Source organism: Hypomesus nipponensis, chromosome 3, assembly GCF_054491055.1.
Source record: "Hypomesus nipponensis isolate SF chromosome 3, ASM5449105v1, whole genome shotgun sequence".
Taxonomy (NCBI): Eukaryota; Metazoa; Chordata; class Actinopteri; order Osmeriformes; family Osmeridae; genus Hypomesus; species Hypomesus nipponensis.
The window spans coordinates 16,854,987-16,925,668 of NC_140363.1; the positions used below are offsets into that span (position 1 = coordinate 16,854,987).

The window sequence follows — 70,682 nt, forward strand, 5'->3', positions numbered from 1 at the left end:
CAGACCTGCATCTAAAAGGCTCGTCTTTCTGCATTGTGTGCGAATGTGTGTGAGTATGTGTGTACGTGTGTGTGTGTGTCTACGTATGCTTGTGTGTTTGCTATCTGGGTGTGTTTGTGTGCGCATTTCTGCGTGAACACGGGTACAAGAGCGGACACGCGTGTGCATGCACATGCAAAGCGATTCAGCCTGACCTCCAGTCCCGGCTTAAAAGGCTTTCTTCTCATGACAGCAGACAGCCTCAGAGCCTGTGTGGGTATTCATTTGAAGTGATTACCTTTACCTTCACAGGGCCCCAGCAGTGGGACACCCTGTGCTCCAGAGTCCCAGGCTAGCAATCACACTCCAGGGCCTAATGACACCGTGTGTGCGGGGGGCTCTGCTGTTTGGTCCCAGCAGCGTCTCGCGGATGCAGATGCTCCGCGCCCTGACCCTTAATGAGATGTTTACATGGAGGAGGAGCTGGTGGTGGTGGAGACAGAGCCGGAGTGTTGTTGTGGTAGATGACAGGGGAAAAGCCTTGTTTTCAAGGAAACGTTAAGAAGCTTTTAGGGCTGAAATCTAAGCCCTCCGCGGTGACTCTCTGGGACGAACTCAGATCTGGAGTGGATGACGTGGTCACAACCAAAGCCTGTATGTGATTCCCTTCCCATATGCTTGTTCCACACTTTTACACATAATAGAAGGAAAGTCCCCCATTCTAACTTAATGGCTCCACAGTCTAGACCAGTATATTGTGTGTGGAACAATCACAATGGTTTGTTGGGGGACTGAATTCATTTGCAAGCGCCTAATTTTAGTGCATTGTCGAACAGGGCTAAAATGGGCGCAGAGTACACATAGGGTCAGTCGGTGGTGACTTTATTGGGTGTAACATCCAAAAACAACGATTGCGTTTCTGGCCGTTGTCAGTGTTTGTCCGAGTTGCCGTCAGTTTAGCGAGCAGATTCCTGTGGACTGGATGGGTGGAGCTGTTATCAGGTGATCCGGCATGCCACCAAGCTATAAAAGCTAGGAGACATAATTGTCTATTTCACACACCTTGGTGCAAGTGCACCTGCTCCTGTTCACACACACACACACCATAGTACTTCTTTGTGGAAACCAAACACCTGCTCTGTGCTGTGTGTGTTCAGGTGTGGGTATGGTGTGTGTGTGTGCGGAGGAATTGTGATAACCTCCCATTATCAGACGTGCTCCGGGAGGTGAGGTCAGACTATGTTGCCATGGTTTTAAAAAACATTCCATAAGGAGGCTTCTAACTGGGCCTGCTCCACACTCACTCACAGCCTACAGAGCGACCGCGTGGTTCACAGCCCAGCCAGAGAGAAGGAAGCCGGGTGAGACAGCAGGCCCCGGCAAGGTGGAGGGCTAAGGTGGACTGGGTTCAGCTCGGTCAGTGAGTTGTCAGGTGATCAAAGGCTGAGCCCTTTCTAGGGTGTCAGCCCTCTTTAGGGGAGGTGAGAGAAAGAGGAGTGGGGGCAGACAGAGAGAGAGAGGGGAGGGGGGCAGAGAGAGAGAGGGGGGGGGGCATAGAGAGAGAGGAGGGTGGCAGAGAGAGAGAGAGAGAGAGAGAGAGAGAGAGAGAGAGAGAGAGAGAGAGAGAGAGAGAGAGAGAGAGAGAGAGAGAGAGAGAGAGAGAGAGAGAGAGAGAGAGAGAGAGAGAGAGGGGAGGGGGGGGCATAGAGAGAGAGAGGAGTGGGGGCAGAGAGAGAGAGAGAGAGAGAGGAGGCAGAGAGAGAGAGCAGGGGGGGCAGAGAAAGAGAGAAAGAGGATTGGGGGCAGACAGAGAGAGACAGAGAGAGAGAGAGAGAGAGAGAGAGAGAGAGAGAGAGAGAGAGAGAGAGAGAGAGAGAGAGAGAGAGAGAGAGAGAGAGGTGATAATGATTTCTAGTGCATTGTAGTATCGCATAAAACCCCCATAGGCAAGCCACAACAAGACTGTCTAAAGTTTACTCTTTGTCAAGATAAGACAACTCTGTTTGCATTCTTCAGGATAGAACTTGTAAACGTTTCTATGTGTCGTAGCTGTTTCCGTCTGTCTGCACAGGCATGGTACATTATGAGGAAGGGTTTTGCCATTTCATATTGTATGAAGAGTTAACCTTTTTGTTTGCACATTCTCAAAAATCTCTTTCATACAGCTCCAGTTAATATTGTCTGAAATAGGATGTATAGAAACGCACAGAGAGAGTGTGTTTGTGTGTAAGAGAGAGATGGTGTGTGTAAGGGACAGAGATAGTGTGTGCATGTGTGTCAGAGAGAGATAGTGTGTATGTGTGTGTGAGAGAGAGAGAGAGAGAGAGAGAGAGAGAGAGAGAGAGAGACAGATGGAGAGAGAGAGAGAGGAAGGCAGATGGAGAGAGAGAGAGAGAGAGAGAGAGAGAGAGAGAGAGAGAGAGAGAGAGAGAGAGAGAGAGAGAGAGAGAGAGAGGAAGACAGATGAAGAGAGAGAGAGTGTACAGACTGTAAAAATGTCTTGACAATGCAGGGAAGTGGGAGGACAGAGACTGAAGGAAGGAATTTCTAATGCAGAAGGAGAGGGAGTATGTTCTGTCTGCTCCTGTGCAGGTATCCACATGCCATGCGTGAGGTGTAGAGGCAGATATCTGATGAAGGGGTTTTCAACAGCACCTACAGAGATTTAGGACAGTATATTGCTCCAAGACAATCCCAGCAAGAGTCAAACATCGAAACTACACATGCACCTTTTCACTTTTGTTTTTCTCAGAAGCCCAGCCGTGTTAGCGTCGCCCAAAGTGGAAGATCTTTAACACTCTGGGTATCTGTGTAGACTGGCAAACACGTTGTTTTGTCTTTGTTCCGCATTAGAGCAGGCCTGAAATGCATGCTGGGACTTTTATCTCCTGCTGAATTTCCAAATCCCTCATTCCGGAACAGTGGTGCCTGAACTTTATAACAAAGTTGAGTATGTTTCCCTTCACCGTTCTTGTTGAACGACAGAACGTGAGGATTCAGTAGTGGTATATATGTCATGATGCAGTCAGACTGTAGCTAGATCACTAGACTAGTTAGGCAGGCCTCAGCATCAACAAAAAAAAATCAACGGTCACATTCACCACAGAACCTCCCAAAAAGTGAAGAAATGTTGTCACACTAATTGACCTCATTACTTCCCGGCTTTATCTGGACCACCAGTGACTCTCATGTCTCCTCTCTTATCGAGGCAGATAAGGACCGTCATAAAGACCTGAGGGCTGTGGGGCGCGAGGCAAGGCAGCTGTCTGCACCTGCTTCCCGGGCTCGCGGAGGAAACATCTGCTGCACTGTGTCAGAGGCCACCTGTTGGACTGCGTCCTCGTGACTCTTGATATCCGCGGCCTCCTGCCCCTACAGCTCCGCTCCACCACCGGTCGGCTCCTCGCAGGGAGCGAGGCTGGGGAGAGGGCAACCGAGCCCGATTCCTCCCTGTTAACAGCCTACCGTAGTCGGTTAATAGTGCAGGCCCATCGGGTAGACTACAACTGCTCCAACATTTGTGGTACGGTTGATTTCAGACAGCCGTGTCGTGTCAAAAAGGTCGTTGTTGTTCTCTGTAAACAAGACCATATTATACGTAGAAATTCGTTTTCCGAGCTAAAAAGAGCTGTGGCTCTTCATACTGTGGTTTTCATCTACTAGATCCCAGGTCAAGAAAACAAGTCAAGTCAACAAGCGGTAGAGGGCGCTGACAGACATTTGTTTCGCCGGTGACAGGTCAAAGACGAGGGCTCTCCTACTCAACCAGGTGTCCCTATACACTTCTGGTCACCGCACTGGCCATGGACGATAAATTAATTTACAAGTCGGCAAAGTTATGGAAGCATTTTCGATTGTTTTTTAACAATCTACCGTTTTTAATATGTTTTTATTGCAAGATATTCAAGAATTAGCCTTATGGAGTTGGAATTATGGGGGGGGGGGGAATATTCAGAAAGAAATCGGCAAACAAATTTATGGTTTTAATTGAATGAGAACTTCTGATCCTAAAATCATCATGTGTAGGCTAATATCTGTGGTAGGCTAGATTACTCCGCCCCCTTGTCTATGGTTGGCTCGTGGCATCCTAAACCATCGTTCGAGCCAGGAGTTTGTGAATGGTTTGTTTAGCTGCCAATCAAAGAACCATCCCCAGGCTTGTCTTCAGTGCTGAAACGGATAGCTTTCCTTGCTGTTGAGTGATTCGAACGGTGGGGGAAAGTCGTGTGTCTGGACCAGCGGTGCGCTCGCTGCCTTGGCTGTCCACTAATACGCATCTTATGTTTCTTTCTCATTCGGAAACAGAGTACGGGAATTGATCACGCTTTCGTATCGTGCATGCCAGAAGACCAGGATACACTCGCCGGTCAACGGCTGTTTTTAAAAGATAAAGACATTTTTTCCTAATGGTAGCCTACACTAATCAAACGAAGTCATGTGGAATTGTATGGGGAATTTGCATTGCTTCTCAATAGTATTTCTGCTGCTGACGTTTTGGACAGAGGTGAGCTAACTGTTGTTAAATATTGGAAGGTATTTCAAATTTACAGGCAGTTGAACGTTAGACAACGAGAGCCCATTCATTTTGGAAAATTCAATTGTAAAGAATTCCACTCTTAATGCAGTTACGCGGTAGTCAGTTAAATCATGTGATCTTGGAATTTCTACTTAAGGGCTCTCCTCAAATTGATGAATTCGTTTTGCATTCTACTTGCACCAGTCACACTTAACTGCAATTTCCACAATGCATCAATGCTTGGTTGTGTTCATAGGCTACCTGAGTTCTATCTTGAACCCGATTCAAGTAATCGAGTGCCCATAAAAATGTCAGTCATAAGTCAAGTCAAAATTGAATTATAGTCATGACCAATATATACTCAAATTAAACCCTACAACTTCTCTTCACATAGAAATACCTTGTAAAGATGAGAATATTTCAATTCCGATATGTAAATATGAGATAAAACCACAAATAATTTAACTACATATTGGGAACAGAAGTCCAGGTGTGCAGTATGTATACTGTACTGCAAGACTGTAAGAACTTTTCTCTATTCAATGTTATTTTTAGGTGTCCCAGGCCTCGGGTTATTTCGAGCTCCAGTTGATTGCCGTACAGAACGCAAACGGTGAACTGTCGGACGGGGATTGCTGCGACGGCGAAAGAAACGCTCAAGATCTCAGCTGTAACCGGGATGAATGTGATACCTACTTTAAAGTGTGTTTAAAGGAATACCAAACTGAGGTCACGACCACGGGCTCGTGCACCTACGGAACTGGATCTACTAACGTTATCGGTGGGAATACCTTTCAACTCAAGAGCGCCAAGAACAACCAAAACCGTATCAGTGATGCTGGAAAGATTGTCATTCCATTCGGGTTTGCTTGGCCGGTAAGTGGATAACGTCATATCTGAGCTAGAGCCCGTTATCTTACTTGTGTAGTCAATTGTTTTTAAAATCAGAAAATGGTGCTGAGAGAGACCGAATGTGCCATCTTTGGCAACATTGTCCACTTGGCGACATTGGCGTAACACGCATATCTTTGCTATAGAACATTTACATAAGAGTCAATAGAGTGCATGCATTTTCTCCCATTCCTCATTGTAATTTCTTGAACATCAAGTCTATGCCAGTTTGTTATGACCAAGTGCACATTCCGTAAAGCCACAGGCGCGCAACACGAACAGGGACGCGCGAGAAGCGTGCTTTTGGCTACAGGCCTATTTTTACGCGCAGTTACCTGTGCCGTTTTAGACCGGACGAACTAAAACATCCGTTCTTACATTGTTTCCCCCTTATCGGTACAAAGCATACAGGTGGTGTGAAGTAGGAGTATGGGTTGGGGGTGGAACGGGAGGAGGATATTTGAAAAAATATATTGATTGGTCCATACACCTGGGCTCGTTGATCGATGCCTTGAATTGGAACACAGTAAAAAAAAAACACGGAATCGTCAGTTTCAGTGCTGATATGAAAATCTAATCTAAATAATAATGAGATGATCAAATTTAGAATATAGTCCATAAAATATAAACATTTCGTGACTAGCTGTACCCGTGAGATTGTTCTCAGCATGTACGAACGGTGTGGCTGGTTGTCTAGGTGACCTCTCCATTCATCAGCCCTCTTGGTCTGCTGTCAGCAAAAGGAAAGATGGACGTAGTAAGCGGGGGCCCCGGCAGATACAATTACCACTAAGTTGTGTGTGACATAGGGAGTGGATATCAGTGTCACCACTACTCAAACAAGTGAAGATCCCTGCTCAATCTGGACATGGGGATGCCTTTACCAATCAGCTCTCAGGTTCAGCCTCTGTCTCTTATTGGGTGATTGTCTCAGTGTATGGCGGGCATTATTTTCCACCGTTTACTCGGGACAAAAGAAGGGGTTGGTGCTTCGAGCAGGGCTTTTTGCAGTTTTAGAAGATGTTGCCAGGGAATGTTTCACCTTCAAATAATGTCTGTCAAATCAAATCCAAATCTTGTTTGCGTAGCTTTTTTCACGAGCAATGTCACAGTGGGCTTCACATTCGCCCATAGAATTGCGCCTAAACCAACATAAACCCTCAAGAAAGACTAGGGAAAACTCCCAGTTCTGTGAAGGGATAGGCTGCTGGCTGTTTGGTGCAGCGACACACACACGTACTGCCTGGTGTCCCTTCTGTGTCGTGAGGAGTCTGGAACCCATAAGGTGAGGGTGTGATGAGGGAGCTGGCTCAGGGTGACTCTAGTAGGACAACAGCAGCAACTCGACTACGTAATAAAACACGCAAAAGACAATAAAACAGCTTTACTGCATATCTGCATGGAAGGTCTGACCCAGGGTTTCCCGCAGCACTTTGCAGTCTTTACAGCACACGCCTGCCGCCTGAACTACATTGTAAAAAAATATATTGAAAAAATACGTCAATATCCGCCGTGTTACTCTATCCAGCTGTCTCCCTTTCATTCCAACGGCAGTCTCCCTTCTCTGCAGAACTTCGTTTTTTGACCTTAACTAACCAACCCCCCCCCCCCCCCCCCCCCACCCCTGCCTGACCCGAGGGCTGAAGTGTCTTTAAAATATCCTCCTGGGTTCAACACAGCAGACTTCTGCCTTCTCTACATGCATTTTGCATGATTATCAATATTTTTTGTACAAAAATAATTATTGATTCAGTTAAGCCAGGTCTTCCTCTGGAGTCCCAGACAATAGTGATGAATATTGTACCATCAGATACATTGACTGGTGAGCTGAATAGAGAATGTATTATGTGAAACCATTCCCTGTAGCTGATGATGGCATCATTGCTTGGTCAAAATATCTGGGCCACTGGCTCCTGACATGAATTAAAGAGAAAAAATACATTGTTCTGCCACTCAATGATCAATTTCCTCTTCATGCTTAACCCCCGAGGGCTGTGTGAGTTTTCAGTGACATCTATTTTCATGAAAGGAAGAAGAGTCTCGGGGGGTGAAGAGAAGCGTCTCTCCTTCTTGTGAGGAGTCTGTCACAAGGGAGAGGTGTTTTTAGGTCCTGGCCTTCACAGAGTCACTTATAATGCAGTGTTTGACTCCAGGAGAAAAACACGAGTTTTTCATTCCCCCCCTCCCCTCTTCCCTCCCCCCTCCCCTCTTCCCCCCTCCCCCCTTCCCTCCCCCCTCCCCTCTTCCCTTCCCCCCTCCCCTCTTCCCTCCCCCCTCCCCCTTCCCTCCCCCCTCCCCTCTTCCCTCCCCCCTCCCCTCTTCCCTCCCCTCTTCCCTCCCCCCTCCCCTCCGCTTCTTTTTGGAGTATTTTTAGAGTCGGCCTGTCCTCCCATCACCCCACTGTGTGTAAATCAAGAACGAGGGGCTTACTCTCCTGATTCATGGTGTTTTTTAAAAAATATTTTCCACACGTTCCTCGCTTTTCCTCGCTTCCATCATGGGTGATGCCGAGGTGAAACATCTGTTTGGACACGTGGTTGAATCTCAAAAACCCATCAGACGCTTTAACCATGAATAACTCGGACGTGTGAAATGCTGTCTGCCGTAAGAACGCGTTGCTGCCGGAAGTTTCCAGAGCTGCGGAGATGCGATGCTTGTTAGTTAAGGATGAAAACAATGTCTGTTTGTCTTCATGTTAGACTTGTCTCGTTAGTTCCTGCCTAATTGATAAACAGCCACTGCTCGCCTCGCTGGGCTCACGTGCTGAGTGCAGTCTTAGAAAGCGAATGATAGTCCTTTGCCTAGGGATGCATGCTTCCTAGTTAGCCTGGTTAGCCTAGCCCAGTTAACAAATCATGTTTGTTTTTGACTGGTAAGCAGCATACAGAATTGTTGTGACCCTAAGAGGTTTGGTTTTATTGGGGCCACGGCTCCTCCTGTGCCCTTGCCCTGCTCCCTGGGTCAGTGTAATAAGCTTAAAAGCCCGAAGTCCGTCTTCCTGGATGAAGAAAGCCCGGCTCTGTTACGTGTGTGGTAGTGAGGTGAGACAAGGTGAGGGATTGTGTTGTTTAAAGCCCTGCACTCCTTCATCTGTGGTGGGGAGAGACCTGATCGTCTTTCCCCTGTGACGCCCGACTCGAGGGACTTACTCTGGTTCCACTTAAGATGACCTGATTTAGTCCGTAGCCCGTGTGAATCTACTGATTGCCATCTCAATCTTTAATGTCTCTCAGCTATTCTTATGGGGCAGGTTGGACTTGTTTACATGTGTAGGATCTTGTTTGTTGTCTGGGCGTGTGCCTATGGAATGGGTTTGCATGGGTATTATTTGTCTTGGTGTGTGTGTGTGTGTGTCTGTGTATGTGTATGTGCGTATGGTAACCAGTAAGGTATAATGAAATGCATGCATGGCAGGTGCAGCCGTGTTTAAAGCATGTTATTACACAGCCAATTTCATTCCCCACTTGACTCGTGTACCTGGCCCACTAGCAGAGCTCAGCTGGAGAACTGGCAAGAGGGGGAGGTGTGGGGCCACAGCCAAGCCCCCTGCCCGGAGCCCTCTGCTGGGAACAAGGTGTGGAGGGATGGGGGGTGGGTGTGGAGGTGGGGCATTGTCGTCAGCTCTAATTAAATCCTAGATGATGATGTGTGCTGTTAACCAAGACGTCCATCCAGCCCAGTCCTTAGGTGCTGCTGTTCCACAAACGCGCATTCTCTATTCTGTTCATTTCAAGTATCGTTTCTTCCACCGTAGTAAGAGAATGGCTGAGATCTTTGTGTGGGTTGCAGCAGCGAGTCCCAGGCTGGCTGTTGTGACAGCAGCCGCCCTCACCTCCTGGGTGATGGGGTGAAGGTTCATCCACATCAGAGTTTCTCAACGAGGTCAACATCTGGAACACTCTCCCAGTTGGTCGTGTGTGTGTTACCCAACTTTAGCTCTATGGAACCTTTGCAAGCTCCGGATTAGTACGAGTGTTTGTTTTGTGTGTGTGTGTGTGTGTGTGTGTGTGTGTAAGCACGCACGTGTGTCCAAAAGGCTTTGGACTGGGAGTCAAGAATTAACTATGTACAGTATAGTATATATAGTTCTTAGTATTTATAGTAGTGTCTGTCGCTGTCGGTGAGGAGCATAGTTGGGTAGGACATTCCAGACTTGTATGTCAGTGCTTGTGGAGAAAGAGTTGGTGAGGTATACACTGTACAGTACATCTGTTTCCCCAACGCTCAAGAGGAAAGGCTGAGAAAACTAGACTTTTTTAACCCCTTAGTAACTGCACCTTTCAGATCCAGCAAATAACCCTATACCTCAGCTAAGTGTTGAGTTGATTGAAACAAACAGAGAGAGAGAGAGAGAAAGAGAGAGAGAGGGAGGGAAAGATGGATAGAGATAGAGAGAGAGTCAGAGAGGGAGAGAGAAAGGGGACAGAGAGAGAGAGAGAGAGAGAGAGAGAGAGAGAGAGAGAGAGAGAGAGAGAGAGAGAGAGAGAGAGAGAGAGAGAGAGAGAAGTTGTGCCGGGCTAAAAGTCAGGAGTGGATGTGAAAGTGTTTACTTAAGGCTCCTGTTGTGTTGTGCCCTGAAGTGGGTCTGTTGCGTATCTGGTGTTCGGCACCTTGCTGTGGTGTTGGGTTCCCTGTCTAAAGTGATGGCCTTCTGGCAGAGTTAGGACTGCATTGATGACCACAGGATGATCCTGGGAAACTTAAGCCAGGTGTTTACCTGAGGCCACCATGGTGCTGAAACAGGTTAGGGCACAGTGAGGGAGTGTCATGCATCAATACAAGGTGTTCAGCGACTTCATCCTTTTGGCACTTGGAGAGACTCACGGGTTGTTTAAACTTGCTGTCTGTCTCCTGAACATTTGTGTCAGAAGGATCACAGATGATTTATGGCCAAGTTGCATTAATCTCATGACAAAAATGCATTACCTCACAGAAAAAAGAATATACATCTTATACATCTTATAGGATGCTAGCCAGAGAAACATGATTTCAACAGCTAGGCTTGGAAAACCGCTTTGATTGGATTAGAAGTTTGAACAAAAGCCAGTGTGAGAAAGAGTGTGATGAGAGCCCTTTTGAAAGAAGGCTTGTTCTGTTAATAAAGTGCTAAACGAAGCAGGCTGTGTTCCTTTACCCTGCAGGGACCAGCATGGTTTATTCATATCAACATCTTAACAGGTGTGAGATGGCAGGTGTCGCTGCTTTCTTCTCTCTCAATCGCAAGTCGGCAGAAGTTGTTAATTGGGTCTCAGGCTCATGGAAACCCTTGTTAAACGTTACTTTCTATTCAAGCGAGCGACGCGGAAAAAAAGATAATGATAATGAGTCTTATCCTACTTTTTCCCCCTCTTGACAATTCCCAGTTAAAGCTCCTTCTCTGTGCAGTCCCCTTGGAAGTGTCACATGGGCAGTGAGTGCAGTAATTTATTCATTGAACAGATGAATGCAGCGAGGACGGTGTTCTCCTTTGGCCAGCTAATGAAAACCCAAATCCCTGGGAGTCCTGTTAATTGGCTTGGAGGTGTCATGTGTCCTCTGTCAGAACTTCCCCAGGTGTGTTGGGTCGCATCCCCCTCGCCCCAACACTGCCTCAACTCCTCCTACAGGGACCTCACACGCACCCCACCAAACACCCCCACCAGGGAGTCACTAATCCCGCCACACAAGACTGATTTGAGGAACACGAATCAGCGTCACGGCAAATGGCGATCAGTTATCGTCAAAAGTGTGCTTTCAGGGGTTTCCAGACTTGTGATTTACAGTCACAGCTGACCGAGGAAGTTACTCTTTCACACATTCATCCAGCCCAGCCTGTATTCAGCTCCAGAGCTGCAGGAGAGGCTGGGTCCTCAGGACCTCTGGACCAGGGGTGGGAACAGACAGGAAAGCCTAGCCAGCAGTCACCAAGGACCAACCTATTGGTCTAATGGCAAGGACTTTCTCTCTGTGTTGATTTTTGTTTCTGTAGAACCCAGAGCCTGTCTCCTAGGTGTCTCCACGGCCCCTCACTGGAACAGATGACATTGTGATGGAAGCGTTGCGTTTTGGGGAAGGGCACATTCCTGTTATTAAATACATTCTTGGTAATATTCTTGGGGGTGGTGATTATCTCTATATGAAATGTGACTCTTTTCTCCACAAGGATCAGATTTGATTTAAATCTGGTTAAAGACACGCCGTTTGGAGTTTTTAAACTCGCGTTGTGGGACCCTGATCCAGGGTGGAGATTTTACCGCCAACTGTGAGGTGTGTCTCCCTGTGCTTTCCAGAAGGTTCTATGAAACCATCTGAGTTCTTGCTTATTTGAGTCTTCTTTCATCTGCTCATGTGACTGATGGTCACATGACTGGAGTTGACTGATGATGTCATGGTAGGTAGGCTTTGGACAGTCTTTCATCCCTTCCTTAACTGATCTAGTCTTCATTCCTGGCTTCCTCCTTCAGACTCGGGTCATGGGAATTATCATCTGTCGGCCCGACCCTGGTTAGCTAACTCAGATCAAGCACCATCTTGTCTGGTTTACTCACACGTCACCTAAAATAACCCTTCGCCATCTGGGCTTCTTGCTAACAGAGGGAGTTGTTTATGAGTGTTTATCCTCTGACATGCAAATCAGCGAGTCGTTTCACCAGGGCGTAAAGTGCTGTGTTTGGGGGTGAGCAGGTAGATGTTTCTCACTCTCAAGTTGTACTTGTTAACTAGCTTCAGGCCCATTCTCGGCTAATCAGTGACAGCACTGTGGGAACCAGACTTCTGTTCCCACCGTCATCCTTCCAGATTTGTTCGTAAGTGTTTGTGTGTGTGTGTGCTGTGTTTGACGTGCAGCACTGCGGTGCCTCTCTGTGTGCATGCAGTGTGTGTGTGTGTGTGTGGACTATGTATTAGTATGAACTCTGATAACCTTTTAATGACCTATGGTCTGCCTCTCTTCCAGAGGGCGTACACTCTGATAGTGGAGGCGTGGGACTGGGATAATGGCACACACAGCAACAGTGGTAAGTACTGTTCTATATACCCTATACCACCCTGCTCTATATACCCCCTACTCTATATACCACCCTGCTTTATATACCACCCTGCTCTATATACCCCCTGCTCTATATACCACCCTGCTTTATATACCACCCTGCTCTATATACCTCCTGCTCTATATACCACCCTGCTCTATATACCACCCTGCTTTATATACCCCCCTGCTCTATATACCCCCCTGCTCTATATACCACCCTGTTCTATATACCACCCTGTTCTATATACCACGCTGTTCTATATACCACCCTGTTCTATATACCACCCTGTTGTAGATACCACTCTGTTCTATGTACCACCCTGTTGTAGATACCACTCTGTTCTATATACCTTTATACCCTGTTCTATATACCACCCTGCTCTATATACCACCTTGTTCTATATACCTATATACCCTGCTCTATATACCACCCTGTTCTCTATACCTATATACCCTGTTCTATATACCACCCTGTTCTCTATACCTATATACCCTGTTCTATATACCACCCTGTTCTCTATACCTATATACCCTGTTCTATATACCACCCTGTTCTCTATACCTATATACCCTGTTCTATATACCACCCTGTTCTCTATACCTATATACCCTGTTCTATATTCCACCCTGTTCTATATACCTTTAAACCCTGCTCTATATACCACTCTGTTCTCTATACCTATATACCCTGCTCTATATACCACCAGTAGCACCAGCATAACAGATGACAGTCTAAAGGAAGTGTCCTCGTACGTCAGAGATCAAAGGAAATAACTAATACTCCTAGACTTCTCCTCTTGTCCCTCTTATCACACAAACAGCATTCCTTCCATACGGTAGGTAAGTCACTAATTGTTCCTGAAGGGAAACCAGAAGAATGCAGGAGTGTGGTGATGCCTGTAGCTAGGACCTGAGGAGTCCTGTACACAGATGTGTCCTGTTTTTACTTCCTCCTCTCATCTCACTCCTGCCAGCAGTAATACAGGTTAATTGAGGAATGTAATCCATGTGATAGAGACTCTGGATTGTTTCAGGGAGTTTGATTCAGGGCAGCTTTTAAACCCAGAGGCAGGATCACTGGGTTGAGCTAACCTATCGAGGGCTTTGTGTTCGTACGCTCGATGACATTTAGTCATTTTAGCAGACGCTCTTATCCAGAGCGACTCACAGTAAGTACAGGGACATTCCCCCGAGGCAAGTAGGGTGAAGTGCCTTGCACAAGTACACAACGTAATTTGGCATGGCGGTGAATTGATCCGGCAACCTTCTGAGTACTAGCCCGACTCCCTCACCGCTTAGCCATCTGACTCCAGATGAACATGCGATACACGAATCCTCGCTGCTGCGTCCTGTTTCTCACTTCTACATTGTACTCAGCCGCGGTGCGCTGATAGCGAGGCAGCTCCAGAGACTCTCTGGAACAATGCGGCTCCTCACAAAGACCTTTACCCAGAAGCCCGGAGAGAAAATGGCTCCCGTAATGAGAAGGGCCTGGCTGGTCTCTCTGAGGAGGGGAGAGGGCCTGGCTGGTCTCTCTGGAGAGGAGATAGGGCCAGGCCGGTCTCACTGGGCCCCCCGTCTCTCCCCCTCCTCCATGAGTGTCAGGGATCAGTCCCATTTGAATATTTTTTTGTTCTTGCTCAGTTGCAGTGGTTTATATAGGATTCTGTTGGAAGTGTATACATTCCTATGTTGTTGACTGTGACTGATAGGTAGCATTGCTAGGCTGGTTTTCCTCCTATGGGACTGTGTGTGTGTGTGTGTGTGAGAGAGAGAGAGAGAAAAGAGAGACTGCTCTGCGCCTCTATATAAAGCATGGACATCACCTCGTTAAGCCATTAATTATGGACCTCAGCTCTTTTTTCTTTCCACTGAAGTCCGTCTGCTAATTACCTTCCCAGCAGCTGCGGAGCTACCGCGCGCCACTTCATTATCCTGCATGTCGACGCCGTGACAGGCACGACAGGACAGGCAGCCACCGGGGCCACAGACACGCACGCCTCTGGACAGTGACAGACTGACCGGTCGCTGTGTTGACAGCTACACAACCCCCCCCCCCCCCCAGCCTCCGTTACCACGTCAACCCAGGAGGGTCTACTGGGGTCATAGAGAGCTGTGTGTTGCCTTGTTTTGCACTGTGCAAGAGCTGTTTACAGGGAGTTGTTTAAAAAATAAATAAAAAATCCCATGCCGTAGTGTGTGGTGGGGCTGTTGGATAGCTCACCCTGGCCAGCCTTTTGGAGAGGCCTCAGGAAAAAGGAGGCTCTCTTCAGGCTGTTTATCCTCCAGGAAACTCTCTGTGTTTAAACACAAAACAGAGGCTAGGGTGAAGAGGCCTGTGCCATTGTTAGTTTATTAGGTGGTGGCAGGGCCATTGATGTTAGTGTTTCTTAAGTCTTCTGACATCATCTGCAGAGAATGAGAGAGGGAGAGACGAATGGCGGACTGTTGGAGGGAGGAAGAGGAGGGTGTGAACTCTGACGGTCTCATTGTCGTTTTAGCGGTTAATAGCTTCATCAGTGCAATGGTAGCATGTGCATGGCATGAAAGTTGCTGTATTGCTCCATATCCAAGCCAAGACAGCATTATCCTAAACCCGCTTGACAGAAATTTGCGGGCAAAAATTGTGTGTCAGCCACACTACATTTCTAAACAATGTTGTGTTTGTATAAACACAGGCAGTTGTGTTACTCTTCACTCGGTCAACTGCTCCATTTTGAAGCCCCCCTCACAGTCCCCCCCCCCTCCCGCCCCCCTCCCGCCCCCCTCTCTCCCTGGTAACAGCCGCCTCTCTTAGGAGTGTCTCCTTCAGGCCTGAGAGAGCCAATGATTGGTCTGTATTTTTATATCTAATTGCTGGAAATGAGCAGCAGAAAGTGGAGTGCTGCAGTTTTCAGGTGGGGGAGTGACTGTTGAATCTGTGGCAGCGTGCTAGCTGTCAGCCAAATCGAGGAAAAACAGGGCAGAAAGTGATTTTAAAGGCCCTGGAAAAAGCACTTTGGGATTTTGTTTGATCGAGGCAAGTCATAAAAGTGAGTCAGAGAGATTGTTCTAATGAGCTACCACAACATACGACCTAACTGGGTTAGGGTTAGGTTAGGGTTAGGAGGGTTAGGGAGAGAGAAGAGGCAGGGAGAGCGATCGAGGGGGCAGGGTATTAGTTTCTGTTGCCCCCAGTCCTAACCCTGCTGGTGGCTGCAGCCAAGCCTCTTGGGTTCATGGTGTTTCTGTTCCTTGAGAAAAAGCTAAAGGCCCTTTCCTATGTCGCCCTTCCTCGTTTGTTCCCGTCTCTTATTATTTCCGGCCCGGCTCCGAAGGAGTCAGAGCAGGGTTTCCTGAGAGAGGGCGAGCAAGGGGGGGAAAGAGAGAGAGAGAGAGAGAGAGAGGGGGGGGGGGGGGGAGGGCGAGGGAGGGAGAGGCACGTAAAGCCTTTTCACAAAGCCGGAAAACTCAACCAAAACGTTCTGGTTATCATGCTCTCGCAGCCCTGGACCACACACCCCCAGCTACCACCCCCACCTACCACCCCACCTACCACCCCCAGCTACCACCCCACCTACCACCCCCAGCTACCACCCCCACCTACCACCCCACCTACCACCCCCACCTACCACCCCCACCTACCACCCCCAGCTACCACCCCCACCTACCATCCCCAGCTACCACCCCCAGCTACCACCCCACCTACCACCCCCAGCTACCACCCCCACCTACCACCCCACCTACCACCTCCACCTACCACCCCCACCTACCACCCCCACCTACCACCCCCAGCTACCACCCCACCTACCACCCCCACCTACCACCCCACCTACCACCCCCACCTACCACCCCCACCTACCACCCCACCTACCACCCCCAGCTACCACCCCACCTACCACCCCCACCTACCACCCCCAGCTACCACCCCCAGCTACCACCCCCACCTACCACCCCCAGCTACCACCCCCAGCTACCACCCCCACTTACCACCCCCAGCTACCACCCCCAGCTACCACCCCACCTACCACCCCACCTACCACCCCCACCTACCACCCCCACCTACCACCCCACCTACCACCCCCTCCTGGTTCGAGCTTCGACGCCAGTCCCATTCCGAGGCACTCAGAGTCGCTCTCGTCAACGTTGAAGCAACTCAACAGAAGAGCGCTATATCAACCTCTGCATATCCAGAAGGGGGTCGCGAGTTCAAATCAACCCACGCACCATTGCTGCATTCAAGCTTACTGAACTCAAGTCCATTTGCTTTTGTCCCAGGTGAGGACCTGTTGATTGAGCGGAGCGTCCGCAAAGGGATGATCAACCCCGGAGACGAGCGGCAGACCATCCAGCACAACGGGGCCACGGCCGCCCTCGAGTACAGCATCCGCGTGCGCTGCGACGACAACTACTACGGCAGCAAGTGCAACAAGCAGTGCAAGCCGCGCGACGACTACTTCGGCCACTACGTGTGCGACCAGTTGGGAAACAGAGACTGCATCGAGGGCTGGATGGGGCCCGGCTGCAATAGCGGTGAGTGGGAACCTTCTGACACATCATCCAACCCATCACACAACACATTTGGGTTTTTATTCATTTGTCAATCTGTCTTTGACCCACAGCTATCTGCAAGCAAGGGTGCAACCTGCTCCACGGAGGGTGCAGCGTCCCTGGAGAGTGCACGTGAGTCTCCCATAGCCTGTCTGGATGCAGTGGGGTGGAGGTGGATGTTAGATGAGTCCCTTGCCCGCTCCCATCTCCTCCTCCCTCCAAAGCCCTGGCCCTCTGTGGACTGTAGAGTCATGTACTACCCCCCCCCCCCCCCCATCCCACACACACACACACACACACTTCTCCAGCTCCAGTCTGATCCAGGAGCCATTGTTCTCCTTCCTGTTCCAAAGCTGGCCCGCGGAGGCCTGTTTTGCACACTGTGTTTCCTCTCCTGCTCCAGCGCTGTGTAGGCCCCCGCACCTCCTCCTATCCTGGGCCTGTTTTGGCTGGCAGCTTGGCCTGCTTGGCAGGGCGGGGCTTGATCCAGCACCATGGGTCACGCACCGGGCCTATAGTTGACGGCAGCCTGGCCTGGCGTCACAAAGTGAGCTGGTCCTCAACTCTGGTGCATCATTAGCTTAAACTACCATGCAAGTGGACCGGGGCGAGGGGAGAGAACTCTCCCGATATGACTCCCGATTGAGCCTGATCTCTGAATGTGGCTTTTTGGAATCGAACGAAGAGAGCAAAATGGAATGTGCCTCAACGTGTGATTTGGAGCTTGCGAAGCTCTCTCCCACCAGGAACACAGGCTCCCTCCTCCTGCGGAGAGAAGCCCGCCCTCCTGCACACTTGAGGAAAACTAAAAATGTGTTGTCGGTGTCTTGTTTCCATACACACAGCGCGTCCACAACCTATACTCTCCCTCATGTGACACGACCGAAGAGGTATCCTGGCAACAGCGGGGCTAAGTTTGCTTATTTCGGAGAGTGTCTCTCTCTCTCTCTCTCTATCTCTCTTTCTCTCTGTCTCTTTCTTTCTCTCTGTCCCTCTCTCTCTCTTTCTGTATCTCTCTCTCTCTCTCTCTCTGTAAATAATTCAACAGTCTTGGAGCTGTTGGAGAGGAGCGGGTCAGGGCCCCCTGGCTGACAGACAGCGAGAGGGGCGTGGCTTCTGCAGGTCTATTTCCAAAGCGCGGGCGGTTGTTGGAGGAGGGATATTTTGGGGCCCTCCATTGACGGGGGCCATGGCTGGGGAGGTCTGAGGCCACCCCAGCCTGCGGCGGCCTGGCGGTCTCCCCCCCTCCTCCCCCTCTCCCCCCCCCCCCCTTCTCCCGCTCCCACATGGAGGCCTCAAACCTTCCACGCCACCACGGCTGCACAGCACTGCACAAACCCCAAACCACAGGCCAGTGTGCAAGACGTTAATGCAACATTGCACGTTGCGACACAGGGACCTCTGACACACTGCGTTACAGCGCGCACCATCTGCATCAGCGTAGTGGCGGCTCTGTGCGTGTCCAAACCGCAGCGCCTCACACCCCCCCGGCCCTCTCGAACGGACTGCCGCGTCTGCGAAGGATCGCAGGGGAGCGTGTGCGAAGGATCGCAGGGGAGCGTGTGCGATCGGCGTCCATTTGCAGACGGGGATCCTTAAAATAGCCCTGGGGGGAGAAATGACACGACAGGTGGGGCAAGGTTACCGCTGGCCTTGGAATAACAGACTGCTGCCATAAACCAACAGATTAGCTAACCCTTCACCGGCCCTCGCCCCCCCACCCCCCCGCCTCCCTGGAGGCTCCCAGACAGCCTCTCCCTATCCCCCCAGCAGCCCCACACGCTGTCAGGAGAGGCTAGAGGCCCGATCCCCCTCCTCCTTCTCTCTCTCTGGTCAGGAATGTCCCCAGCACACTGGCTGAGATTAGGTCCCTCTGTGAAGGTGTCATCGTTCACCTCGATGAAGATGTTCGCTACTGTCGACGACTCGGGTCGTCGTGGCGATGTGGCGTCTCAGCCGCGCAGATAACCACATAAACAAACCCTCCTCTTTAACCCATGCTTGGGTTGGTTGTGGATCACTTTAGCATACTGTCTCGTTTCATTGTGGTATATATCTGACATGAGGTCACTGGGAAGGGTTAGCCTAGGGGCTACAAAACGGAAGATCTTAGGTAAAAAATAAAAATAAAAGGTTTGTTGCCTTTGGATGAAATGAGCATGAAACACAGATATTATACCGTGGTGGTTGTGGTCTGTAAGATGTCCGTTTCCTTTGCAGGTGTAACTATGGTTGGCAGGGTCTGTTCTGTGATGAGTGCCTGCCTTACCCTGGCTGTGTCCATGGTACCTGCATCAAGCCCTGGCAGTGTAGCTGTGAGAAGAACTGGGGAGGCCTGCTCTGTAACAAAGGTGAGATGACCAACACCACAGGCTGTAGTGAGATGACTGTGCACACCAACACCACAGGCTGTAGTGAGATGACTGTGCACACCAACACCACAGGCTGTAGTGAGATGACTGTGCACACCAACACCACAGGCTGTAGTGAGATGTAGTAGGCTGGACCTGTGAAACTGTAGCTGAGACGTGGTTGCTTTGTGGTTTGGTTAGCAAAATACAAACCGTACCTAGACTCTGACCACCGGAATACTGTTGGAACTATCACGGTCCTCGGTCATCTGCTTAACTTCCTGGATGCATTATTTGTTTGTCGCTTTGGATAAAAGCGTCTGATAAATGTGGGGGTCTGATGGCTGAGCGGTTAGGGAATCGGGATATTAATCAGAAGCCGGTTCGATTCAGGGCAAAATGACATTGTGTCCTTGGGCAAGGCACTTCACCCTACTTGCCTCGGGGGGAATGTCCCTGTACTTACTGTAAGTCGCTCTGGATAAGAGCGTCTGCTAAATGTAAATGTAGTCCCTGTCACCTGTTTCCGACATCAGAACCCCAAACCCAAGAGTGAGCTTAACCCATCGACGTTCCACGTTTCTCCACAGACCTGAACTACTGTGGAACGAACCGTCCCTGTAGGAACGGGGGGACGTGTATGAACACGGAGCCAGACGAGTACCACTGTGCCTGTCCTGACGGCTACTCAGGCAAGAACTGCCAGATAGGTGAGTCAGCACGTTGCACATATCAACCTGCCTGTGGATGCCAATGGCGTTTTACCCACATTTTCACTGGAGCTAAGCAAAAATATGTCTCTCTTCCCCACCCCCCTCACCCCTCTCACCCCTCTCACCCCCCTCATCCCTCTCACCCCCCTCACCCCTCTCTCCTTCCAGCGGAGCACGCCTGTGTGTCAAACCCCTGTGCTAACGGGGGAACGTGTCACGAGGTCCCGTCTGGGTTTGAGTGCCACTGTCCCGCTGGCTGGACGGGGCCTACCTGTGCTAAAGGTGAGAGCAACGTGTTCTACTGTCCGTGTGTGCATGAGGGAGGGAGGGGTAGGGAGAGAGAGGGAGGGAGGGAGGGAGGGGGGGGGAGAGAGGGGAGAGAGAGAAAGAGGGGGGGAGAGAGGGGGAGAGAGAGAGAGATCGAGAGAGAAGGAGAGAGAGAGAGAGAGAGAGAGAGAGAGAGAGAGAGAGAGAGAGAGAGAGAGAGAGAGAGAGAGAAAGAGAGGGAGAGTGACGGGAGAGAGAGAGAGAGAGAGAGAGAGAGAGAGAGAGAGAGAGAGAGAGAGAGAGAGAGAGAGAGAGAGAGAGAGAAAGAGAGAAAGAGAGAAAGAGAGGGAGAGTGACGGGAGAGAGAGAGAGAGAGAGAGAGAGAGAGAGAGAGAAAGAGAGGGAGAGGGAGAGTGACGGGAGAGAGACGGGAGAGAGAGAGAGAGAGAGAGAGAGAGAGAGAGAGAGAGAGAGAGAGAGGGGGGTGGAACTTTAAATGTGTGTTTGTGCCCATGCTTCATGAACGTGACATGAAGTCAGGCTGTGACATTAACTCTGTGTGTGTGTGTCTGGTGTTTCAGACACGGACGAGTGTGCCTCTAACCCCTGTGCCCAGGGTGGCACCTGCATCGACATGGAGAACGGTTTTGAATGCCTGTGCCCTCCGCAGTGGGCAGGGAAGACCTGCCAGATAGGTACGCCAACCCAGCAGTGCTGGAGCTTCAGGACCGAGGTGTCCTGGGGTGCATAACTAAACACAGCATGTTTGATTGCATTACATTTGGACTGGTCTTTATTTGTGAATGTCTTTTTTTAATTTGTCCCCAGTAGTGAATGGTGTGTTTGATCTCATGCCATGAATTTCTGTGCTTGAGTAGCATTTTAATGTTTGTTTACCTCGTCCTGTTTTAGCGAGTGCTATTACTATGGAGAGTAGTCGTTTGAAAAGGGGGCTTGCAAACTGAGATAGCTGAATATGATGTGCAACCGGAGCCAGGTGACTTGAGTAAAGTTATAAATAACACACAGCCTGGCAACTGCTGGCCTTGGGAGCAAATATACCCAGACAGGGGGGTTATGTTTGGCTGCAGACAGGGGGAAAAGGAGGATGTTTTCCACCCAGAGCCCCACCCCACCAAAAGGCGTTTCAGAGGAAATGGTTTCTAACCTGTGAACATGCTAAGGCAAGGAGACAAAGCTCTGGGCCTTGAGTTACGGGTCCGTTATCCTCAGATACACGGTTCCCCTTTCAGGGAGCGGGCGGTACCTGGGAGAGAGGTGTTGTGTTACGGCAGCCCAACAGGTGCTGTGTAGCAGCTCAGCCTTGGGTCTGGTCAGTGCAGGGAGGGGGAGGGAGGGAGGGAGGGGGGGAGGGGAGGGAGGGAGGGAGGGAGGGAGGGAGGGAGGGAGGGAGGGAGGGAGGGAGGGAGGGAGGGAGGGAGGGAGGGAGGGAGGGAGGGAGGGAGGGGGGAGGGAGGGAGGGAGGGAGGGGGACCGCTGAGAACATACAGTACATGATTAAGAGTAGTTCACTAGATCTTAAAGAATGTTCTACATTACATTGGGTGTGGGGCGCGTTGGTGTGGAAGAGCGAAGGTTTGTGGTTAGAGAGGCGGGCAGGCAGGCAGGCAGGCAGGCAGGCAGGCAGGCATGCATGCAGACAGCCAGGCAAGCAGGCAGCCAGACAGACAGACAGACAGACAGACAGACAGACAGGCAGGCAAGAAGGCAGACAGGCAGACTGGCAGGCAGACAGGCAGCCGGGTAGGCAGGCAGGCAGGCATTCTGCTCTCCCTGGGGATAGAAAGGCCGTCCAGGGGCTTGAATTTCAACCTGGTTCCAGAAAAATAATACTTGGTGGTGGGGCTGGTTCTTAGGTCTCTCTCTCTCTCTCTCTGTCTTTCGCTCACCCTCTCTCTCTCTCTCTCTCTCTCTCTCTCTCCCCCTTCCGCAGACGTTAATGAATGTTTCGGGAAGCCTTGTCACAATGCTTACTCTTGCAAAAACTTGATTGGTGGATATCACTGTGCCTGCTTCCGTGGATGGGCCGGCAAGAACTGTGACATCAGTTAGTATTGGTCACTTCCTGATCTCTGTCCTCTTGCCTGAAGCTCTGTCAACAACCCACTCAGAACCATGTCCCTTCCTTGGCTTTCTCTCTGCTAAACACACTCTTTAGCCACACAAGTCTCTTGCAACGGAATGGAGTTTCACAACCGTGAAAATCCCATCCGGTTTTCAGCGAGTAGGGAAATAGGAAGGAGAGCTTCTCAGTCGACCTAAACTGCTTTCAGCGCATGCAGCCTTTATAATCCAGAGCAGCGTGGCTTCCTGTATCTAAACTTCCTTTTCCTTGAACCTGCGTCTTTGAGCTTTGTGTCTGGCATGCCATCCCTGTCTTTCCATGGTCTGACTCATGCGCCGTCATCATGCACCACTAAGCTCCGTCTCTCCCTACACCTGCAGACGTCAACAGCTGTCACGGACAGTGCCAGCATGGAGCCACGTGCCAGCAGGGGCTGAGTGGGTACGTGTGCGTGTGCCCGCCCGGCTACGTGGGCCGCCACTGTGAGGTCCAGAGGAACAGCTGTGCCGGCGAACCGTGCCGCAACGCCGCCCAGTGCCACGTCCTCCCGGACGGCTTCATGTGCGAGTGCCCAAGCGGGTTTTCCGGAACCACCTGCGAGGTGAGCTTAGCTTCAGCGAGGCCAACCCATCAGGTCCCTCGATAAGATCAGCCTCCAGTGGCTGGGAACATACTGACCCGTGCCCTCCTCCGCAGGTCCAGACGACCCCTTGCAGCCCTAACCCCTGCCAGAACAAGGCCCAGTGTCACAGCCTGATGGGAGACTTCTACTGTGCCTGTCCAGACGACTACGAAGGAAAGACCTGCTCCGAGCTGAAGGACCACTGCCAGACCAACCCGTGTGAAGGTAGGAACGTTGACGGGCTCAGTGCAGTGCTCCTCCTGAACCCAGACCTTGCCTTCCAGCTGGAGGGTTTGTGTGATTTTCATCGTTCTCAAAAACATTGTTGTTTTCTTTCTTCGTCGACCCCAGTGATCGACAGCTGCACCGTTGCCGTGGCCACCAACGACACCCAGGAAGGGGTGTGGCACATATCGTCCAATGTGTGTGGCCCCCACGGTCACTGCATCAGCCAGCCGGCAGGGAACTTCACCTGCTCTTGTGATCTGGGCTTCACTGGTCTCTACTGTCACGAGAGTGAGTACTCTAAACCACAGTCACACCAGTCTCTCGCTGTCATCGCTTCCTCCTCCTCACCCATACTCTCTCCTCCCTCTCTCTTCTCTCTCTCTTCTCTCTCTCTCTCTCTCTCTCTCTCTCTCTCTCTCTCTCTCTCTCTCTCTCTCTCTTCTCTTTCTCTATTCTCTCTCTCTCTCCCTGCAGATATCAACGACTGCGTCGCCTCCCCCTGTAAGAATGGAGGAACCTGCATCGATGGCATCAGCTCCTTTCAGTGCTTCTGCCCTGACGGCTGGGAGGGCCCTCTGTGTGACCTTGGTGAGTGTGTGTGTGTTTACATGTGTGAGTGTGTGTGTGAAAGAGAGAGCGAGAGAGCCTGCAGCGTGTTCTGTGTTGACCCCTGAGGTCTGCTCCGTCAGACGTGAACGACTGCGTGAGGAACACCTGCAAGAACGGAGGACGCTGTGTGGACCTGCTCAACGACTTCTACTGCCAGTGCACCGACAACTGGAAGGGCAAGACCTGCCACTCGCGTGAGTTTAGAGAGCGTGTGTGCGCGCGTGTTTCCCCCAGCGTGTCTCAGAGAGTGTGTTGGTGAGTGCGTTAGCTTATCAGCGTGTGTGTGTGTGTGTCTGACGGCCTGGTGTTCTCCTGCAGGTGAGAGCCAGTGTGATGCCAGCACCTGCAGCAATGGAGGCACCTGCTACGACCACGGCGACTCGTTCCGCTGTGCGTGCCCCTCAGGTTGGAGAGGCAGCACCTGCAACACCGGTGAGAAGCACGTCCTAAACCCCTAGCACTACTAAACTCTTACCTCTCTTCCTAAAGTATTACCTCTCTTCCTAAAGTCTTACCTCTCCTCCTAAAGTCTTACCTCTCTTCCTAAAGTCTTACCTCTCCTTCTAAAGTCTTACCTCTCCTCCTAAAGTCTTACCTCTCCTCCTAAAGTCTTACCTCTCCTCCTAAAGTATTACCTCTCGTCTCGAGCGCTTAACGTTTCTTTCCCGCTTCTCACACGCTCCTACACTTTGATTGGCTCTTCCGCGGTCCTAAACTGTGTTTCCCTGGCGTCTCTCTGTCCCTGCAGCCAAGAACAGCACGTGTGACTCTGGTCCCTGCGAGAACGGGGGGACCTGTGTGGGAGGCGGGGACACGTACACCTGCATCTGCAAGGACGGCTGGGAAGGAGCCACCTGCGGACAAAGTAAGAAACATGGACAACTAGGGACTTTAATCGAGGCTCTGTCCAACTGTCTCTGGTGCAAATTGTCTAACTTCCGTTCTGTTTCACCCTCTCTCTTGTCAGATGCCAACGATTGCAACCCTCACCCCTGGTAAGTGTCGAAACATGAACGCAACACGCAAACGAAGGTTGAATGAAGTCAGGGGTGTTTTATTTGATGTTGCCGAGTGCCATTTTCTGGTCCCATTCCGCCAGATCTGCATGGTGTGAACACTCTGCTCCGTGATGGAGGGTGTTAGAGAGGATCACTCGCACACAAACTGTCCCGCTAACTACACACCTCACAAATCTCATTTAATGCCTCCCAGATTTCCCAAGCGGTACTGGGGATGCAGAGGTGTGTGTGTGTGTGTGTGTGTGTGTGTGGGGTGCATGGAAGGTGTGTGAGAGGAGAACTGAAGCCTGGCAGCTGGGTATTCCTGCTCCACTGGATCAGAGAGGTCTGCCGGACACAAAGACTCCCCCTGCCACAATGACTGACAGGGGGATTAGTACATGGGGGCAGGGGGTGGGGCTGGGCGCACCTCTCCCTATTCTTCACCACTGACCCCTGCACAGGGGGCGGAGTGGGGGAGGGCAGGGGGGGCAGGGCAGCGGGGGTATAGGGCCAGCACAGTATGGGGTCAGTCAGGATTTACATATGAAGTCTGGACATTGATAAGGGATCAGCTTTAGTGAACATCATTCCTTTCTCTCTCTCTCTCTCTCTCTCTCTCTCTCTCTCTCTCTCTCTCTCTCTCTCTCTCTCTCTCTCTCTCTCTCTATCTCTCTCTCTCTCTCTCTCTCTCTCTCTCTGTCTCTCTGTCTCTCTGTCTCTCTATGTCTCTCTCCCTCTCTCCGTCTCTCTCTCTCTCTCTCGCCTCGAAACTCTACCGCCAGGACAGGGATGAAAACGAGGGGCTTTTCTCTTTGTAGTTTGAGCCCTGCAGCTTTTGTGTTTTGTGTGTGTCAGGCTCCGGCACCTGTGGCCCGGTGCTCTGCTGCCCTGTATGAGGGGTCACTGCGAGGGCTTCTGTTCATGTGCTGTCTGCCTCTCCCATCTCTCCCTGCAGCTATAACGGTGGCCAGTGTGTGGACGGGGTGAACTGGTTCCGCTGCGAGTGTGCCCCAGGCTTCGCCGGACCCGACTGCCGGATCAGTGAGTCCCTGGGAACCAGAGGGGTTGTGCTGGGGGGGGGGGGGGGCCGGACCTGGGGGTCAGGGGTGAAAGGGGACACGGGGAGTTTGAGCTGATTGTCTCCGAGGGGACAGATTAGGAAGCCTTTAGGAAGCCTGTCTTAACCTCTCACCCCTCTTGTGAGGAGAGGTCAGCTGTATTCTGCAAACAGGTCAGTTCAGTGAGACATTCTCTGGGAGAATCCTCAGCTCCTTTTACCCTCTTTTCAGAGAGGGTTAGGGTGAGGCTGCATGAGAACCTATCATCAAAACCTTCCCCGATGGGCTGTATTGAAGCAGTGTTAGACATCTCTATGTATGGGTTCTAACTGGTTCTCTTCTCCCTCCCCTCTCAGACATCGATGAGTGCCAGTCCTCTCCGTGCGCCTACGGTTCCACGTGCGTGGACGAGATCTACGGGTTCCGCTGTGTCTGCCCCCTGGGCCGCTCTGGGCCTCGCTGCCAGGAGTGTGAGTTCTATATAGAACCCAGGAGAGAACCCTCCTCAAGCCCTCTCCAGGGAGCGGGAGTGCAGGGGGACTGGTCCTAACCATGTCTCTCTCTCTCTCTCTCTCTCTCTCAGTCATAGGGATAGGGAAGGCCTGCCGTCACTCCGGCCTGCAGTTTCCTCATGGCAGCCGCTGGGAGGAGGAGTGTAACACCTGCCAGTGCGTCAACGGCAACGTGCGCTGCTCCAAGGTGAGGCTCGGCCCCTCGTGTCCCCACCGCTGAGTTTCCGTCGGCGTGTGTAGAGCTCTAACCTCTGTCCGCTGGTTTCCAGGTGCTGTGTGGCCGGCGGCCCTGCCTGCTGCAGAGAAGCCCCCCAGCCCCGGACAGTGCCCCCTCCTGTCAGGGAGGTCACGAGTGTGTGGAACACCAGTTCCTCACCTGCTTCTCCCCGCCCTGCCACCTGTGGGGCGTGTGCTCCACGCCCGACCCTGCGCCTCCGCTGCACACCCAGTGTGAGCCCAACAGTGGTTACCTGGACAACGGCTGCGCTCGGATCACCCTGATTTTCGATAAGGACAAAGTGCCACAAGTGAGAGCCACAAACGATTGTTTGGACTGACTAGAAATGCTTTCTGTTCGGAACACAAACGGATGAACGTTCTCTCTGCCTACGTTACTAATTTTCATCTCTTATCATGTTTTGTGTGTATTTGTGTGTGTGTGTGTGTTATGAAAGGGCACAACTGTGGAGAACATCTGTTGGGAGCTAAGGTACCTCCCTGTTACCCAGACCCTGGCTAAAGACCGCTCGCTCCTCATTCTCTGTGACCTGTCCAACTCCAACAGAGATGCCGTAGAGGTTGCCATGGTGAGTGGCCCCTAACACCCCCCCCCCCCCAAAAGAAACCCCACACACACACACACACACAGCTGCCCTCCTCACCTCCCACCTTCCAACTGCCATTGATCCCTTCTTACCTCCACACGTCCCCCTGTCGTCATCAGAATCCCTCGCTCCTCTCCTCCCTCACTTAGCCCCTAGGACCTCTCCTTACTCTGCTCTTTCATTCACTTTATTAAATCACACACTTAATTCGTCATTGTAAATGGCTTCAAGAGTAGACCAGTAAAATCGAAGCCTTTTTCTTTCCCCTTTGTTAAAAGGGGAGGCTTTTGAAGCGCGACGCCCTTCTTCGGAAACATCTGTTTGACATTTAGTTTGACTTTGGAACACCTTACTGTTCTCTGTCTCTCCTCCTTTGCTTGTCGTTGCTATGTTAGTCTCTCTATCTCTCTCTCTCTGTCTATGCCGGCCACCCAGGTTCCCCCCCCCCAGAGTCAGACATGAGGGAAATCAGGCCCTACAGGACACTAAGCTCTTAATGGAGGGGATTAGGCCTGTACTTGTGATGTAGTCGTGTTTGGGGACGTAGTACAGGAAAAGGAGTGGTGTGTGTGAAACCCTCACAGTTTCAGAGCTGGCTTTCATTACAACTCACCGCCCACTCAACCATGGGCTCACGTCGAAAACGTCAGAGGTGATTTTTCGAGGTGAAGGTCCGGGTCGAACGCCCTGACGTGCGCCTCGGTTTCGGACTGTGCTTGTGCGCGTGGAGAAGACCCACACCTGGGGCTGTGGAGGCTGTGGGCCACCCTGGCCTCAACGGGAGGCTGCCGGGGCTTTGTGAGGCCCGGAGGGTGGTCGCTAGCGACCTAGCATGGTGCCAGAGGCGGGGTGAGGGGCGCTCTCTCTGGGCTGGGAGCGTGTGAATGAGCTGCTGCTTTCCCAGGAAGAAGAAAGGGGAGGGTCTCTCTCTGGCCAGGGAGTCACAGCTGGCCCGCTCTGCTATTGTTCCTCCTAATTGAAGTGCTCAGCAATGAGCTAAGCTCCCCCTAGCTCCCCCTGGACTCACTCTGATCGACTTATTAGGCAATTAACTACACCCTCTGTTTGCTTCATGGGAGGGCGCATGTCGGGGGGGGGGGTGAGGGGTTTGGGGGGGAATCCCTTTCTTGTGCAGAGTCAACATTACCTCTTCTTTTTCTCTGTTCCTTCCTTCCTCCTCTCCCCGCCCCTCATCTCTCCCCCCTCTCCCCTGCAGTCCTATGAGGACGATGCCCGTGCACTGGAGGCCAACCGTGCGGACATCCAGGAGGCCGCCAGCGGCATCATCAGTGCCCTCTCCAAGCGCCACAACAGCACCCTCATGCTGGCTGTGGTGGAGGTCAAAGTGGAGACGCAGGTCATGCCCCAGCCTGTTGGTGAGTCGGAGGCCCGAAACCGTCTGCAGTTAGGTTCCAACTGGGTTTTTATTTTTTTATTTTTTTGCGTTTGTTCCGGAACCAACCGCTCCCTCCCTCCTCTCTCCTCGCAGACTACCTGGTCCCGGTGCTGTGCGTGGTTTTCAGCGTGCTGTGGATCCTCTGCATCGTGGTGTGCGTGCGGTGGAGCCGCAAGAGGAAGAAAGAGCGCGAGAGGGCGTCCGCCGCCGAGAACGGCACGGTGAACAACCAGCTGGAGACGCCGTGGGCCGGCCAGGCGCTGCTCAAGGACAACCGCGACAAGGACGTCCAGTACGAGTGTAAGAAACTCATGAGCTCCGCCGACAGGAAGTGTGACGGGGCGGACGGCCAGGAGGAGGAGGACGTGGACGAGGAGGCGGAGGGGCAGGGGAGAGGAGGCCTGGAGCTGGACAAGGGCCTCTCCCAAAAGTGCCCCGTGCCTGGGGGGCAGGACAAGGGGTTGGGGAAAGGAGAGGTGATCTGCACCAGCCGCAGCGCCCCGGTCAAAGGCCCCCATCGGACTGCCTACAGTCCCAAGGACAACCGCTGTAAAAACCTTAATGCTGCCAACGTCGCGGAGGACGTCAAAGAACATTACGTATGAGCAGGACACGTCTGCTTTAAACGTCAAGCACCAGAAGTGAAGATTACAGATGCTTTTTATAAACATTTTATTAAACTTTTCTTCTTTTTTTCCGTGTCAATGTCGAGGCTTCTTACTTACAAAAGAATGGACTTGACGGCTAAAATAAAACTGCTCCTGATTTCAGTTGAAAACCACACTGTTGGAAACAAAAAGAGTAAACGCTTTGGCTACTTTCTATTTTTTATTTGTTTACAAACCGTTGTTGTTTTCAAAGGGGAAAAATCTTTTCCTTAATGTCATCTAGAAGATTCTGTATCACGTGACTTGAGCACTGCCTTTGGAGGACTATAGTCATGGGCCACTCGCTTCACATCTGCCTTAACCCACACTCTGGGCCTTTTCTATGCTTTCCTGCCGTAACGTAATTTTCTAAGTCAAATGATGTAAACAGATTTTGTATTGCAAGTCCTTAAATAGCTGACGGAAACCGTACATGCCTCCTGACAGAAACATTTGTTTACATCCATAAACATGTTTAACCAGGACATGTAGACACTTGTAAAGACTTTATGTATATCCTTTCAGCATGTGTTTAAAACTTCCTTGGAGCCTATGCGTCATTTCAGTATTTGCTTTGGTAGAAAGTGCCTTAAGCCCTACGTTTTAGTTTTTCTTACATTTCTTTCAGAGTTATCCAGAACTTAAAATTCATATAAAGGGAAGTCTGTTCTAAACAACTATTCATACCACCATAAAGGTATTTCGATGCTATGTATATATGTAAATATGAAAATGGCTGTGTATATTTGAATTTAGTAACTTAAGTGACCCTTTGTATGATAGTTATTCTAAAAAGTAAGAATGTTTTTTTTTTTTTTTATGATGTCATTCCGTTTATTTGTGTCCGTTGACACAAGGCAGGTTTTATACAGATTATGGACAATATCTAGGGTCCCACTTAGTTCACCAGAGCATTGACATATACACATTATAAGTGGTTGTTTTGTGTTATCTTTCTGTTCCAACATCAAGAGTTTTCTCAGTGAATGTTGGCTCTCTATCTCCCATTCACACTACTACTGTATGTTAACACTAGAATGTCCTATTAGAATGCAAGGACGGGCCAACACATGGAAAGGTCGCTTTAGTCTGACACAGGATCCAAGGATGCAAGCAGGTTTTGGCCAGGTATGTGGATGAATGCTTGTAGACTGTTTCTGATGAGGAGTGATGTAACCCGGCCTTGTAATGGCCCAACTAATGATTATAAGTTCTGGTCTAATGAAGGGAACAAGTTATATTGTTGTTGATGTTGCTGTTGTTGTGGTTGTTGTCCAGTGTTTGTACTGATTCTGTTTCTGCACTATGACAGAGGAAGAGAACCAATCTTGCATTACCTCTGAAGTGGTAGTGAAAATTAATCTGGTGTATCTCTGCAGTTTAATATTGTTATTCGTGGACAAAAATTATGTTTTCAATTTGTTTTAATGATGCAAAATAAAGGATTACAATATAACGACCCATATCCATTCAGCAGATCTTGCTAGCCCAGCACAGTGGGCTGAATGTGCACAACATTGTAATTATTTTGTACAAAAGAGCAGTTGGCAAAGTCTTGGTTTGTTGGTGAATTTTTTGTTTGTTCTTAGAAAAAATCCTACTATTTATTAAAGTATTTTATACCAAAGCCATTGTTATGTTTTTTTTATTTTATTTTTTATGCTACGTAATTTCGTGGATACCGGGGTAGTGTACTAATATAATGTATTTTCCCCACACGAGGAAGTGGCAAATATATGTCGTTTTTAATAACACATCAATGACAGTTTTTAGCATTCTGGCTGACTCAACTTTTGCGCATGCCTACTTAAATTCAGTTGCCCGACTTCAAAGACATCGACGGTCTAGTCCAGTTCCAATCCAGAAAGGATTTTGGAAATTGCTCAATGTGCAGCAAACTACTGCTAATCTGGAGATCCATGGACATCAGGGTTGTAAGGGATTCCTAACCATGCTTGGGTAATATTGATGAAACGGATTCTGAGAACGGTTTAATTGTTGACGCTGCGCTCGCTAGTCCAGGCTATGCTAGCTTGTAATCATTAGGCTAGCTTTACTACTGTAGCTAGTGTTTAAAATACATTTAATTAAGCCACATATGGCGATACGTCATTTTCTCCCATACTGTGATGGACTGGCAGCAGTAGCACAGATCTGGCATGAGCTAAGTTTCATAGCCCAAGGCCTACACCCACCGTCCATACTGAGACCCTGTATTGCACATTTAGCGGATTTGTCGCTAGATTTGCCGACTTCTCACCATCCATAGCCACAATCAAATACTACTTAGTGAACTTTTAATACTCTTTGGAATCCCCGTTTTTAGTCGTTAAGAATCAGCAAAATAATTGTTCTTTGAATCTTTATTCAGCATCTTCTTCTATTTCTTCCATGACACCTTTCAGCGCCTTCAAATCTTCAGCTATTAAAACCGCTCTGCTATCAACAAATTCAGCAGTTTCAGGCCATGTGTGTAATGACTTCAGCTTTGTATCTTTTATGTTTGAATTAATATAAATCAATATTCATAATATTTTTTACATGGTTTTCCAATGGAGTTTTCTTTCAAATTCTCTCAAACTTCTTAAAACTTCAACTTCTAAATCTTCCTCAATCTGTCAGCTAGAGCCACCATTTAAACGTTAAAATGTTGACAAAACCCTAAACTATTTTTAAATAATTCAGCTTTTTGATATCTATTCAGCTTTTTTCAATATCACTGATTATGTTTCATGACTTTTTCAAACCGTTTCTAAGATTTACTAGCCTGGTCCTAACCAGACCCTTGTACATTTAATTTGTACAGAGGGTCTGGGATCACTCCATTGACAGGCGTCAACTTCCTTGAAGGCGGGTCCTCTGTTGAAATTTAAAACTATTGGATCTGCCCAGAGCCACTCTGATCTGCCATAACCAATCGCAAGCGTTTGCCTTAGCCAACTCCTTCACCACTACTATAACGGAGCTAGCTGCGTAGCAGGAAAATCTAACTTTTCTCAAACTCCGTGAGGAGGAAGGCCACAACATCATGGCCACCAACTAAACCCAGCAAGGAAAGTTCTTGCTTCGGCTTTAACTTGTGGATATTCGGCAGCGTTGCCACAAGCGCAGAATAGCTTCGCTCGCATCTTTCTCCGCCGCCATTACTGAACTACTCAAACTAGTGCACGACATTAACGTCATCGTTCTCAGCCACTCCCTCTGTTTGCTGATTGGACCTACAAAAAATGTGTTTCTGAAAACCGACTTCAGAGTCAAACTCCCAGACCTAGTACAGAAGCAAAATCCAAATTGAGCGGAAGTACGTAGGAGGGCAGAGCCAGGCTAGAGATTTACATGGGTGTGTAGGTGAAAGGCTGGAGTGCAGACTGAAACACTTAGAGTGGAGGGGAGCTTCGGATGTTGTTGAAAAAATATTTCTAGTTTGCCAGCATTGCCACAATTTTCGCTCTTCATGCTTTGTTTTTGGATCAATTTTGTGCTGGTCGTAGACAGTTGTCTGTGGAATCCAACAGATATACACATTTGTTCAGAGCCCCACGAAAGACAAAGTCCAACTCTCGCCCCTTACGAGTCCAATGCAAATCTGGTGACAAATTTGTCTGAGAAAGCAAAAACAACAAGATTTAGAAACTGCCGGTAGAGTCGTATTTCTAACTGCACAGACATATAAAGGACATATCTGGAGTCTTGGTTCTCGGAAAATATCCTTATTTTTTGGATTGGATGTAAAGTTTTGCGTCTAGGTTAACTTGTTTGAGGTGTGGATTCTAGCTAGATTTCTGTTATACTCTGCCCTCTGCGCGTTAGCAGCCATAGCTGCACTATCACCGTGGCAACCGCACAAACACGTGCCACTCACAGGTGATTGGTATTAGCTGATTAGTGGAGACACAAGACAAGCTATTCAGTCAACTCGTCTCATTAAAAGACTAAGAGCACCACAACATAACTACTACCACTACTGATACTGCTAGTTAAATCTTATGCCACTACTACAACTACTAATTCTGCAGATGCTGCTAATATCTCTTTTACTAACTACTATGGTTCTGTTTTGTTTTACTACGCCACTGAGTGCGTCACTTGACCATGAGAAACCCGATAGCCATTGTCGGTTTATGCCAACAATACGATTACTCCGTTTACATGTGTAATTAGTTATGCGATTACTCAAACACGTTTACATGATTCTTTTTATTAATCGTTGTATGCTCCACGGACAAAACTTGCACCATCATCCTTCTGCAACAAAATGTCGCCGTGTCTTCCTGTATCGGCCCTACTGCTGTATGTTTCATTCAATCAACACATTGAATCCTACTAAGAAAGCCAAATAAACGCGCTCAATGATAATGCTACTACTATCCCAACTATAATTTCAGCTGTTAAAAATTATATTCTTGTTACGACTAGCTAGCCTAATTCTTCTTCTTCTGTTTAACAGTTCAGTTCTCTTAACTTTGTTGATGCAGTTCCGCTTCCCCACTGCCTCTTGAAATTCAACTATTTTTTCGATTGCTTCACAACGTTCAAACTTATTGTCCCGCATAGTATTCAAGCACTTAGCTTTGTTAGGTGATGCAGTTCAGCAACCACAACTGCCTCTTTTGTGTGACTCACACATTTAAAAAATTAATTTCAGCTTGCGGGTATTTTCTCATTTCTGTATTTTCAGCCATTTAAAATAAATAAGTTCAGATTTCAGCATTTCAACGCATTTTCAGCAGGAAATTGCATTTTCTAGTTTAGCGTAGGCCTACTATCGTGTTGTCATAACCGCCAAGTTAACTCGCACCCATCCCCCGTCATCTATAGAGGCAAGGAAAGTAGCTAATCACTCAGTGAGAGTTGTGGTATTTGAATTGCCTTTCTCATCAACGTATTAACAAAAAAACTATAACACTCATTACGTAAAACGTAGTTTTGGTTTCTGATACACTATGATTGCAATAAGCAGCTGTGTAGAGGACATCTAACACTTTGTGGTGCGACATGTCATGTTTGGTGGTCGTTAACCCATCAGTAGTCCTCCCAGAACGGGAAACGTGCCAGGAATTTGGCATCAGATATCCTTCAAGTCACGTGTGTACTGTACAGTGCATAATAACTGACCTACTTGGTAAGTACAATAAAGAAGAGAGCTATGAAAAGGGGGGGGTGGGGGGGTGGAGGAGTTTGTGGAACTTACAGCAGGCTGTGGACAGTATGTGTTCTACCTGTGTAGTATGTGCCATGTAAGCCAATACCAGATTCCAGTATCACTCACATGCCTGGTCAAGGTTAGTAGGGTCCACCCAATAGCATAGTTGTTGTTGAACTAGCTCCTTGAAAGCAGATGGGGAGGCTTCGTCTGTCAGCAAGAGAGATTGTTTCTATTGTTGTCTTTCAGATTTTGTGTCTTAATGATTTCACACAGATCAGTTCCCACTTGGGACATGCATTTGGCTCCTTTCTTTTGAATTGTTCACGGTCAGTTGAATGATTGAAGGAGGGCTGTAGTCAAGGTGATGTGAATCGTATGGAGTGTGTGATGCTCGATAACAAAGCCAGTCAACTGGATAATCCACAGGTGTCAGAGACAGTATAGCAGGACCCCAGGAGGAGTGGTCCAACGCCAGGTAAACACTTGGGTTGTGGCTGGCCGGCAGGTCAGTCATAGACCCCCTGAGTGGCTGGCCCTACCCTCTCCCAGCGCCCGGCAGGACAGGGCATCCCAGCAGACAGCCAAGGTGTTCCCTGACCCCCTGCACTGCTGCCGCTCGCCTTTCAAACACAATGACGCAGATACGCTGTGCTGAACCTGCGAGCTTAATGACTTTACCCGTACTCCTCTTACTCACCTATTTTGACCCGGGTCGTTGGCAGCGGTCTGTCGTTGGCAGTAGTCTGTCGTGTTACATGCACTGTAGGGCTATGAGCAGGCAGACCCACAGACCCCCTACCGGGACACCACACACTCATGTTAAATTTCTTGATGGCTGAGACTGCTCTGCCCGGGGTAAGTAGTTGGAGTATTTATAGTTATGGTGTTATGCCAGCTTTGTCCCGCACGGTGTCCTGTGTCACAGTCCACAATAACGTCTCTGTAGGGAGAAACGAGAGGAATTCAAAGATGAGTCTGAAACCAGCATGTGTGAAAATATGAGTATAAACAGGGTGGAAGGAATCTGTGCTGGAACTCCTGAGGACAGTGGGAAATAAAAGGCAGGCTCGAGAGTGTCTGTGTGAGTGTGTGTCTGTGTTTGTGTGTGTGAGAGATTCCTCATCCTCAGCGGGCTGCCACACCTTCCCCTCTCTGGCGCTGGTCCTGAGCCTCCTCCCTGCCAGCAGACACAGCGTTAGAGCTGAATCCACATGTTGTAGCTGAGATGAAAGGCCCTGTTAGGTTGGTGTCAATGCCAATAGGACCGCCTGCCAAGTAAGCCCTACTTAGTGCGATCCCAGATGTTCCTGACACTGAATATTCCCCCCTGAAATGTGAGGGAGCCTCCTCTCGACCCTTCACATCAAAGTCTGGGTCGGAACTCAAAACAATGAGCACTTCCTGTCCCCGAGCGCCCGGGCCTCATGTGCTGGGGAAGACGAATCGATGATTTACTGAGGCAAAAAGTGGGTAGGGCCCTTCATCAGAATGGCTGAAAGAATTGTATTAACTGTTTCTTTTTTGAGTTTGATTTGGTTTGTAAGAGCAGCGAAAACATTCTCACAGACATCTCGCTCATCTCCTATTGAAAGCCTCCAGTACATCAGACACACCCACCTGCCCAAAATTTGCATCTCCAACACATCAGCAGGATGACAGACTGAACTTCAAGTCATAAATCATACATCATGTAGCTTTCCTAGATGAAATGACTGTACGACCGATTTGCAGAGACATTGAATGTTGTTGAAGGTCTGTACACTGGAATGAAACGGAAATGACACGCATCTCTCTAATCTGTTTACTGAAGGCATTGCTTGTTCTATACAATTTTCTAAGTGTTTATAATTCAGCATGCCTAGTTAGCAGTACATGTCCATCACTGAAGGCTACACAATTACAGACATGCCTCAACCAGAGGAACTCTTTAACTCACACTTTCTCTGCATCACCTGCTTATTCATTCTTAGAATTGGATTGGATAGTTTTTATGGTGGGTTTTACTGCCTGGAAATTGATGACAGTAAGACGAGGACTCATAGACAAAATATGGGGTTTCTCAATCGATCTTGAGAAAGAGAAAGTGCAGTTGTTACATCACTGTAAGGACACAGTTCCTCTGTTCTTTATGCTAAAGTTGTGTTCCTGGGGTAACTTTATTGTTATGTAACCACTCTGGAAATAACACTGAAGTAATTACCATTTCATTAATCTCACTTTGGTTACCGGCGTTGGTTAGTGTAGGGATGCAGTAAGGGCGTGTGATGGTGTGATAGAGGTTGATAGGCTCGCTCCAGCCTGCTCCAGTCCAGACACGATCAGCTTCTTTGTCAGCCCCAGTTGAGTGGTTTCCTCCCAGACAGCCGCGTGGCTGCACGAACATGTTGACTTTCTGACCTCTCCCCCCCCCCCCCCCGCCTTTTCCCTTTCTCCCCCTCTCCCTTTCTCTTTTCCCAGTCTCTCCCTCGAACACAGGGCAGGGACAGGCTTACGTCATGCCATTTGCACGTGCGACGGCCACCCGGCCAGACCCGAGGGGTTGGCCCAGGACACACTGATGGTGCGACCACCGGATCGACGGAGCTCTGTGTCATCAGTTCGCCGGAGGTGCAACAATAAGGCTTAATGCGTGATTAAGTCCCAAATCACCTCTCATTATGAGTGAGCATGTCAACCGTGAGAGTGGCGTTGCCCTTTCACAAAACCCTGCTCCACCCACCCCCACCCCTCCCCCCTCCATGCACAGACACTCCCTCCATCCACAGCCACACCCCCACAGACCCCCCCCGGCTTATCCTGTATCTGTGTGTCTGTATCTCTCTGTGTGGTGCTGGCTTGATCTTTCCTTTCTCCCTGTCTCTCATCAGATCATTAGAGTCAGGGTCTGGAGCCATGTTGCTGCTCTGAAGCACTGAAGATCATTTCTTAATGTTCGACTAAGCCAGGCACTCAAACCACAGGCAGCAGCTGAAATGTCAAAATAGACGTCATGATGAAAGGGAATGTTTAATGTGTTACAGTTGTGTTTTTTTTAAAAGAGTTAATCATTAGAAGCCACCCCTTCTTGTAGATCAGCCGAACATGTTCGGATTTGTCTGTTTCTGCAACCAGGATAATGGAGGTCTCAGGGAGGAGAGAAGTTCTGTCCTGACTGCACTTGCACTGGCTGCGAAAAGCCATGTGAGTAATGCACGGTTGCTATGTGATGTGTTTTAGGGATAGTTCATGTCTACTGAACTACCCCTAGACACGACTGTCAGACACGCAGACAACACAGGTTGGCCCAATGTCCCAACCGCAAGATGAGCAGGAAGTGGGTCTATACTGTATGTAAAGGACTTTCAATGTTCTGATGATCATGAGGAACACGCCATACTGTACATCACTGTGCCTGTGCAGGACTGACTGAGGGAGACCACAGCAGCTGTCCAACTACAGACAGACGCGAGCATAAACAAGGATCAACCCGACAGATGAACATGACCAGTATAAACAAAACAAAAAAAAAACAGTTTCTTCCAAGCCTGCTTTTGATGTTGGAAAACAAGAAGGAACCTGTGTTTTTCCACCCTGTGAAACCAAATAACTCGGTGGATTTTGGGAAAGCTTTCTGCTGACGTCTGAATCAGCGAGGCTTTGAACCAAACACCACCTCCTCCTCCTCCCCGTCATGTCCCCAGTCATGCCGAACCTCGACCAGTACACGCCTCACTTCCTGTGGAAGGGTGGGACTCCTCTCCTCTTCACAGGGGCAAGCTGAGACAAAAGAAACGATGCCAAGTGACTCTTCTGAACGTAGCCCAGCGTGGAGCACTTTGAGGCTGGCCCCTCAGACTCTCTGACAGAGGTTAGAAGCTCCACTTGACTCCAGCCTCCCAGGTCAGCTCTGTCAGATAGCTGCAGGTCTCTGGACAGACAAGACCTCGCACTCACAGACACACACAGAGTACTTGACTGTACTGTGTAGACAGCGAGCTGGTTTGTTGGACACGCTTCAAAGGAACTCCCTTGTCTGAAGACGACTGTGCGTAAAGATGATGTGCTGGTGGAGAGATGGGCTGAGGCCCAGCTGCTGCCCAGGTTGAGCGGGAGGCAGGATGATGAACACTGGTCTCTGACAGGCTGGACACATCTCAGCAGTCATGGGTACCCTGCCAGGTCCTCTTCTCTCCCAGCACACTTTCCCTCAGAGTAGTTTGTCTGGATGGGTCACCTTGTAATATCCCAATATCATCCATACTATCTCAATCCGTGGTACCAGGAAGTGTTCAAACTTTGTGGACCTGGATCATCCACTACCACCCTGCTGTTCTGCGACTCTGGATGGACGAGGTGGATCTCCCTGACCCTTCCAACCCCTCCCCCCCCTCCACTCCCCCCCAGCTGGTTTTGATTCCAGATTCCTTGAGTCCAGTCTTGGCTCACTGCAGACAATGGGGTGATCACAACCAGACAGGCTCCTCCCTCCAAGAGACAGCCTCCTCCCTCCAGGAGACAGCCTCATCCCTCCAGGATACAGGCTCCTCCCTTCAAGAGACAGCCTCCTCCCTCCAGGATACAGGCTCCTCCCTTCAGGAGACAGCCTGCTCCCTCCAGGAGACAGCCTGCTCCCTCCAGGAGACAGCCTCCTCCCTCCAGGATACAGGCTCCTCCCTCCAGGATACAGGCTCCTCCCTTCAGGAGACAGCCTCGTCCCTCAGGGATACAGGCTCCTCCCTTCAGGAGACAGCCTCCTCCCTCCAGGATACAGGCTCCTCCCTTCAAGAGACAGCCTCCTCCCTCCAGGATACAGGCTCCTCCCTTCAGGAGACAGCCTGCTCCCTCCAGGATACAGGCTCCTCCCTCCAGGAGACAGCCTCCTCCCTTCAGGAGACAGCCTCCTCCCTCCAGGATACAGGCTCCTCCCTTCAGGAGACAGCCTCCTCCCTCCAGGAGACAGGCTCCTCCCTCCAGGAGACAGGCTCCTCCCTCCAGGAGACAGGCTCCTCCCTCCAGGAGAAACCTCAGCCCCGAGAAGGTCCTCCAGAAGATCAGAGAACATGACAGCACAACGACAGCCGGGTGGGGAGTGGGTGAATCAAGTGTCCTCCTTCTTATGAGTGGAACCCTGGCCTCCCTGCCCACCAGCGGCCATCTTGGATCCCTCACATTCCTCAAACATGCTTACAGTGGTGGCCCCTGCAGCAGCTGAATGAACACACACATTACAATCACTGCCAACCCCTAGGTATGGGAACAGTGAGTGTGTCTGTGTGTCATGTCTGGGGTCTTGCCTACGGCCTGTTTGTTCAGGCTGTTTTGCCCGGTGTTCAGGCACAAGGTCCATAGCAGCTGTTGTCCTTAGGTGTGTGTGTATGTGTGTAAGAGTTAGGTATGGGTTATTGTATGTGTGAGTTTGGGCAGAGGGCATAAGGTATAATGTGTACTCCCTATCTTCACGTGCTCATTCTGTGCTCACCAGAACATGACGGAGTATCACACGTTCGTGTGAACTGAGACACCTGATCCTAGTCTCACCTCATCACAGACCCTGCAGACCATAGCGCATCATGTTAGGATTTGCAGAAGGGATATTGCAGGATTCTAGATATTTCTCTAGAGAGAGAGAGAGAGAGAGAGAGAGAGACTCTTAGAGAGAGAGAGAGACTCTTAGAGAGAGAGAGAGAGAGAGACTCTTAGAGAGAGAGAGAGAGAGAGAGAGAGAGAGAGAGAGAGAGAGAGAGAGAGAAAGAGAGAGAGAGAGACTCTTACAGAGAGAGAGAGACTCTTAGAGAGAGAGAGAGAGAGAGAGAGAGACTCTTAGAGAGAGAGAGAGAGAGAGACTCTTAGAGAGAGAGAGAGAGAGAGAGACTCTTAGAGAGAGAGAGAGAGAGAGAGAGAGAGAGAGAGAGAGAGAGAGAGAGAGAGAGAGAGAGACTCTTAGAGAGAGAGAGAGAGAGAGACTCTTAGAGAGAGAGAGAGAGAGAGAGAGAGAGACTCTTAGAGAGAGAGAGAGAGAGAGACTCTTAGAGAGAGAGAGAGAGAGAGAGAGAGAGACTCTTAGAGAGAGAGAGAGAGAGAGAGAGAGAGAGAGAGAGAGAGAGAGAGAGAGACTCTTAGAGAGAGAGAGAGAGAGACTCTTAGAGAGAGAGAGAGAGAGAGAGACTCAGAGAGAGAGACTCAGAGAGAGAGAGAGAGAGACTCAGAGAGAGAGAGAGAGAGAGAGAGAGAGAGAGACTCAGAGAGAGAGACTCAGAGAGAGACTCAGAGAGAGAGACTCAGAGAGAGAGTGAGAGAGAGACTCAGAGAGAGAGTGAGAGAGAGACTCAGAGAGAGAGAGAGAGAGAGACTCAGAGAGAGAGAGAGTGAGAGAGAGAGTGAGAGAGACTCAGAGAGAGAGAGAGAGAGAGAGACATTAGTGAACATTAAGGCCTCATTCTCCTCTGGTATGGGACAGTACCTCTTAGAAATGACTGTCAGCACCTAACTCCTCTCTGCCCCAACACGCAAGTATGTGTAAACATCCATACACATAGCCCTGGGCCTGTTGTATGAGTGACTCAACAGAGGGAAACTATGAGTGGGCGATTTACCTTTGCTTGTCTTCGTTGAATAGGGGAATACCACTGCCACACCTGTTGTCACTTCCTGTTTGAAGAAAAGAACGCTGCTTCCTACTGGCTTGACCTTTTGATGGAAGGTTGTATTTAGAAAACCACAGCAACGCTTCCACAATGTGGCCATTGTCTTGTATCTCTTCTCCTTTATGTGAGTCTTGTTTCATGAAGTCCCGGCTCAGGACAATCCCTTTTGCTTACTCAGCCCAGGGTTTAGTGCAGAGAGGAGCGTGCAGACAGGCTAGCTGTCGTGGGCTGTGGGTGTCCCACCCTTGTGTACACAGCTCAGTCCAGGACCACAACACTTTGTCCGTACGTGCATAGCACGGTTTGTTTTGCAAAACAAATGGGTTCCGCATTCACCGTTGGAGAGAAGGCTGCGAACTCTCGTGGGTTCCTTTTGATAACCATCACACGAATCAGAATGATTTATGCCATGGATGTAAACCAGTTCTGTTTCCCTAAATCATTTGTTTGTTCAACCGAGGGACACTTCAAATTGTGTTGAATATGGGAACTGGCATTGGGCCCATGGCTGTGGCAGGGAGGGGAGGTGTGTGTGTGTGTGTGTGCGCGTGTTTCATATGATTGTACAGCAGTGGCAGCAGTAGCCTGGGAAGGCCTTGGGTGTGGTAGGGCTCAGGGAGGAGGAGGGGGGGGGGCGTTGGGTTTAGATTGTATGTGTTTGTTGCATGTGATGAGGTGGGGGCCAGGGCAGAGTCCCAGCCTGCCTGTGTGTGGGGTGGAAGGACCAGTCTGCCTCCCCCCCGGTCAGACACCAACTTTCCCAGCCTGCACTAAGGAGCCAGGCTCCTTAAATAAACCACTATTTACCACACATGCACACACACGCACCTCTTACTGTCATTAGTGCACACTTCACTCACTCCTTTCATCCCTCTTATTATCAGGGCATCGTGGCACCGAACAGCAGGTGAGGGAGTGCAGAGCCGTCATTACGCTGCTCCTCCGATGATCCGGTAAACACTGGATGTGGACCCCCAGCCAGCAGAGTCCCCCTGGGTGCTCCGCCCACCAACACCACCCAGCTTCCTGTTCCAACAGCTTTGGGGATTTAGAGGAGAGGGAGCTGTGTGAACGCCACAGTTAAAGAGGTGCCGTCCAGGTTTGATCTCCTAAAGGCTTGATTGGCTTATCTGGATGTTACGCAGATGACAAAAGTGTAAACATTTGTGGCTCTTCTGATTCAGTTGTCTAGACTCTAGACATTAGACTAGTCACCTCTCTATCTGTCTCCATTCCCCCTATAGCCCCATGACCACCTTTCGGTGTAGACCTGGACTATATTTAGAGTGTGATGCTGCGCTGTCGCTTCAGTCTCTCAGATCCTGCTTCTCTCAAAGGACCTGGCCTGCCGGTCTGTCTGCATGCTTTCCTGTTTGCCTGTCTGCCAGCCTGCCTGTCTGCATACTTTCCTGTCTGTCTGCATGCTTTCCTGCCTGCCTACCTGTTTGCCTACCAGCCTGCCTGTCTGTCTGCATACCAGCCTGCCTGTCTGTCTGCGCATCTACCTGTCTGTCTACCAGCATTATAGACTGTCTCTTTTTTCCCTGCCTGCCTGTCTGTCTGCCTGCAGCTCAGATGGTTTGGGCCCATGCCAGGTGTCACGGGTAACATTTGCTGCAATTATTTTAGGGTACAACATCCCCCTACCAACCACCACCGTCACCACTCAGAGAGGGGACGAGAGGGGGAGGAGAGGAGGAGGAGAGGGGGAGAAGGGGAGGAGAGGGGGAGAAGAGGGGGAGAAGAGGGGGAAGAGAGGAGGAGGAGAGGGGGAGAAGAGGGGGAGGAGAGGGGACGATCCACAGGGGATGTGAGGAGGACCAAGGGGGCGGGCCCTATAGCTGGAAGCTGTGTTGGGATTTGGATTACGGCGCATACCAGTGATTTGGAACACCAGAGCTGTAAATCATGTTGGCTTCAGCTTGAAGCCAAGGGCCACATCAGATCTGTCGCAAGTCTTAAAACGCTGCTTGTACTTGTTAGATAGGCTTGCTCATTGTTTACAGTCTGTGACTAAGACACTGTAGGCTGATGTATTCATCAAGCCCCATTACTGATTAGCTTGTTTTGAGTTATGGTGGGAACCAGTAACGTTTCCTCTCTCCTGTAGGCCCCAGTTCCTGCTGATAACAAACAACGACACAAAGCCCTAACATGTGTCTACGTGCTCTGTGGACTGTACTGCTACAATAGAAGGGTACATGGAAGAGCCACTGAAGAGCCCATGCGTGCGTATTTATAGATTTATGAGGCCTGGACCGTTGTGTATGAAGCGACATCAACATCAAAGGGTGGTTCCTAGAGGTACAGTACCAGTTAACACTGTCAGATCAGCAGCAAAGCTCAGTCCTATCTGAGAGACCAACAGCTTTGACTCCTACAGTTGTTTCCGAGTGGAAGTTTAGTTCCTTTACACTATGGAGGTATAGTATATAAAATATACTTTTCTTGATAACAGATTTGCCGTCATCAAAATACGAGTGTACCACCCATGTATGATGCAAACCTACGTCCCTGACCTAAACTCCAGTAAGCTGCGCTGAGTTTGGGAGACCTGTGAACCTGTCTTGTACCAAACCCGAGGTGTTGGTTCACCCGCAGAGAAGCATCACAGCAGAGGAGGGAGCTAGCGCTGGTGGCTAACGGCGGCCATGATTAGCGTGACTGTGTTTTGCCGGCTCTTTCTGCATTCCCAGCTGCCCCAGCTCTGGTCACCCTGTCAGCACCAGGTCTGGCCCCGCTGCCTCCAAGTCCCCTCTGGGGAAGTGGCACACCTTCGCCCACCTTACCCCCCACAGGGGCACGCGCTGTGTTCCAGGGGTGTCAGCTGTTTTTAACAACCTCGAAATGTTATTCCTAAAAAGTGTGGAGGACATGACCCACCCACGTATAATCCTCCCCCCCCCCCCCTCCCCTCTGCTGTGTTCCCCTGTGTTCATCCCTGTATTCAACCATTTCTTCAAAGATGTCACACCTACCCCAGAACCTCCACACCCAGTCCTGCTCAAGACCGTCAGACAGTTGGGAATGTGCTGCTGCTGCTGCTGTGCGCGATCATTCGGAGGTAGTCATTTCATCCAGGAATATCATTACACGCAGTTAGCAGGAAAAACACACTTGTCTGGCACCTATCAGTCGGATTCACTCTGGCTTCCAGGCAGAATGTCAGGCCGCGGTGAGGCCAAGTCAGGGGAATGGCGGGCAGTAACCTTATCTGCGCTTATGTGCGCTCTGGGGAGATGAGAGCTGCCAGCCAAGCCCCCCTCTCATTAGGACATCCAGGACCAGCTGTTTGTGTTAGTTTGTTCGTCTTGCTGGACCCAAGCGACTCCCACCTTGTTTGGTTGCAGGGCACAAAACAAGCGGCGCACGCTCGATCGGACGTCTCCGTAGTTACCCTCTGGGTGTACCTGGTCTCGGCTGAGTGCTCCTGCTCGGCACGGACGCCTGACGGGCGATGAGGGCTGTCTGGCGTTGCCGTGACAATGGGCCGGCCTGTTTGCTGAGAGGCTGTTGTCAGAGGCTCGTTGCAGCTCACTGACTTCTCACAGTCAGCTATTCCGACGGCTCTCAGCTTCTGCATGGGATAACGTATTAGTGCGGCGAATTCAGGGCTCAACCCTTCAGTGATTAATACAACACACTTCACCTGGCCACGTGCCTGTAGCTATGTACACAAACACGTAGACACGCTCTCTGTCTCTTAGCACCCATTCATAAAGTAGTGTGATTGGGTGACTGTTTCAGAATGCTCCCAACTCTGAAAATAGCTCATTCTCTCTGTAGTGATAAGTGTCCAGGCTACCAGACAGCTGATTGGTTGACAAAGGCACAGTGTGAGTGTGGGTAGCATGATGTGCCAAGAAAGCTGTGGTGGAAGCCCTGTGTCACACACACTCACATATACACACACACACACACACACACACACAGTCTGAACCCCTGTTGTCTCTGCGTCAGAGTGTGAATTTCTCACTATCTTTTTATCAGTCGTTAAACAGCAAACAATCGCTGGCTCGAGTCACGCCGACTACAGGGATCTATGGGAACGCTGGTGTGAAGTGTTGCTGCTGTGAGAGAACAGTTATCCCCCAAACCTCTGACTTCAACAATTCAGGGACGGGCTGTTTAAATGACATCAGCCGCAAACATATTTTAAGCTTCCATTATCTAGCGCTAAGCCGAGCAATCGTGAGAAAAAGTTGCGTGTGTGTGCGTGTGCAGACCTTCTCTGTTATTCTGTCTCTCACACTGGAATCCTGCTGTAACTTGGGTGCTGATCTGCCTTTCATGTTTCGGTTCTCACGGCTGTCAAAGCTTCCAGCTCAGCCTCTGTTCAGGGTGGGGCCTACCCACTGCACCATCATCCTGACAACCAGCAGTGGTTTGGGCAACACCAGTAGAGAGGTGACCAATTACAGAGGTGGCTTTCTTTTCACCCTCTTTTATTGTAGTGAAGTTGCTGAGTTGATGAGAAACGTTTCCACAGAGTTTCTTTCTCATCGTTTGTATTTTTCTATTCTCGTTTCCTCATTTGTGTGTCACTCCTTTCCCCTCTCTTCCTCTTTCCCTCCCTCCCACTCTCTCCCTCCCACTCCTCCCCCTCTTTCCCTCTCTTACCTTCTTGCTTCTCCCCCCCCCACGCACTCTCTTTGTCTCTATCACTCTCCCTCCCTCTTAGTCTCTCTCTCCCTTTGTCTCTCTGAATATGTTTTTGTGTGCTCTGTCTTCATCCTGACCTGAGTACCTGAGGGCAGGTGGGCCATGTTTCTGATCCAGCTGGTGACCCCAGTCACACATCCAGGCCAGGCTGTCATTATGAGGACACCAGCCCTCTGTTTTACTCCCCAGTGACCAGCTGGCTTGGCAGTAGCTCATTAACTACGTCTGTGCTTTAGCTACAAGCATACACATGGTTGAACACCCCACTGACGCGCTGACGATCTCACACAGCGTGGACGTAAAGCTTTCCTTTACTTTTTGTTTCAACACCAAACAGAAAGCCTCCCATGGGAACCAGGTCATTAATTATGTGATTCACTGTCTCTTCAGTTTGTGTTTAGGAGCTTCCCAGCCTTAACGACCTCTCCCTTGTCACGGTTCACACCCGCACATACAGCTCACTGGATCAGCGCCACTCAAACACAACTCACTCCTGGTTGTGTAAACAGTCACTGTCTGTGAAGTTAAGATGTTGAACTGACACTTGGTTGAGGTTCCGTATGTGCAGGTGGTCAGGCTGACTAAGCAGCTGAGAGTGGTTGTAGAGCAGGCCTGAGGGATAGACATGGCTCCCCTCTCCTCTCCTCTCCTCTTCCTCTCCCCTGTTTTCTCATCCTCTCCTCCTCCTCTCCCCTCCTCCTCTCCCCTCCTCCTCTCCCCTCCTCCCCTCTCCTCCTGTGACAGCTTGTTGCCCTGCAGCCTGATGCCCAGACTGTCTTGGCTGTGGATGATGCGTACAACTACAGAAACTACAGTTGGATGCAGTACCAGACTGGACAGAGATAAAGCCAAGAATCTGCAAAGGGTAGTCTTACTCCAACACACCCACCCCCATGCTGCTCGGAGTGTGTGTGTGTGTGTGTGTGTATGTGTTTCTCCAGCTGCCTAAGATTGTAACCTACTCTCCCCTCAGCCTAAACAGTTGCTCACGTCACTTCACAGAAGTCGTGCCAGAAGAGGCTCGGCCTCTGACTGTAACAGCGTGTCAACAATGGTCAACAGCGGTCAGTACCGGTCAATACTGGTCAGACACAGGTGGTTGGATTAGAGGCCCACGAGCACGTAGGGAAACACAGTTAATAACAGTTGTTCAGATCTGTGATCAGTACTGTTATTCAATGCTCTACCTCTGACATGGACTCAAGTGTTGTTATACTGTAGCTCTCCTCTATATTGTTTTATTACTCCTCCTATTTTTAGCGATCTCATTAAAAACGGTGCTAATGATTCAGAGCAGTGTAAATGATCGGATAAGCTAATTATCGGGAGTAGAAAATGGTCTCAAACCCACCCACATGAAACTCACAGTGTGCTCAATAAAGTCTATGATTAATAGCATAGACCTGGCACAGGCAGTGTGTTTTTATTGTTGTTGGAGTGAAATTCAGTGTGTCTAAAGAAAATGGAAACGTTTACATAGCTAACATCAGAGACATGGTCTTGCATGATCTGGTGCTTTATATGTGAACATTTGAGGGCATGGAATCAATCATTGACTTGGTTATGACATAGGGTTAGTGCGGTTGTAAGTCGTAATACTATGGTGTCTCCCATCTAACTACTATCTCTCTGCCTCTCTAGGGCTGTCTGTCTCTCTGTTCCTCTCTCTCTCTTTGTCTCCATCTCTCTCTCTCTCTCTCTCTCTCTCTCTCTCTCTCTCTCTCTCTCTCTCTCTCTCTCTCTCTCTCTCTCTTCCTGCAACACAGAGTGGAAGAAAGGCCTAAGTTTGAACCAAGGTTTCGAATTACTCCTCCACGTTGCCCTACGCCCCATGTCCCCGTCCGGACTAAGGACACTGAAAAATGAAGACTTCTGCTGTCAGAGAAGCATCCGTGTCAACATGAACACGCTAACATGATTTAAAGGCCGGTAACCCGACACTGGCTGCGTTGCGGTCCATCGCTGGCCCTACCTCGAGGATACCTACACGATGTCCACCAGTTACACAGAGCAACTTTTGCACCGTCTAACACCTCCCTGCGCGACCTCCTTCTCCTCCTGACACATACACACACACACACACACACACATTCCTCTGGGTCCTCAGATCTCTGGCAGGGTCAGCCTGCATGTCTGGGCATGCCCTGGCTACCTCCAGCAGGCTGCATGGTTGCGTGTGCGGAGCACCTTGGGAGTCTGCTGGGAACAGACAGGTTGTCCTGTACCCTCTCATCAGACACTTCACTGAGCCTAAGACTCCCAGCCAGCCAGCCTGACCACAGAGGTGTGTCACCCTGCTCTGCGGGGCCCCGGGGGGCCCAGGTCCAGGCTTACTCACAGGGGCTGCACCTATAATCTGCCGTGGGTTGGACCACAATGTCCATGATTACCTGTATTAGCAGCAGAGGGCTTATCTGTTATGATAGTGCTGGACGTTCATCTGCTACTTAGATGGTCTGGCTGTGTCTTGTGTCCATCTTTATGTCTGTGCGCCTACTGATTGTGTGCTTAGAGTGACCACGTAACAGAAGTTGCTAACAATCATAGTGGCGCAAATTGGCTCGGCTTGCAGAAAGTTGATTGGTTGGTATAAACAGAGGGTTATCCATTCTGAACGTTAGGTTTTTCCCCTGGACGGACTGCAGTCGACAGGAGATCCCCCCCCCCCAGTCCTTCTTGTGGAGTCTTGCGCTGCATCGTCAACACCATTGATTGTCAATAGCGCCCCCATCTGGACAAGGGGGACACGGGCGAACGGTCTCCACAGAGCAGCAGTGTTTTTAAAGGGGGCTCCACAGGAAGACGTTACGAATGACTCTTCAGAGGAACCGTAAAGTCGTTGACCTTTGGCGTTGAGCGCCGAGCACCGGTGAAGTGTTGCTGTGTGAGTGAGGGCTCGTCTGAGGAGGTCAGGAGGTTTGTGGCTTCTGACTGCTGCAGGCAGGCGCTCTGCCTTCACATGATTGAGAGCCGCTCCTTGGGTGGGGAGTTTACGGATGTCTCACTCACTCACACGCGACACGGAGGTGGACAACTAGGAGGGTTTATCTCCAAGAAATCATTTGATGTTGCATGAGGAATGCATTTCAAAATGCAGCCACGTTAATCACACAAATTTTTTGGGGGGGCGGGATCGGACAATCGGTCGATAAATTCAGTCGTTTAGTTTTATGGCCTGACTGATCTTATCCTGTAGTAATTACTGTCCAACCGCTTTTTGTGGCTGTCGATTCTAAAGTAAAGGTCTGTGTTTCCTTTGAACTTTGGACTGATGAGTTGTATGGAAGGAGAGAGGATGCAGGCCATGCTTTCAACACAGCGGTGTGGCCTGACTGCCTAACCTGAGGGCCAGAGTTTGTATAGCTGCTCTTGAAGTTGTCTTGAATGGAGATGTTTGTGACAGACAGAAGACAGGCTAGCAGGCAGGCAAACAGGCAGGCAGGCAGGCTATCAGACAGGCAGGCAGGCAGGCACTGTCCTGGGGTGATGAATAGTCTCCCCCCTCCAGCCTCTACTCCCCCCTCCTCTCCCATTTGAGGTTGATCACCTGTTCTTCAGTCACAGGGAGGGGGGTCACGGGGGATGGGCTCTGAAATGTTATTGATTCTCTTGCGGAGTGGAAACGACTGCAGCAGTTGGCTGCTAAGTGTCATGTGTTTTCTGTGTGTGTGTGTGTGTGTGTGTGTCAGTGGGCATAAACATGGATCTACGTGTGACTGTGAATGTTTGTATGAAATGTGTGGGCCTGTACAGGGACAGTAGGGTCTTGGATGACTGGGATTGTTGCTGGTCGGGGGGAAAGACAACTGCTTTAAGCACTGGAATCAATTAGCAACAGAGAGACACATGGGCTACCATGGAGGTTCTTGCAAAGGTCAGAACAACCGCATACTCTCCTTACGATCTTGTTTCTGTCAAATTGTTCCTGTTTAACGCGTATTTTGCAACAATACTTGTAACATTTCAAAAGGCCGCTAAACCACAAATGAGGCAACTATTCATAATCAGTCATACCAAAGGCCCTATGATTGCCCTTGAGTCATTTTCCAGGAAACAACACTCCCACATTCTCATCTCGACAGACCAGGTCTCTCTGCGTAAGCCTCTTTGGGCTTTTACTTCAAATGGAGATCTGTGGCGCTGGGATCCTGGTCGCTTTGTCAGGTTTGTTTTGAGCCAACACACTAGCAACATTGGACGAAAAGGAGCATTTTAGGAGCTTTAAACGTCTTTGTTGTGCAGGGTTTCTCCTTGAGAAACTAAATCTGCTGTGACAGCAGAGAGCAACGCAACAAAGAGGTGAAGAAACGAGGATATCCACAGAAATGCTTCTCCCACACCGACACACAATACCATATCAATGCACCTTCTTTTGTCCACATGGGAGTATGAGATTCTGCCTGTCATCTTTTAGCAACAATGGCTACCAGCTCCCATTGTGCACCTAACAAGTGTCTTTATTCATCCTCACAAACACATCAGTCAAGTTAGCGTGAGGTGTGTTTGAGATGTGGACGAGTGGAGGCGACGGCCTGAGAGGTGCTCCCTCTGCTCCAGTTCTCAAGACCGGCCGGGCGAGTGCAGAGCCGGGCGAGTTCTGTAGAGCAAAGCAGGTATCTGAACAGGGAACCAAGAGAGCTCATATTGCTCTGCAGCCATCACAGGTTTGTTGCTAGAACACATGGCAGTGGGAGCATAAGATAAGATACGCTCGTGGCCAGCGTGTTAGACAACGACAGCCATGTGGAGGGGGTAAGTAAGACAGTCAGTAATGGGCTGCTTGGCTTGATCATTAGGCTTGATATCAAACACTGTCCCTGCTCAGGTTTCAGGGTCTTACTTAAACACACACCAGCAGTGCTGGGGTAATCTTCTGATCTCCCCAGCCACGCCGGCTGGCTTTGTGTGCCACAGGATGTGTGTACAGATATCCCAGTGCTTTACTATATCCTGGGGGCTCTGAACCACATAAAGGAGGTCGAACAATACAGACACAACGGATCTACTCTCATCTCAGACAGGTGGGGTGACAACAGTACCCTTCCCTTTATTTCTCTCTCTCAAACTCTCATTGTCGCTCTCTCATTTGTGAACTATCTATCGCTCGCTCTCTCGTTGTGTCTCTCTCTTTCTTTCTTTATTTCTCTTTCTGTGTCTCTCTCTCTGTGTCTCTCTCTCTGTTTCTCTCTCTCTGTGTCTCTCTCTGTCTCTCTCTGTCTCTCTCTGCGTCTGTCTCTCTGTCTCTGTCTCTCTCTCTCTCTCTCTCTGCTTGTAACTTGCATATTATCTCCTTATCTTTCACTCCTCCTCCGGTGTCTCTGTCTCCTTCCCAGCACCTTCTAACAAAACACAACACCCACTTTCTGTGTTTTGTGCTTTGTTTTCAAGCCTTGCGTAACCACTGTCACCCTGTTCTGCCATGGCTCTCATGCGAACCACAGCTGATTTGTGGGAAAACCCTTTCTGCTGATTGGTGGGAGAACCCTTTCTGCTGATTGGCTGGAGAACCCTTTCTCAGCTGCTGTGTTTGACTGTGTCTGGACTGACCTCCAAAGACACACATGATGTGTACTCTGCGTGTGAAGGGTGTTTTGCTTGTGTGTCTGTGTTGTGTGTCACCCAAAACATGACGTGCACATGAGGTTACGCTTTGGGGTCAGTGGTATTGTAAGTGGGGGTGATTCAGTGCTAACCCAAATCAGGCGGTTACACAGCTTGTCTCACCCCAGCCCAGTGGTGCCTGGGCCGGGCTGGCAGGGAGTGACCTGGGCTGAGCTGGCAGGGAGTGACCTGGGCTGGGCTGGCAGGGAGTGACCTGGGCTGGCAGGGAGTGACCTGGGCCGGGCTGGCAGGGAGTGACCTGGGCTGGGCTGGCAGGGAGTGACCTGGGCTGGGCTGGCAGGGAGTGACCTGGGCTGGCAGGGAGTGACCTGGGCTGGCAGGGAGTGACCTGGGCCTGGCTGGCAGGGAGTGACCTGGGCCTGGCTGGCAGGGAGTGACCTGGGCTGGCAGGGAGTGACCTGGGCTGGGCTGGCAGGGAGTGACCTGGGCTGGGCTGGCAGGGAGTGACCTGGGCTGGCAGGGAGTGACCTGGGCCGGGCTGGCAGGGAGTGACCTGGGCCGGGCTGGCAGGGTGACCCCCTCACAAGCTTGCTGGTATCAGGCGCTCACTGACTATGGTCATTACCCTCAGCACTGTTAGTGTGGCTCTGGCCTCCGATGTGAGTTTGAGGGAGCTGAACAGGTGATGGCTGGGTAGAGAGAGGGAGACGTGGAGTGTAGACAGAGACAAGTGTGTGTGTGTGTGTGTGTGTGTCTGTGTGTGTTTGAGCCTGCATTGTTGCGTGTGATTGTTTGTGTGTGTTTTTTCATGCGAGTATGTGTATGCATTTTTATACAAAGTAGAAATGAATACGCAAGCGTGTGTGCGTGCATGCGTGTGTGCGTGTATGTATGTGTGAGTGTGTGTGCGTGTGTGTGTCAGGGGTTGGGGGGTCTGGGTTGAGTGATGACTTGACAGCCGTCTGATAAACAGCGCAGGCTCCTGGTGGAGTGTGCAGGGACAGATGCAAATGTAAACTGATCTTCTTGTCTCCTCTTTAGACCCTTTACTGCATTTTCAGTTGTGCTGTTGAAGGGGCTGAGAGTTAGGGGCGGAGCGGGGGTACAGTTTAAAAGTGTTTTCACAGTTGTCAGGCTATCCTAAAGCTTCTGATGGGTGACCTCAGAGGTCAAGAGTCAAAGGAACCATAGCATAGAGGTCAATCCTGTCTTTGCGACCTGCGACAGAGAACCCTAAAATTAAGACATCTGAAGTCTCGCCGGGATAATGACTTGCTCACTGTGAGTCTCACACTTTTTGGTAAGACTGAAAGAATTGAAATCGAATGTGCCACACCATCCACTCTCTTCCTATTACTGTGCTGAAATGCGTTTTAACGTGACTTCACGGATAACTTCATCGCCGCAATGTCTAGCGTTAAAAGAGCTGACATTTTTATTCCGATCTGATTTATTGATTGAAACAGGCTTTTATAAACGGCTATAATCTTTCTAATGCCGTAATTACCCTCATGTGGTAATCATTTTGTATCCAAAACCTCCCGAAAGTTTTCATCTCCATGCCAGCGTATGATGTAGCCACAGCGAGTGCAGGGCTTGTGGAGGAGGCGAGGGGAGACACAAGACAATATGGAGACGTCGGGGCACCCCAAGTGGCTCCAGGCCCGTCAAAAGTGTTTTTCCGTCCACCACTACTGGTAATAGGAATCAAATGTTCTGTTTTATCACCGCGGAGGAAATCAGACAGAGTCGACTTTCACCAACGTGCAGGCGCTGCGTGGGGATCAGAGAGAACGTGCTGACGTCCCAGGGTGCAGTGGGGCAGAGCCCTGCTCATAAGAACCACCGTGACAGTTGCAGACACACTCAACGGCAAGCTGGATTCTTTTGTATGGTGACAAGCCAGTTAATGGTGGGTGTCGGGAGGGAGGGGGGGGGGGTCGGGTGATTTCAGTTGTGTGGCTCAGCAGATTGGATTGTGGGTTCAGGAAGCCTGTGCTATCAGGTGGGATCAGCTCTGTGGCTGTGGGCTGGGAGCCCTGGGGCAGGACAGGAGGGATGCTGGGACAAAGTGAGCGGGCTGCTGACTCAGCGCGCCGACAACACGGGTAGGTTCTCACAGCATCTGTCCAACCACAGGAGCCAGGCTCTCGGAAGCCACGGCAACGATGGAGGCCCGGGCCAAGTACAGAGAAGAACCCTGCAGGCCGTCCAACCCCTGACAGCCTTTCTGTCTCACGATTTATGGATAAGTAAAAGGCAGCCATAACTCCACTCCAACACTACCCCTCTCTTTTTCTCTTTGTTGCCATTGGCTGCCACGGACAGGAAGTCAAGCGGGTGCAGAGCTGTCACTGATGTCTATAAACAACTGCTGGTCTTTCTCTGCCGCTGTGGCTTCCTGACTTAATAGTCTGAGAGTGAATTTACAGAGTGGCCAAAAACCGAAGTGCATCTGTAATCCGGTGGTTTCTTTACTCGTGTGTCTTCAATGCACTCTTAACAGCAGTGGAACAAGCTCCTCTGGGGCTGAGTGAACCAGCGTGACCTGGAAGGACTCCTGGTTCCCTCCACGGACGTTTCCACACCGAGACCCCGGGTAGCCGTTAGCAGAGAGGGGATTTTGGCAGCGCCAAGCTGTGTAACTATCACCTCGGGACATTCCTCCCGAGGCAAGTAGGGTGAAGTGCCTTGCCCAAGGACACAACGTCATTTGGCACGGTGGGGAATCAATCCGGCAACCTTCTGATTACTAGCCCGACTCCCTCACCGCTCAGCCATCTGACTCCCCCAATGATTGTGCCGCGTGTGTCACTTGTTTCTTGTTGTTCACTTGTTTAACATAATCCCCCGGAGCACAATGATGGATGTTTGTCAGAACAACCGTGATACCAGTTCATAGGACAGCAGGAGAACTTCTGTCCTACGACTAACGCTAACTTTCAATTGTGCTGGAACCTCCCTGTTATGATCTCCTACCAGTAATCCACATCCCTGAGGTAACACAGTAAGTAGCAGGGCAGGGAAAGCATGGTTAGCCTGCGCTACAATGGCGCCAAGATCCTATTGAAAATATATATGGGGTATGGTCCTAACGTTGCGTTACCATGCCTCCCCTGCCATGGCAACCAAACATGGATATGAGAAAACAATGGTGGGAGCAGTTTAACTGTGCCCACCACAATGAGCATAGCAATTAGTTGGTTTCACTGAGGGATACTTATTGGATTTGAAAGCATTGAATTGTGTGAGCACTTGGGGGCCACATGCTGGTTGTTTGCATGTGACCAGTCACTGGTGTTAAATGGAGAGCAGCACCAACTCTTAGAGAGACAGTTACACACACTAACACTGGAGCTCTGCTCTATCGTGTGGCTATATCAGTGTTGCGGTTATGTAACTGTTGTGAATTATAAAATTATAAGATGATTAAGTTTGGATATTGCACTGCAACACAGGATAGTTTTAGTGTGTATGTGTGTACACATTTACACACACACACACGCACACACGCACACACGCACACATACACACACACACACACAGTCTTCAAACAGGCTGAGCTGTCACTAAATCCCCCTCTAATGCTGTAAGAATCAAACACCTCAAATATCCCAATCTGGTTAAATGTATCTGACTGACTGTGTGGTGGCAGAGGTCAGGTTTTGAAGCCACTGTGAGAATGGTAGTCTGTCATGAGCATGTTACAGTACATGAAAAGGATAGGAGAGCTGGAAATATCAATGGATTGGTCTTAACAAACAGTCGGTGCAGTAATTCAGTGATATTCAATTCCAATCGTTACAGAAGCGCTGATGTCAACACGTCTCCCTGGATGTAGTTTAAGGGTGTTGTCTCTTGTGCTCCAGTTGAGTTTTGTCCCGGCACAATAGGCTAGGTGCCGCGCTGTACTGGGCACCTACGGTAAGAACACACCACAATGAAGAAAGAGTTCACACAAAGAGAGAGGTAGAGAGGGAGGCCAGGGAAACATGCTGCAGCTGCACAGACACACCAGTTCCCTTCTTACTGTACATTCATGCAATGTAACATGTGACAGAACTTGTATCGTACTGTGAACCTGTCTTTCTGAGTGATCCCACAGGGAAAAGAAGAGATTTGAATCTGCTACAGGAAGACACTGCCCTCTATTGTTGTATTTTGGTAAGTACAATACATCACGTTGCACACAGACTTTTTGGAGGAGGAAAACGAATATTTAATGTTTTTGGTGATTACTGACATCCAACATACACACCCTCACCAATCACACATTTGTATCTTCTTTCTGTGTTTTGAGGATGAAACTGTGATCGCTCATTAACATTATAAAAAGTCTACTACTTCAAAAGTGAATTAAATGAATCACAATTTGTTTGTAAATGAGCCATAGCACAAATATACATATATGTCAGTTTGTCCACAACATGCAACTAGTTGAGCCAAAATATTCCTGGAACCTCTTGTTCCCTGTTACATATGTAAACCAGGGAGATACTGCGTGATCTGGCCGTAGGTGCATTGTTTTGATTCCAATAACTGATTTAAGTACTGTTTGGACTGTATTGCCAGGGAACATGCATGCAGGTAGTGAACCGCCCGCCTAATTCTAGGAACTTCTCACAGAAGATTCCTAGAAACAATGTCTTCAAAGTACAACCTGTGCTCCAGTGGATGTGGGACTGGGGGGAAGGTTCATTGAATATGAACTTGGATGGTCTGGTACCATAGAAAAAGATGACAAAATAAACGATCAATGTTTCGGTCTCTCCTTTAGGAACTAATTGAGCGTTGTGGACATTTAAACAAATAATGTTTGACTTGTCAAAGCGTGTCTCTTTAACCTTGTTAGAAGTTCCTGTTTATATATTTGTTTGCCATGTAACCAGTACAAGTATAGCTACATTGGATTGATTTGGTTTTGCTCCTCTTGACAGTTTCCTAGCTGACAGTTTTTTAATCTTTAATAAATAATCTGAACAGTCTCTCAGTCTGTGGGATTTAGCTCCATCCACTGTGACTTTAGATTTAATAAATCAACCAACTTGGAATGGGGAAAAAAGTCTAGTAGCTCTCCATGAAAAGACAGCCCTGTATGAAGGATGTCTTCTCAGGTGTTTTCAGTAGATGGCGCTACTGAGCTTGTGCTTTACCTTCTTCAACACAGTCGCAGTCTTTTTCCGAAAGTTGTTTTGGGGCTACAAGACTTGTAGAAATGGCTGCCTGGAATGCATAAGCTGATGGCACAGGTCTGACAGTGAGACACACACACACAGACCGAATCCTCTGTTTAAACATTCAAGCCTAGACATAATTTTCATTATTTTGACAGCATGGTCATAATAAGCCTTTTGTAAATGCATTAGTTGCTAAGTTGACTGACACTGAAGCCCTGCCAGTGAGAAGGGTGGCAGGGCAGGGTGAGACCATTGAAGGGTTTTTTTTTGGGGTGGGGGGGTGTTGGGGGAAAATGGATTATTCTACACAGTGTTATACTGTAGATCACTTGTAGTATACTGTGATGGACAGGGGTGTGAACCAGCCTTGCTGCTCTGGGGTCTGTTACAGTAATGCAAAAGCAGAGAGAGTGGATGGGTCCTTCCCATCTCTTTGTGTCGCTGGCTACTCCCTGATTCGGTTCACGATTTCAATTTCAGGCCATTGAAAGGCTTTTCTGGGGAAAAAATAAGGAGCAGGAGAATGAGAAGCTAGAAAGACATCTTTATCTGGGAAGATACTTCACCACAGGCACACTCGTATTAACCCCCTTCTGCTCTATTGTCAGAAAAAGTGCAATCCCAACAAAGAAAAGTTCACCACTGAATAGTGTCATTGCTTTTCTGGAAGGAAAGAAGGCCGTTTGGAGCATTACTGTGTCTGTCAGTTCTCACACGGGAGATGGAGAGGGGGACAGGGGTGGGGGTGGGCAGAGACAGGAAGACAGTCTATCTTCTTATCTGGGGAACAATTGTAAAATGGAATTTCAGCTTTTGGATTCATCAGTAATTCCAAAGTCAAATGAAAGGTATTATAACTTTTCGGAAACAAATGACTGATTTGCCTGCATGAATATTCTCATCTTGCCTCAGAGTTTAGAAAGAGAAATCTCTCTGGATTTAAGAGAGCATTTGTTAAATTGAGCAAACACCTCTCTCCTGTTACAGCTGAGAGCACTAATGAAATCTATGTTTACTGTAACCATCCCAGAATTAATGAATCTAAGTAGATCTGGGAGTTTATTGCTGAAAATTGAGCTAATAATATACCACTAAAGGTCTTGAAAACTCAGTTTAAGTGTAAGACTCAGACAAACGCATGTGAGTGATACAGTATTTGTAGTTGAGTGTTTATGAGGTCTTTGTGTTTTGCTTAAGATCAAGTATCCTATTGCACAGCGTGTAAATGTCTGTACTGTAAAAAAAATAATTGTTTTAAGCCTTTTACAAGTATTGCACCTGTCATGTTCCACAAAGGAGCTGGGAACACGATTCCTCTGTTCAAAACCTTACGTTCATCTGGCTTTGTTTACGAACCTCATTCATGAGGTTCAAATTAAAGTAAGTCAGGGTCAAAAGCAGTCTTCTTCCTTTTAAAAACTGTGTGTCCTTAAACTCATTTTAGCTCGGCCTAGCTCACGCTAAACTATGTAAATATACTGTACTGTCCTCACAAATGTGTGATTTTGTCGACTCACTGATCGAGATAGAAATACAGCAGTTTTTGTTCAAGGTCACCAAATAAAAAGTCAGATCACATACCTACTGTGTCCCTGGCCATTCAGGAATAATGAGTTTATTTCAATTCCTAACCCTAACCCTAGACATAATTTGAACTGAATTTAACCCTGTTTCCTTGTGTCAAGGTGATTTAGTCTAATCCATGTGTGGGGGTCTCTGTACACAGACTTCAGTTTAAATGATCAACTCTCAAATAACAGCTCTCTGTTACAAAGTGTTCTGGATGCAGAGAACACTCGGCCATAAATCTAGAACCAAGGCTCATGTTCCCCAATCAGTCCTTGGCCACCACACACACACACACACATGCACAGACACACACACACGCATGCACACACACACACACAAATACGCACACACAGACACACAGACAAGCACACACACAGACACTCACGCACACACACACACACACTCACACACACAGACACTCGCACTCAAAACCCTTTCCAACTTCATCCATTGTTCTCGTCAGTTACTGTACATATCAGGTGAATGTGTTGTCGCTGGTCCTCTGCACTGCAGTGCTGCATGGCTCATACACAGAGCACTCAAGTAGATATGGTATATCAGGTGGGCTGTACTGTGTATGGGTCTGTCTGTTTACACAAATACAGGAGCCCGGATTAGGTAAGCAGCCTTGCTGTCGCCATGGCAACCGGGTTGTGATGGAAGCAGCAGAGCGGAAGCAAGCTTCTATCCATTGTGAGATTTTTGTTTCCAAACCACACCTGGAAAAAAAAACAGGAGAAAGGATCTTGATGAAACCAATCAGGAAGTGATTTGTAAGAGCATCAACATATTTGGCTGAAGAAAACTACTGTACATTGACCGAATGTAGCAGAGTTATACAGTTGAAATGACAGACTGGAATGGGCGTGGGTTAAAGAGGCTCATGTGCGCAACCCATGGCAACAAAATACCGGCGTACTGTGTCCTCTCAGTGGTACAAAAGACTTGGTTTTTGGTTAAAGTAAAACCAGCCAGCTTCTCAGAATCCCCCTCAGACCTGTGCAGGTGTGGGCCGTGACTGTGCATGCTAAACAGTTGCTTAAGTTCTTCCTGTCAGGGACGGAGGAGATTCAGTCCTGCCAGAGGATACTGAAAGCCCTAAATTCTTCTGACAGGAGAAGGACCTCCTCTGCAGACGCAGGGACAGGTTAAGGTCAGCCAAGACACTCCTCCACTCAGTGACCCAAATCTAAATTACATTTAATTACAGAGTTATACAGCATTTTACTTGAACTGCAGCATGAAGCACTTTTGAGAAAGATAAGGTTCACAGGAGTCAGATGGCTGAGCGGTTAGGGATTCGGGCTAGTAATCAGAAGGTTACCGGTTAGATTCCCTGCTTTGCAAAAATGACGTTGTGTCCTTGGGCAAGGCACTTTACCCTACTTGCTCGGGGGGAATGTCCCTGTACTTACTGTAAGTCGTTCTGGATAAGAGTGTCTGCTAATTGTAAATGTAGGATGTATGTTTGTAAATAGATAGCTTATCACATGAGAACCTGGATGTACCTTCCAATCATTAAAAACGTTTTCCTTTTCCTGGCCAGTGTTATTGGTCCACCCTGTGTTTTCAAAACACAGTGGATCTGCTGAGCTCAAGGAAGCATGGCTGAGACAACGGTAGACTCCTGCCTGGACGACCCTTCCCTTTAAGGGGAAATCGCCCCTTACGACCCCCCCGTCGTTCAAATCGCATCAAATGTTATTGTTTGTTCGTCTTTTATAGGCAATGTCACAGAGGGTTTAGACAGATGCCGGTAGAACCTCACCTGAACCGAGAGACCCTGAGACATTGGTGATTCTGCTGTCAACTTTGGGGGGGGACAATTATTTGAAATTTTCTCAAAAGCAATTCCTGAGGGTTACACCAAAATGACTGCTGTAACACAGCACATTAAAAAAGCACCATTGTGTCCATAATCAGCAAAGCGCTTTCATTGCGTATTAATAATATATTGAAATTTCATAGTTATGTTTACAGTGATTTATTGGGGGGGACAAATCATATTTTTCCCAGGATGGGGGGGGTTGTGTCCCCCACAGGATTTCCACCTATGCCCTGAGAGAAGTGAGGGATCCCTTCCTCCAGACAAGCCTGGTAATATCAGAGAAGCGTACACCACATACTGAATATAACTGTGCAGTAAGAATAGAGAAACAAGTATAAAACTGATAAAAGTGAAAGAGATATTCAGAGAGCTCTGAATTGGCTGGACATTTTAAGTGCTCTGCAAATGGTGTTAGTTTGGGCAGTTGTCAGCTACAGGGAAGGGGGGCACAGCATCAGCACAATATCATAGGGCTCATTTGTACCTCCAGTCAAGTAAAACGATGACGCTCATTCAGTTGTTGCTGTGATCGGTATACCACCGTTCTACCTTGTCATAAAGCCTTTGAGAAAGGGAAGTCTTGCAGTTGCAAGGATCTTGTCATTGCATTTTAATAAGAAAATATAAAAAGCCTGTCACATTTACATGTATGCATTTAGCAGGCGCTTTTATCCAAAGCGACTTCCAAAGAGAGCTTTACAAAAGTGCATAGGTCACTGATCATAACAACGAGATAGCCCCAAACATTACGTGTAACCAAAACATTAAGCATACATTGTGAAAACTAAATAAGTCCCAAAGGGAAGAATCATAAGAGCATGTAGCTAAACAAGATACAATTAAACAACATGAACCTCGATAAAGTGTAAGGGTGTACCTGCAGAAAAAAACAAGCAACAAAAATGTATTACACAGCAAAAACAATAGTTTTAAGTCAGTTACAACTAACCAACAGTCAGACTAACTGATTAATTCATTATCATTCTTAGTAGCTGTGCCCCCTCATCAGCCTGTTTACCAGACTGAGGAAGAAACATCCATGCCAGTAATTGATCTGTTTCACCTTGTTCTCCGCGGACTGGCTGAACCCTGAGGACATGCTGCAGAACATGCGGTCTATTAGCGGGGGAATAGCTAGCAGCGCAGATGAGAGCACCTGGAATCTGGTCCATACCTCCTGTCTGTCTGTACTGTGAATGCTGCCAGTGGGGTGATGGAGACTCCAGAGATGATTAAAAGGACGAATCTGGGGTAAAGAAGATAAATTAAAGATGGGTCTTAGCACACATAGACACACACATTCATAAACATACTGTACAACATTGAAGCCCACTCTCTATGATTCACAACCATTCAGAGCCAAACAGAGCCTGAACATTTGAACATGCTTGTCCTGTGAATAGGCTCCTAGGAACATTGGGCGGGTCTCATGGTGTAGAAGGAACACCATTTAGAAAGTACAGCACCAATGTATTTTATGTTTAAAAAGTCTGGATAAGAAATAGTTCAACAGTGATGCTTTACATGCGCAAAATTGGTTCTTGGAAACCTATGAATGTCATTTGCATCCTGTTCACACGTCACCAGTAATTGATCAAACAAAATCCTCCAGGCTCCAGCCACGATTGCAAGAACACATGATAAGAAGAAAAGATAGTGTGTGAGAGAGAGAGACTTGGTGAGAGAGTTAGAGAGACAGAGAGAGAGAGAGAGAGAGAGAGAGAGAGAGACAGAGAGAGAGAGAGAGGGGGGGGGGGGAGTGACTGGAACATGACAGAGTGCTGCTGCTTTCTTTGTGAGAGTTGTACAGCATTTCTATTCAGCTCTTTGTTGTAACATGACTTTGTTAGGGTAGGCTATTCCTCGTTTGCTGTTCATTCTGTAGCCCAGAGGTGTAGCCAAGAAAGGGCCTGGGGGGTGCCCCCTCATTTACATGCCTGGCCTCTCCAGATATCTGATTGCTTACAAGAAAACTGTCAGCTCTAAATGTTTTTTTTTTTTTGTGCCACCCTCATTTTCAGATGGGACCCCCCAAAAATAACATTCTGTCTACGCCCCTGATGTAGCCTACTAACTAAATATTACGATGTAATCCTACGGTCCCACTCACCTGCTGCTGTCTTGCAGGCTCAGCCTACACTACTTAATCGGTATCAGACTTTCTGCCCTTATGCTGTTGAATCAATAGCAATAATATGTAACCGAACTTTTGATTTTGAATGCAGGTCAGTTTGATAAGTGGCCGATCGTTTAACTTTAGTCTTAGACGTCCTCGAACAATTATTTAGGCTACAAGACAAGTCTACCTCCAGATAGTGAGGAAATCATTATCTCCACTGGTTTAAACTGGAGATAAGTACAGTTAGTTTTAAACAGCAAACAGGCCAAATTAATGTTTAATCAATCAAAGTAAATATTCGAAGCATATACGATCATAGGCCTACAGGTTTTACATGTTTATTTTCGAAGTTAGAGTTTGGATCCCATCTACACCGCCTCAGTAGCATGCAACGTTCACTAACGAGGCGGCTCTACGGATGGGTGTGGTTAGCGACGTCACCTAAGGGGCTGATAAAGTCCTGTGCTGTCAGAACAAATGTGGCCTAATGTAAAGTGCATTTCCAAACGATGATCTGATGAACGGGTTACATGGTGAATATCAAGAAGAGTAGACGCGCGTTGCTAAGCCTATCTGACACGCGTCAAAATCTCCCCGTTATTATTATTATTTTTTTGATTATATGGTTGCGTTAAACCCGCTCGCAGCATCGGTTAATTCCAGTGACAACTCAAAGGGATATCCGGATGACAGCTTTTCGAACTTCGAACAACAAAGTTGCAGATTCGTATGTAATCTATTTGTTTTCAGTCTTTGAAACTGTTGTGAAAGTAGATTATAAATGTCTGGTTACGAATCAAAGGGCATGTACTGCCAAACTGAGGCAATAGTAGAATATTATATCTAATGAAATAGATATTGTATATTTATCAATATAGCCTATATATCATTTGGTGTGAAATCATTAACCTTTTAATCATTAACAGCCGACAATTTGCATCTGTACATACTCTTTCAGTCATTATTTTATTGGCCTACAGTTGTTTATCTTTATCTGCTACTGCTAATTAAAGCACGCTTTATCGTATATATCTCAGTTACACTTTGATATTCAGATGCCTTTATCTCAAAATACATACGTGAGCAAATTGCCGACAAAAGAGTAAACATTGACAGTTTCATAGAACTTAATCTGAGATGTGTAAAAAAAATGTCCATCAGCGGTTGACGACCAGTTTTAATATTTGTCTGTGCCAGACATTAGATAACATTAGATAAGACACCAGTGACTTACAGTCAAACTAATACTCCGATGCACACTCGCTGCGTTAAATAGCTTATTGAAACTTTTCCGATTGTGCAGCGCAAGGATCACAAGCTGTGTTCATCTGTTAAAAGAACAGACGTTCTGTTTTTCTATCGCTCTGAGGAGAAAACTATTTTCCACCGCTGCATTTTCCCCTTTAACCTGCTATCTTGTTTACTCTCTACCTTTATCTTCATACACAGTGGGATGATATTTCTCATTCCCATCATATAAACAAAAAGCGCCATATCAATTTGTGTCATATCAGGAGGCCCAGAAATCAATTAGGATTTACTTGTATCTCACGGGATAGCCTTGAGGCTGCTTACGGTGTAATAATATCACTGGAGATCTTCAGTCCTGTTTTACTCTCAAATAACTCAAAGGTGTGTAGGAGTGTGTGTGTGTGTGTGTGTGTGGGGGGGGGGGGGATCCTGTAGTTTGTTAAAATAACTTCAAGGCCAAATCTGTGCATCCTTTTCCGTCCTCCAGCAATTCGACTGATTGAACAGCATTCCATTGGTAAGCTCCTAAAACAAGTCAAGGTCACACTGCAAAAAGACCCGTTGGGCCAGTCCGTTATCCCACAAACTGAGCACTCAGTGTACCTATAATATTCCGATGCTAAAAGCATCCATCCCTGACCGACAAACTGCCCCACCCCAGGAACAGTTTTAATGAGGTTAGGGCTTTGATCCTGCCAGCGATGGATTTACGATGGTGTGTGTGTGCGTGTGTTTGCGTGTGTGTGCGTGTGTGGCAGATGGCTGAGCGGTGAGGGAGTTGGGATAGTTATCAAAAGGTTGCCAGATCAATTCCCCGTCGTGCCAAATGATGTTGTGTCCTTGGGGAAGGTACTTCACCCTACTTGCCTCGGGGGGGGGGGAATGTCCCTGTACTTACTGTAAGTCTCTGGATAAGAGCGTCTGTTAAATGAATAAATATAAAGGTAACTTGCAACTCCAACCTGCAAGTTTGTGTGTGTTACACACCCGTCTTGTGGATGAGCACCATACCTTTCTCGAGGGAATACCGGTAAACCTCTTAAAAAGCTTGCTACACTTGATCCGTAAGTTCAAGCTGTCTGTAAGGTCATCCGTGAGACGACATTTTGTCATCAGTCTACTCACAGTTTTAACAGCTCTATAAAGTAGTTATACTGTTACACAAGCAGAGAATGGTTATTGAGGAAGGTTGTGGAAAGTGTTTGAGTCGAAAGTGAGTATTTTAGGTCAGTGTGTGATGGCGGTGGCAGAGACAGGCTGGCAGGTGAATGATGCTTGAACAGGGAAGGTTTAAGCACAGTAAGCTGGACAGGGACTGAGGACTGCGGTGACAGGTAAAGTACCCAAGCTCAATGCGCCTCAATCATTCTGTCTGCTTGACTTGCTCACTCACCTCCCTTTGCCTCGTTCTCTTTTGGGTTTTCACTCTGCCAAATTCAGACTGTTACTCCCCCCCCCCCCCCCCCCTTAAGTCTGCTTACAAGGTCTGAGAGAGTTTTTCTCTCACTGTGCTTCAAATTGAGACAAGTCTTTTCTGAAGCATTTCCATGTCGTTATTGAGGGAGTACAATTAGTGGGTAAATAGGTTTTTTGTAGTCTTTGTGTGGAGGTATGTGCCATTGGCTGTGTGCTTTTACTTAACCGGTGTGTGGGAGTGCGGGGGGGGCAGAGAGTACGACCATGCTATTGGTTGGGTTCTTTCACATCCACTAACTACTAGAACGAAACAGAAAAAAGAGGATAGTTTTCCCTTGGATAGTCTTCTATTTCTAGTTTACTATCCAAGGGAACAGGAAATCAGGGAATTACTAAATTTTCAGCCACTCATTCAGAGATGCTAATAGCAGTTTACTTTTGAGTGTGTGCGTGTCTGGGCATATCCATCTTAGCCTGTGGTATACTTCTGTCCTACCTGCAAGAACAGTCTGTCTTCCTGAAGCAGGCTAACTACCAGAACAGACACCACGCCCTTTGATCTGTGATGCGGTCTGTCTCGTTTACTATGGAGGACTGCCAGCCTGTCAGCAAACTAACCAGGCTGCATGCCTGTCCAAAGAGCAATTCAGTAGACAAGCCACCATTTGACAAAACATCTCATCTGTCTGTCAATAGTTATAACCCCTGGTTCCTATCAACAGCATGTATCAGTAAGTGACTCCACTCTCTCAATATTCGATTTTGTATGTTTGATATATACTGAAATGTGCATGGGCTTAGCATAGTGTTTCCTTAATATGTGGATAAATGGCTGCTCTGGGATTTATAAATGGTGTGAAGTGGTTGTGGTATTATAGAGAGGAATGGCGTTAAATGTTTGTTTTTTTTACCAGGATTATTGACGTCCAGAGGGATTGGTATAGTTTGGTGATTTGTGATCTGTTCTCAGGTATCAAACAGGGAGCAGTCTGTGATGTTACTCAATTTCAATCAAACTAAAATGAACATATCTGAGTTTAGCAATTATTTGAATGGCGAGGTACTTCTGGGGTACATGAATGAGCGGGGGTCAGATGGCTGAGCGGTTAGGGAATCGGGCTGATAATCAGAAGTTTGCCGGTTCGAGTGCTAAATGACGTTGTGTCCTTGGACATGGCACTTCACCCCACTTGCCTCGGGGGGAATGTCCCTGTACTTACTGTAAGTCGCTCTGGATAAGAGCGTCTGCTAAATTACTAAATGTAAATGTACTTCTGCCAAGACTGAAACACCTGTGATCTCCCAGGGTTGGTAAGAAGTCTGATCACTTACATACCACATATTTCAGGGTTCTTCTTCAACAAAAACAACTTTTGGCAATAGACAAAAAAATCTTGTTTATCTAGTGATTTGGACGTATTGTTGGTAGTTATGAGCCGTATCTTGATCTGAGTGACCTGCAGTAACCCTGTCCCCAGTTCTCCCTCAGTCCTGACCTGTTAGTTTTCCTTCAGTCGTAACCTGTTCTCATTGTGCTAGCACTGATTCACATGCTAATAGCATGTTAGCCCAGCCTTGTGACAGCCGCTGTAGGGGCCTGTGGGTCTTACTCTGCAGTAAGACCCACAGGTATGGCATGTTATTAGGCCGAATCCCAATACTCCCCCTTACCCTGACTGGAAGGCAGTCAAGTCAACAGACATGCAGTAGGCTTTTGTCCTGTCACCTTTAACATAGAGAGCAATTACCTCATCCGGATAGCTGGTTGTGTGTGTGTGTGTGTGTGTGAGCATGTGAAAGACAGAGCGTGTGTGTGCATGTGTGTGTGTACATGTGAAAGAGAGAGTGTGAGTGTGTGTAAGTGTGTGCGTGCGTTCGTGCGTGTGTGTGTGTGTGAGCATGTGAAAGACAGAGCGTGTGTGTGTATGTGCATGTGTGTGTGTTTGTGTGCATGTGTGTGTGTTTGTGTGCATGTGTGTGTGTTTGTGTGTGTGTGTGAGCATGTGAAAGACAGAGCGTGTGTGTGTATGTGCATGTGTGTGTGTTTGTGTGCATGTGTGTGTGTTTGTGTGCATGTGTGTGTGTTTGTGTGCATGTGTGTGTGTTTGTGTGTGTGTGTGTGTTTGTGTGCATGTGTGTGTGTTTGTGTGCATGTGTGTGTGTTTGTGTGCATGTGTGTGTGAGCTTGTGTCCAAGGAGACAACCCAAGGCCTCTGAAATATTTACTTTACGAAATGATAATTCTTCACGTTGTGTTTTGCCAACTGCTTTTGCCAGCTACTTTTTTGGGTGTGTAATCTGATTTAGTAAGACTGCATTTTTATGGAAATGAGCAAGTCTTGTTCATACTGACATAATAATAATAAAGTAATTACGCTATTGTTAGAAGGAATCTCTTCTTATTTCCCAATAGATGCCAAAGAGAAGGCTGAAAGAATACATTTGTACACTTTAAAAATAAATAAAACGTGATGGAAGAGACAAAAGAACCAAGACTGCCAGTGTAGAGGAGTCTGAAGGAAACCACATCCTTTTACATCTGTTTTTAATCAGACTTTTCATGTAGAACCTAGACTGTGGTTTGCTCACCATGCTATGCAGTCTTGTAAGGAAAACTAAAAAGCTTTCACTAAAATGTACGTCTTTATATTATCGTCCTGCTTGTGAAAAGGTGACACTAAGGTGCTGCTCTCCAGCTACGCGATCGACAGCATGTCGTCTTTATTTGAGTGGTAACCCCACCCTTCTCTGTCCATCCTCTCTTTCCCCAACGTGAAGGACTTTCCTCTGATTGTGTCCAGTCAGCGATGCAGTAGGAACCCCCTGGAGCTGCTCCGTGTCCAGACCCCAGCCTCCACACCTCGCCCCCCCCCCCAACCATGGCCTCCTCTTCAGAGAGCAGTTTGGACTCTGCTCCCCAGAACCAGCTTCAAGAAGTGGACTCCGGAAAGGCTCTCGACAGGGCGGGCTCCCCAGGGATGCTGGCTGCCAGGTACAGCCCTCCCCCGGGCGCAGAGAGCCGCGCCATCTGCATCCCTTCGCCGTACACGGACAGCAGCCACGAGTACAGCCAGAACCATGGAGCCATGGCCTTCTACAGCCCTTCTGTGATTGGCTACAGCAGGCCTTCCATCTCCAACAGCCCCTCGCTGGGCCCGCCTCTCAGTCCCTCCCTCTTTTGGCCCAACCACAGCATGCCCTCGCTGACCCTGCACTGCCCCCAGTCCTTGGCGTACAGCGAACCGAGCCCACACACACCCTGGGTGGACCGAAAGAACCACGGCCTCACCCCGGACAGGTGGATACTTCACACTGCCTCCTTCGCTTTTAAACTGATTACATCAAACAGTTAACTCATCTAAGCGATGTCTTTAATTAACTAATGCTATTTAATGCAATCTAATAACTGATTCAACGAATGGTTCGATGACAACTTTTGAGTAAACCTCTTATCAGAGGGGTTAACAGTGTGTTCTACACAGCGACACAGCATGACTGCAACAGCACCCTCCAACACATCTGGTGCTCATTCCTCCCTCCCGCTAGCCCCCTCCTGAACCCAGCTAAGCTGCAGGGGACCAGATATGAGGACGGGCAGGAAGTGGTCGGCCTCACAGCGGTGGGCAAGGCCGACATGCACTTCTGCGCCGTGTGTCACGACTACGCATCCGGCTACCACTACGGGGTGTGGTCCTGTGAGGGCTGCAAGGCCTTCTTCAAGAGGAGCATCCAAGGTAGTGTTCACATCCACACAACTGTTCAGTTCAGTCAGCATTCAGCACCACTGTTGTCCAACTGTCACTTAGAGCGTTTCTTCACGCAGTGTCTGTAGAGGGTTCTAGAGCTCTCTCATAACGGTCTCAGTGTTGTTGTATTTCACTCTGTTCTCTACTGAGAATCAGCTCCTGTTTTCATGCCCAAGTTTACCTGCTGGAGCACTCCAAACAGGGCCTTATTTTGTATTGAATTATTATATCTATATAATTATCTATGTTGGGTCAACAGGGACGATAGAGTTATAATGTATGTGTGCTGTCTGAATGACTTGCTTTTGACCGATAGGGCACAATGACTACATCTGCCCAGCAACCAACCAGTGCACCATCGACAAGAACCGGCGTAAAAGCTGCCAAGCCTGCCGCCTCAGAAAGTGCTACGAAGTAGGCATGAGGAAGTGTGGTAAGCCGCCCTCTTCATCCACACACTACCCCCGCTGTTCCGTACCTTAAAAAGCTGCCAACGTCCTCTGATAACTATTAGACCAAATCAAATCGATTTCTCAGGTTTGAGGCCTACTTGCTTGTATCCCGTTCCAGGAGTGAGGCGTGACCGCTGCAGCTATCGAGGGGCAAGGCATCGGCGTGTGCCCCAGATAAGGGACTCCTCAGCTGGGCTGGTGGGCGTAGGGGCTGGGTCCCAGGCCCCCAGGCTCCTGAAAAGCCCCCTGGACCAGACGGAGAGCCAACACTCGACCCTGAGCTCACAGCAACTCATCTCCTGCATCATCGAGGCGGAGCCCCCGGAGATCTATCTCATGGAGGACATGAAGAAGCCCTTCACCGAGGCCAGCATGATGATGTCACTCACCAACCTAGCCGACAAGGAGCTGGTGCTCATGATCAGCTGGGCCAAGAAGATCCCTGGTGAGATGGACTTCTGTGTTCTGCTCAGCGCCTCCTCCTGCTGTCCTCATCCTCATTCAACAGCTAATATCAGACATTGTGTGTGTCTCTGTGTGTGTGTGTGTGTGTGTGTGTGTGTGTGTGTGTGTGTGTGTGTGTGTGGGTGTGTGTGTGCTGAAGGCTTTGTGGAGCTGAGTCTGGCTGACCAGGTACACCTGCTGGAGTGCTGCTGGCTGGAGGTTCTGATGTTGGGCTTGATGTGGAGATCTGTGGATCACCCTGGAAAACTCATCTTCACACCTGACTTCAAACTCAACAGGTACACCTCACACTGCTCAAACTCAAACATCATTCCAATGACTCCAACAAGGTAGAAATACAAATGTAAACAAAAGGTATGTCAAAGATCAAGTTTGAGGCGGTTTTAATAATGCTGCTGTTTGAAAGAGGGGGTTTTGGCTTTCTGGTCTCTCTCCTCTCTTCCCTAGTCACTCCCATTCTGTCAGGCTCCATGAACATGCCTGGCAGAAATCACCTACCTACACCATTACTGCGTGTGTGTGAGTGTGTGTACCAGTGTGCAGGCAGATAAGCGTGATTGTGGTTACAGTGTGTTCTCTGATATTCGTATGAGGAATTGACCTCCCATATACCACCACTTGCAGATATCAATGTTGGCTGCAAATGTTGTTTTGCTATTAGAATCTGATATTCACGTTGCAGATGTCTGCTGTAGATTTCCTGTTTAGTGCGTCAGGGATAATCAGAGTTTGGCTTTTTGACCTTGTTTAGGTCAGAGTCCATTTTTTTCTCTTCCTTCTTTTTTTCTACACTTCAAAGTCTAACATAAAGAGATCAGAGTAAACAGACCAGTTTGCTTTACATAATCTCACACATTGCCCACATACAGCTCTGTGTTGGAACAGTAAACCAACTCCAGGTTTGTTAGGCTGGATGAGGAGTCAGTGACAGGGCTGTTGCTGCTGGGCGGCAAGGTTGGCTGAAGGAGGTCCACTGCATTTATTGACCCTGAGAAGATCTTTTCAGTGAGGGAGAGGGGGGTTCATCATTTACATGATCTTGGCATGTACTGCAAGCTGTTTTTGTGAAATCGTGCCCCTCTATGAAAGTGTTTTCGCTTTGCGGGCTGAATCATGTTTCACCTTTTCCACTGCCACGACAACTATCGCTATAGGCTTAGCTAACCTTGGGGTGTTCTCAAAACATGGACTTATTTTTCACAGTCCTGGAGCTGTTGTGAGGCTTTGGCAGCTCCCGTTCTCTGGGCGGAAGCATCACTTATCCATTCACACCAAAAAGGAGACACGGAGACAACGATAATGATTACACCCTCCTTCATTCTTTTTTCTTTTTACATGTTCCACTCTGCCTCTCTGTTTCCCCTCTCTCTCTCTCTCTCTCTCTCTCTCTCTCTCTCTCTCTCTCTCTCTCTCTTCATCTCTGTCTT

At 48.7% G+C, this 70,682-nt stretch overlaps 2 protein-coding genes across 6 annotated transcripts in view; both read left to right on the forward strand.

The window, feature by feature from the left end:
* The first annotated feature begins 4,159 nt into the window (after positions 1 to 4,159).
* On the forward strand, positions 4,160 to 30,866 carry LOC146300083 (protein jagged-2-like). 3 transcript variants are annotated; one of them, XM_084680468.1, is made up of 25 exons: positions 4,160 to 4,483; positions 5,051 to 5,371; positions 12,321 to 12,381; positions 16,653 to 16,907; positions 16,997 to 17,057; positions 19,146 to 19,276; positions 19,867 to 19,986; positions 20,158 to 20,271; positions 20,838 to 20,951; positions 22,211 to 22,324; positions 22,723 to 22,943; positions 23,039 to 23,189; positions 23,316 to 23,480; positions 23,667 to 23,780; positions 23,882 to 23,995; positions 24,120 to 24,233; positions 24,550 to 24,666; positions 24,769 to 24,796; positions 25,758 to 25,843; positions 26,217 to 26,330; positions 26,444 to 26,559; positions 26,642 to 26,899; positions 27,047 to 27,178; positions 28,413 to 28,572; positions 28,686 to 30,866. In XM_084680468.1, the coding sequence occupies exons 1-25, from the start codon at positions 4,415 to 4,417 to the stop codon at positions 29,195 to 29,197; spliced, it is 3,762 nt and encodes a 1,253-aa protein (XP_084536594.1). In that variant the 5' UTR covers positions 4,160 to 4,414; the 3' UTR covers positions 29,198 to 30,866. The 3 variants fall into 3 exon arrangements, with proteins under 3 accessions (XP_084536594.1, XP_084536604.1, XP_084536611.1); XM_084680478.1 differs by lacking the exon at positions 22,211 to 22,324; XM_084680485.1 differs by lacking the exons at positions 4,160 to 4,483; positions 5,051 to 5,371 and adding an exon at positions 11,940 to 12,171.
* A 31,558-nt stretch (positions 30,867 to 62,424) lies between these two features.
* The window catches only part of esr2b (estrogen receptor 2b), an 11,997-nt gene continuing 3,739 nt past the window's right edge, over positions 62,425 to 70,682 (forward strand). Inside the window, exons 1-6 of one of the 3 annotated variants that reach the window (XM_084680504.1) lie at positions 62,425 to 62,652; positions 67,371 to 67,890; positions 68,139 to 68,326; positions 68,655 to 68,771; positions 68,876 to 69,235; positions 69,395 to 69,533. In XM_084680504.1, coding sequence (XP_084536630.1) covers positions 67,472 to 67,890; positions 68,139 to 68,326; positions 68,655 to 68,771; positions 68,876 to 69,235; positions 69,395 to 69,533 — 1,223 coding nt within the window. In that variant the 5' untranslated portion in view covers positions 62,425 to 62,652; positions 67,371 to 67,471. Of the gene's footprint in view, positions 62,653 to 65,231; positions 65,324 to 67,370; positions 67,891 to 68,138; positions 68,327 to 68,654; positions 68,772 to 68,875; positions 69,236 to 69,394; positions 69,534 to 70,682 lie in introns of those variants that run through there. The other 2 variants (XM_084680496.1, XM_084680512.1) reach the window with 2 other exon arrangements.

Excerpts from the sequence above, each read along its gene's own strand:
- LOC146300083 (XM_084680468.1), top strand. The coding sequence starts at position 4,415 with ATGTGGAATTGTATGGGGAATTTGCATTGCTTCTCAATAGTATTTCTG. Across the intron at positions 20,272-20,837 it reads GGGGCCTACCTGTGCTAAAG|ACACGGACGAGTGTGCCTCT; the intron begins GTGAGAGCAACG and ends CTGGTGTTTCAG. Across the intron at positions 28,573-28,685 it reads GGTCATGCCCCAGCCTGTTG|ACTACCTGGTCCCGGTGCTG; the intron begins GTGAGTCGGAGG and ends CTCTCCTCGCAG.